This window comes from Strix uralensis, chromosome 3 (assembly GCF_047716275.1).
Source record: "Strix uralensis isolate ZFMK-TIS-50842 chromosome 3, bStrUra1, whole genome shotgun sequence".
In the NCBI taxonomy this organism is placed as follows: domain Eukaryota; kingdom Metazoa; phylum Chordata; class Aves; order Strigiformes; family Strigidae; genus Strix; species Strix uralensis.
This window is the reverse complement of record NC_133974.1, coordinates 106,631,093-106,703,181: the sequence shown is the minus strand read 5'-3', so window position 1 is coordinate 106,703,181 and position 72,089 is coordinate 106,631,093. Positions and strand designations below refer to the sequence as shown.

Here is a 72,089-nt window from a genome sequence, read left to right as displayed (position 1 = left end):
GACATAATCATTTACACGCAGCAGAAAGATTTTTAGATTAAATCTGGCCTGACCCATTGCTCAGCAAGTGTTATCTGGGATTCTTGAAAGTCATTCATTTATTTACATACTAATTTGGCCCACATGTTTTATTAAAAACAAAAGCCTACATTTCTCAGAGGAGTGAGCTCTATTCCAACTCTGGTTAATGAGTTTGGTCAAGCAAGGAATGGACCTGTTCCAATGGGTACTATATGGAGATACTCATAAAACAACAGAGAAAGTTTTGGCTTTCAAATACCTTTTTTCCCTTCAAATGTATGTCTTTTAAATGCATTTATTTCAGGTAAATGAATGAGTCCTGCTTAGCTGTACTATCACTCATGCACTTGTACTCTACACATTGTAAATAAGCTGGTTCATAAAGCTAAGTTGGTGGAGAAACCAGCTAATTTGGCTAAGGCAGCTGGGCATTGCTTGAAGCAGGAAAAAGTGTATATATAAACACCTGGCACACACCTATGTGTATGTCAAGATATTGCTGAATGCAGATATTGCTCCATGTAACCACTGAGCTTAAATATAGTTTTTCTTTCTTGTTCAGCCAGAATTACATTGCTACCTGTTCAGCTAGCTGAAATGCTTCTGCTGGGGATGAGCTGAAAAGCAGAAAGGAGCTTTATATGGATGGAGTTTTTGAAAGAAATAATGCAGTGATTGCTGATAGGGAAGCACTGATAGGAGGAGGAAATCAAGGTGTAATATGCTTCTGACCTGGCATAGCCAGAAGTAGAGAAGTATAGCTGAAAGATCGATGACTACAAAAAAATTGAATAGAAATAGAGAAAGGATTTTTTGGTTATGAAATTCTGGGTTGCCTTCCTTCTTCTTTCCCTGCTATGTTCTTCCATTTTGCCAGAGAGATGAACAGTGTGGACTAATGGAAAAGAAAGGACTAGAAAAAACCAAAACAAATGGGATGAGGGAGGACTAAATTTGATGTTTCTGCAGGAAAACAAACACTTTTTCCAAATGGAAACATGTTCCCCAAAAGGCTATGCATCCACGGGTCCTGAGGGAACTGGCAGATTAAGTGGCTAAGCCACCATTCATCATATTTGAGAAGTCATGGCAGTCTGGTGAAGATCCTGATGACTAGAAAAGGGGAAACATAACCCCCATTTTAAAAAGGGAAATAGAGAAGACCTGGGGAACTACAGGCCAGTCAGTCTCACCTCTGTGCCTGGCAAGATCATGGAGCAGATCCTCCTGGAAACTATGCTAGGGCACATGGAAAATAAGGAGGTGATTGCTGACAGCCAACATGGCTTCACTAAGGGCAAATCGTGCCTGACAAATTTAGTGGCCTTCTATAACACTGGTGGAGAACGGAAGCGCAACTGATGTAATCTACCTGGACTTATGCAAAGCTTTTGACACTGTCTCACATGACATCCTTGTCTCTAAATTGGAGAGACATAGATTTGATGGCTTGAGAGGTGGGCCTGTGCACTCCTCATGAAGTTCAACAAGGCCAAGTGCAAGGACCTGCACATGGGTTGAGGCAATCCCAAACACAGATACAGTCTGGGAGATGAGTGGATTGAGAGCAGCCCTGAGGGGAAGGACTTGGGAGTAGTAGTGGATGGAAAACTGACTATGAGCTAGCAATGTGTGCTCACAGCCCAGAAAGCCAACTGTATCCTGGGCTGCATCAAGAGAACTGTGGCCAGCATATCGAGGGAGGGGATTCTCCCCCTCTACTCCACTCTTGTGAGACCCCACCTGCAGTGCTGTGTCCAGCTCTGGGGCCCCCAACATAGAAAGGACATGGACCTGCTTGAGTGGGTCCAGAGAAGGGATATGAAGATGATCGGGGGCTGGAGCACCTCCCTTATGAGGACAGGCTGAGAGAGTTGGAGTTGTTCAGCCTGGAGAAGAGAAGGCTCTGGGGAGACCTTATAGTGGCCTTCCAGTACTTAAAGGGGGCTACAGGAAAGATGGGGAGGGACTCTTTATCAGGGGTATAGTGGTAGGATGAGGGGTAATGGTTTTAAACTGAAAGAGGGTAGATTTAGATTAGACATAAGGAAGAAATTCTTTACTGTGAGGGTGGTGAGACACTGGAACAGGTTGCCCAGAGAAGTTGTGGCTGCCTCCTCCCTGGCAGTGTTCAAGGCCAGGTTGGACGGGGCTTTGAGCAACCTGGTCTAGTGGAAGATGTCCCTGCCTATGGCAGGGGGGGTGGAACTGGATGATCCTTAAGGTCCCTTCCAATCCAAGCCATTCTACAATTTTATGATTCTTCTAGCCAAAAAGTGATCATGCTCCTTTCATGCAGGGCAGTGAATTTCTAAAGTGGAGTGTTGTAAGCAGCTGCCAGGAAGGAAAGGTTAGTCTTTATTTTAAGTTGGTCCTCACATAAAAGAAGCTTCTAATGACCTATGCAACTTTCTATCCTCAGTTGGTGCCTAATCCCAAAGACAGACCAGTATACTGATACTGGGCAGGCACCTATGTGCAGGCAGCTAGTGTCATCTCTCAGGCCTTGGGGAGTACTAGCTGTTAATGCCTGTGTGGGAAGAGAAGCACTTTAGGAGACAGAAATTGAGCTGAAAAAATAAATATGCATTGCCTCAGGTACAGGTGAGAGTACAGCTGGACTTTTCCATGGGACTGGAGCCAGCTGCTAATTCCTGCTCAGAGTGAGTGGAAACCCGTTCCTGATCCTTCTGTTCAGCTTTGGAAAGTCTCAGCCAGCTATAATGCAGCTGACGGGGTCGAAGTCACATGTGAGGACACAGAAACAATTTCCCCCAAAGCCCCCACATATTTGGATCCTGTTGCCTTTACAGCACTGCAATTCTCATCCCTTAGCCCTGAGGCAGGAGTGCTGACTTGGCAGTAGCTGTAATTGTGAACGCTCTGTTGGGCAGTGTTGCTGCCCCACTCCTCCATGGCATACTTCACATTAAAGATGCGCACTCACACTGTGTGGCTCTGCTCAAGCACCTGCGTGTGAGCGGGCAGGTGCTTTTAGTGGGACCATGCCGACACTGGCACAGCTCCTTGAGCACGAGCTTGCATGCCTCCAGAGTCCTGGCACCTCATCGCACTGCATGCACACTTTGCAAGCGAAGAACCAGGGACTCTGGCCCTAAACATTCAAAAAGTATGAAAATTATTGCAATATAAGCTAGTATCTTCCAACATGTGTTTTTCGCTTTTCATGTATCTGCAGATCAAATAGAGGTGCAGGAGAGCGGCTTTCTTGATTTGCTGGTGCAAATTTCTTTTAATTTATTTGCTTAGGAGAGGTGAAATCTGATTCAGAGATGCATTTGCCATTAGTAAGTGCTTGGCACTGGTATTTAAAACAGCTCTTTTCTATCTGTGGCGGCTTTTACCTTTGCTTAAGCCTCACAAACCCAAGATTTACAAGCTAATGAACAATAACTGACAATATGTAGACGATACCCTGTGCACTGGCTGTTTGGTGTAGATAACTAAAGCTTGTGAGTTTACTCTCAAACTGACTGCCTAAGCCTGGATATCTGCTGAGATACTTTATCCTTTTATGAGGGTGAATCCAGAGTGCACTGAGTAATGCATAATAAAATTAGTTTGAGGGGGAAAAAAAAGAGAGCAAAAGATAAGCACAGTAAAATAAGCTCAAATGACTTCACTGTTCAGTAATGACTCCTACCAAATAACTGCATTGTAGTTTTATCTTTCCAACCAAGATTGTGTTAATGCTCTAAAATTAAATCTCTTGTGAAAGTTATCTGGAATTTCTCAAACAAGTTTTAAAGGGGTTTATTTTTTCATCAGAGGTCATGCCTCAAGAATTTGTAGGAATTCCGCCTGGAAAGTAATAATCAGTGGAAACTGGCAGTCAAAGCTAATTTATATTACTCTTCCAGATAAAAATTCCTTCCGTCTTAGACCTGCATTTCAAAAAAGATGATTATCACTCTTGAGAGAATACATCAGTGAAAAAAGAGAAGGAATGACTTAAGAGACGTCTCTCCTGCATCTGTAGATTTGGGGTTTATGGTGGGTTTTTTTATAATCCTTCCTTCTGAAATGTGTGAAGGATGAGACAAAAGGGCAGGAAAGGAAGAAGGAGAGGTATGTATAAGGAGACACCAAAGCAAACTTAAGAAATCAGCTGCTGTGTAATTTCCCAGGAATTTCAGAATAAGTGGCTTCAAAGCAGGATGACACTTCACCTAATAGAGATGATACAGCCTATTCTTTCTTTTAGTTCTGCTTGTGGTGCTATACCATGTCTGTCACTACTGTATCTGGCTGTCAGTATTCAGTTTAATAGGTTAACTGCTGCAACAGTGAATATAAAGCCACCTCTCTAACTCAGTTTAAAAAATTTCCACCTCTGCATGCTGGTGGGCCAGTTGTCACTCACTGGCTCTCAAACTCCTTCCCATACCACCATGCAGAGGCTGAAATGGCAAAGCTACTAATGCGTTTACAGAGTGGATCTTGGACCTGTCTGTCCCGGTGTGGGAAAGGGATTCAAAGCAGTGTGCACTCACAAGGTCAGAAGAGGGCATCTTTGGCAATGACACCTTAGGTGGCTGTCATGTGCCTTCACATGTGCCTTTTTCATGTGCTGGCCCTGCTGGCAGACACTGATTGCTGTTGGAGTTCCATGGACTAAACTCTGCCAAAAGTGGCATTAGTGAGATCTGGTGTTTGTTGTTAATAATCTTCTGCAGGGCAGCACGGAGTGATGGGCAGAGCGGCCTCTGCTTGGTCTGTCATCAGCCTCATAATTGAAGTGCTAATCAACTGCCAGCAGCCCTGGTTCACATGATCTGCTTGTAGAGAACCATGTTAAACAACCCCACGCAAAGGCAGAGAGAGGTTGTTTGTTAATTGGATCTCAGTCTGAGATGCTGCCAAATGCTACACAGCCCATATGCACGTTACAAAACAATATGTTTTTGCTGTACTCCCACATAGTCATGCTAGATATTTTCCTGTTCAAGCACAGAGCAGAACATTTGTGAATATAGGAAGCCTTCTATTTATTACAAATTCAATCTATTTTTATTGTAATGTTTCAGCAAGTTTTGTAACTTAAATCTGTCAGTGTCACACACAACATGTATGTGTGTGTATTTATTTTTTCCACAGAATTCCAAATCATAATTTTGGTGTAAGGCCATCAATAACCCCATGTGCTTCAGAGAGTAGGTAATCCTTTAGGAGTGGAAACAGAAGACAGATTTGCTTCCAATGGTGAGCTCATTCCTAGGTCACCATTGAAAGCAGAGAAAGAAACATGCTCCAAAATAAACAACAGTTTGAACTCGAAAGCATTTTTCTTTTAGGGTGCCCAGCTTTGCATGAAGGCATTCCTGCAAATTCTCCTTAACTGTTCTGAGAGCTATTTTGGTTTCCCAGGTCATTAGTGTGCATTTACAGAGAGCACTGTGACAATGTACTGACTCTGATACATTTTGAAGGGGAGGATTTAAAAGAAATAGGTAACCAGATCCCTCACAGGATCACGGTTGAAGTTACTTGGAGGGGGGAGCAGGGGGGATGGACACAAAAGCAGTTATGAACAATGCAAATGAAGACCTTGACTTGGTGAGCAAAATGAACCTGAGTGAGTGCCAGGCAGTTTAACTTTTCCCAACCTAGAGTTTTGCAGCAACTATTGGCTAGCAGATTTGCAACTGTAAACTCTTGGAATCCTCCAATTAAGCAAATAAAATACAGTTCCAGGTAGGCTGCATAAAAGTGATTAATGAAAACTCCATTGGTTACCCTGAAATAAAGCAAGAAAAAGCATTTAGTTGTGAAGGTCACAAATATGAGGAGTACCATGTTGTGTAGTACCAGGTGAAGGCTTCCTGGTGGGACTCCTTATCAGACTGAGGGATTTCTGTGATAGAGGAAAGCCCAGACATAAAAAATAGGCTATTTTCCAATGATCTGACTTTCATTCAAAGGGATATCTGTCTTTTGGAAAGCCAAGTCTTTGGCTACCAGACTGGTAAGATACAGGCAGATAGCTGACAATTGGACACAGCAGGAGAAAACCCCTCTGTCACAGAGTGAAGTATTTGGTTTATGAAGAAGCAGAACAAATGGTTTCATGAGGTCAGATATGCCCAGTGGAGGACTCCAATGCAGAAAATAGATGGACTAATCTGCAATGACCAGCCAAGCCCACCTTTGATAAGGGAGTTAGGTAGGAATGAGGATTCACCCCTGGGCAAGCACATAGACAGTGACTGCAGTGGGGTGATGGTCCTTTCTCTGAAGAGACAGAGGATGGGAAAGACTCAACAGACCTATTAACAGAGTGAAAGGATTTTCACTTGTATATTTAGGTATTTGAAAGTTAGGGCACTCTGCTGCTGTTAGGAAATGGGCAGTCTTTAATTTTCTTTAGTGTTGGATGCCAAATTTTGGGGGAACTGTTTTCAGAAAAAAGTAGAGGTTCAATATGACAGTGTTCCACTAATTTGTCATGGCTTTATGAAATTGGTCTTGCTGATTTTTTTTTCCAAGTTGATATATTTCTTTTCTGCATTTTTGAAAGAAAACATTTTAGTATTTGATAAGCAAAGTTGATTTTCATTTAAAATATCACCTACTTTTATTAAAATGAAAAAAAATATGAATTTGAAACAATGGAAAAAGAAAAGGCCAATGAATAAGAAAAGCTATTCATACATTTGTTTCAGAGACCTTAATCTCATGTTACCCCCCTGACTCATGCTCATATTTGTCCTGCTGAGGCAAAAGTATGCTTATGGGGTTGAAAGCTGTGTCCACTGGGGGCCTCCTTCCTCCCTCCTCAATGAAGGCACAGGAAACTTGTCTTAAATGTATTTCCTCCCATCCATCCATCTGCCTTAGACACAAAGGGTGGCCTCCATCCAACTCATTCAGTGATCTGCTCTCAAAGGTCTTTTAAAATATGCTGTCAAATAAACAGATTATTTAACTCCTGCTAATCAAATCAAATAATGCATAACTATCTTAAAAAGAAAAAAAAGAAAAAAAGACTTCCTCACACAGTGATTTCTTAATTCCCAGCTCTCTAACTATACCTACCATCAGTATCTAGGATTTGTAACAATAGTCTCTTATTCTCTTTATAACTGCAGTGATGAAGATTATTTAACAAAATAATACAGCTATGGAGAAGAATTAAACATTAAAGATCCATAAGCATTAAATTTAATAGGTAAGCCAAAGCTGCTGGGAACAAAACTTGTTTGAGCAGAAGGTATCTACCTGCCTACCCCTATTAGAGCTCACAGTCATATCTCCAAGGTATTAGAGGGGATCTGCTGAGATCATCCAGACACTCTTCCTGCAAAGGATGACTTTCTAAGTAATTTCTTGGCTTGTGACTCTCCTGGTAGAGACACCCTGAACTTCTGGAAAGAGAATGGCTTGTCATTGTATTCACTGCTGGGAAGAAGAGTCATGCCACTGTTGTCGTGGCAGTCTGCCACACTCCTGACTGACTTGCCACCTTGTCCTTTGCCTTTTATTTGTCAGGAGGTACGTAGCCACCATGGTTCTCCTCATTACTGCTGGTCTTGACTTTTTTTGGTTTTTTTATCCCTCTTCCTCTTATCCCCTTCTGATCATGGGAACAAAAGCCTGTCATAATAGGACTGAGGAAATACACTGAATTTCCCAGTATATGGTAATTGGGTAGGTTTAGTACCAGTTGCCATTCTAAGAGGTTAAATGAAGAGTCCAGACATGACTAATGATCTTTGGAGGTTCTTTGTAGCCCCTGTGACTGTTGGCTTGGGACCTGGACTTCAACCCAAGATCTCATTGCCCATGCTGCCTGCGTATGTCTGATCTGTACCCTGGTGTGAGCAGGAGCAAAGGAGTTCCTTAGGTAGGCAAATACAAATGCAGTTTTGGGACTTGTTTGAAAACAGAGATTCTCACTGCCACAAGTTTTGAATGATCATATAGGGAATTGAAGAAGTTTGGTATGGCTAACAAACAGTACAGAGAGGACCTTGGTGAAAATTCACAAACCCATTTTAAGCCTTTTTCTGTGGTTTCAGAGAAGACAGGATGCTTTTTTCTTTTTACATCCTCTTTCTTCATTCTCTGCTCTGACTACTGCAAATATACACTGAAATCTTAACTCTCCCTTCTTGTGCTGGCCTCCCACTCTCCAGAGCAACTTTGACATTTGTACTTGCCTTCCAGCAGAAAGCTGGAGAGTCAGCTGAACAACCTGTATTCTGTATTTATTTACTACCAAAGTGCTCTCTGCATGGTCTCCACTCAGGATGAGGGGAGAGATGTTCATCCTGGAACCTCTGGCCAAGGTTTTTTATGGGTGACATAATCCAGTTGCAGATCCTGATTTATGGAAGAAAACTGGGCTGTGATGAACAAATTGCAGCTCCCACCACATATTCCAACTTCTGCTTTCAGGCAGGAGCTTTTAGGCCTTGATTTGTACTTTCCTGAAAGTGGAAACATTTCCTTGTTGAAAAATGGGAGAGGAAGAGAGGACGTTTTTCTTTTATATTAAATTTTTTGAAAGAGAGCAGTAGGATGAAGAGAAGTCACTACAGTTCAATTCTGGGTTTTTTCTGTTCCCATGAGCCTGTTCTTTTAATTCCTCATTTCTGCCTTCTCCTGCTCTGTTCCTGAAGTGTTACTGAGTGCACCAGAAGGTGAATCAGGCTTTTCCTTCGTAATTACATCTAAATAAAGAGTGGTGGTTATACTGACCCATATTGTCCAACATCACTCTGAATCAGCTGGTAAAAATTTTTGTAAAAAATCTGAACGCATCTCAGAAATTGTGGCATTGAAATGACAACAAGGTGATGATTATGTTCCAGTTTCATCCTGAATACTGATGATGCTTAAGGGGAGGCAGGTCCTGTTTTAACAATTTCTGAAACCTCAGATTGCTTTCACCATTGGTTTCTGTCTAGATGAAGGACAAAAAATGCCATTACAGCATTTAAAAATTAATTTCAAGGTATTTTAGGCAAGTGAAGCTACCAAAAAATTATTATATACTATTTCTAGCTCAATTATATATATAGGCTCAGCTGACTATACAAGTTGTCCAATTCTAAGGGACCCTTTCCAGAAGGTACTTCTGGAAGACTTGACGAAAAAGGAGTTTTAAAGGGATGACAGACATAGTGACTGTATGGCTTATACAAGGGACACTTCAGGTTAGGGGTAAGAGATTAAAAATGGGAACACTTTTTTAGATTAAAAAATCTTGTATGTTTACCTAGAAAAAAATTCCTGAGGAATACTCATCACTAATTATGAGATCTACATTATCTTCATGAATTAATATTTTCCATAAAAATGTACTTAAAATTCAACAGTGCTTTCTGAATGACAGAATTTGTAACGTGCTATTAAAAACAAGTGAAAAAAAAAAAAAAAAAAAACCCCAAAACAGCAGAACCCAAGAGCTTGCTACTTCCCAACTCACTATAACACTCTATATTTCAAAGTTTCAGCTTAGCTGTTGTGCCACAGCAAGGTCACTATCTGGATTTTAAAAAAATAAACAGGGAAAAAATGCATAGTAAAAATGGGTTCTTGAATGAAATCTTGTTTCAGATAAGAAGTGATGGTGTTTTTTTTTTTTTAAATTTCTATGTAGGAAGAAGTAAAATGATCGCTGCAGCACTTAAAAATAAGCCGTATGATATTATTTTGGAAAAGAATCTTCATTTGATGTGAGCAATTAAACAAATAAGTATGGTGGTACGCACTGCCTACAGTTAGTATGTCAGCTGTAACAAGGTTTAAATTTCTAATTCTTCCAGTGAGTCATGGACAAGTCAGTATGTTTATTCTCTCAAGAAGTTTTGTGAAACTTACCTTGATAATAGCAGCACTGGTAGCCAAGTTACTGGTATTTCCCAAGAGGAGATGCAGCATCTGTATCGTATTTTCCTTGTCTGCAAATTATTGATAATATCATCTACCTTGTGCAAATGTTGTGAAACTCAACAGATTAATGTTGGTATAAAAACGCAGAAGCAAAACAAACTTGAGCTAAGGTCAAATGAAAGCTACCACATATAAGGTGGAAGGTGTTATTCACATTTTATCATTACTTTATGATCAGCATTAAAGTTATATGTATAGTCCCCTCTCACAACTGAGGACTCTGTGAAGAGTTCAAACAAATAAAGTCTTATTAAATACAATTTAAGTATCCTATTTAACCAAATGGCAAGGTCCACAATGAATAGCTAAACCGAGACCCGCAGTTTGCCTTGCAGACTAGACAAATGCTCAGGAAATGACTAAAGTCAGACGTTCATGCTCACAGAAACTGGCAACAGGGAGAGAAGTCAATGGGCAAACCTTTTGGGTTTTGGATGACTGGCTGTGGTCGCTGCAAGTTGTTTTTCATTGCACTCACCAGTTACTTTCAAAATACCCTGTGGCAAGCAATAAATAAATAAAAAATTAGGTTCAGAGCCTTTACAATAAATTCCAACCCTTAATCCAGTCCCATGATGGTAGGAAATGATTCACACAGTTGGGGGCTGATGTCTTCAAATGTCACCCTGTGTTTCTATAACGTCTTCAGAAAGAACATGAAATTCCAGTTGCTGTATAAAGAATGCATTTTTTTTTTGTTGTTTTTCATTAATCCATCTTTGGTCAACATTGTACCTGTTCACAGTAAATTAATTCCTTTCAGTCACTATCCTTAAAAAGCACAGCTGAGAAGACAGGGCAAACTAAAGTAAATGAACGCTATTTTTAAAACTTTTTTTCATTGTAAGAGAATTCCTAGTGCTATATTGGCCTGATCAGTTTCAGCCTTTACATTTAGAGAGTACACCATGAGCTGGATGTTTTACAACACGTATCACCTAAATGGATTTTTCTTTACCAGCAGCATTTTAGAATTAAACTTCTGCCAAGGCTGTCAGATTTGCATGAAAGTGATGTTGTTTTTTTTTATCAGACTTTTCGACAGCCACAACATCTGTTTGCAGCATTAAATACATGCTTGCAGCAAATATGTTTTCTGCCAAAGGGAAGTATGTCTTCTGAGGAAGGTGGCAAGCATCTGGCTTTCTGGTCATACAGAAAATTAATGTTACATTTTCATGGAAATATATAGTGTCTGATGGGAACTAGATTTTGAATATATTAGAGTTAAATTTCAAAGGCTTTCAGATTCTATTCTAAAGATGCAGACATGTCTGAGTAGGTTTTTCAGAAGTACCTAGCCATATATGAATTATTTATCTGAAAGACAGTTTCTTTAGGATCCCACTATTTCTGTCTCTTTTGGTGATTAAACATAAAATTAATCCATAAAATCTGGATCAACTGGGTCTCCACATAAAAGATCCCAAAATATTTTGTAATAAGCAAAATATCCCGTGTCTCTGCCTCAAACAAATTTTTTTAACTTCTAAGGACAGCAGGGTGAAATTTTGAGCTGAAAACTATTTTTACCATTTTAAATTTATTTTAAATTACTGTGTTAAAATCTCAATTTTTTTTAAAAAAAGACAGTGACACTTAAACATCAGTCTCACAGAAATGTAATGTGTTTTCTTTTTACTTCAAATAATTAAATTAAATATATGGGTGCCTGTCTTAAGACATTATGGATTTTTTAGAGATTTAATCAGGGAAGAAGGTTTATGGCAATAACCTAACTGGATATACCACATGTTTTATTGTCTCTTCTTTGTCATTGTCTCACTCCTCCTTAGAGCTTAAGAAAGACTTTGTAGTGCTTTGTCAAAATCCCAGCTACACAAAGACAGCTATATACTATTCACTGAAGAACTCCTGATCTGTTTTGTATGGAGCTACTAATGAGCTGATGTGTTGTTACTGCTTTGGACAGCTGATATATGTGCCCTGACATGGCCTTCAGCTGAACAGTGATGGGGACTGAAGCCTGCTTGATTGCCTTAACTGGAGGTTTTTTCAGAAAGGAGGCAGGCGCATAATGGAGACGCTAATCTACTGTACTTCTGATCTCCCCTGAATGACCTTATTGCTACAGACAAAAAGCTGTGCCTATTAATCCTTGCCTGTGCCCAAATAATGCTTGGCTTCAAAGCAATTTTAGCTGAAGGGTGTTAATTAGCATTTTGCAGATAACTGAATTTGTGATCCTGCCATTTATTCAATGAGAAAGTGGATTAGGATCATTAGACAGCATGCACCTGCAATACTAGATTCAAATGATTGTTATCCACAATGCAAACATAGTTTTAGTCATCGTAATTGGAGTAGAAAGTCTTGATTTCACATTCTAAGAAAATCAGAATCTCTAAAAAAGGTCATGCAAATATCTTTGACTCCTTATTTTTCTTTTATTTCACCTTACTGAAAACTGAGAAGATTTGGCCTACAACACAGGCTCTTGGTGAGATAACAAACATGCACAAGGAACAGAAAAACTTAAGAGGGAAAAGAAAGAGACAGCTCTACTGTATTTTTCTCTTCTTTCAACAAATAGTTTTGTTTCTTGCTCCGTTATTCAAAAATCTTTGAAGTGTAGGGATTTTGTTAATTATTTTTTTATTTAATCAAAGAAGAATAAAGTTACATATGAAAAGCAATGCGAACATTGAAGAAAGTGCTAGTTGTTGATATCCCTGTTAGGATGCTGCTATTGTTATTGTGCTCCCTGTAATACAGGGCCACAGGATGGGGAGGGACCTCCTGGGCTCCTTGGGCCACTAAATAACTGCATTATACAAGCTCCTTTTGTAACTAACCATGCTCCAACTGAAAGTAGGTCAGTGTTTCACCCATTTCTCCTGACTACAAGACTGTTCCAGACCCTGTACTTAAGCTTCTTCTGAAAGCTTAATTTCTTCAGGACTGTTCAAACTCATTTGTTCATGGGCCAAGACTATCCTTTACTTTAATTCTTTCCTTTCCCCTTAATCCCCATGACTGGCTCACAGAGATCAGTTATCTTTTCCATTTTTCTGTGCTGGACAACCAAGGGTTCACCCTCTCTTCACAGGAGACACATGTTTTAATTTAGTTAATTTTTCCATAGCACAGATGACCAGAGTTGTGTAGTGCAGTTCAGAGGCTATCTCACCAGCACCCTTCACAATGGCATTATTCCTCCTCTTACTGAAATCTAGTGAAGCAAGTAGCATTGAAAGCTTCCCAAAAAAAGTTTATCAACAAGGACATCAAACAGTTCCTTATATTCTAGGGAATTTTAGAAATGTGAATCCCTACTTTATTGAAAATTATTTGTGTAAGAAGAAATGGGCATGGTCCTAATCAGACCTGTATTTAACTGATTAACTACTTTCATCCAAAACAATTTAATACTTATTTTCAGTTTTACATGTCCATCTAGCTGGGGCCAGGAGTCGGAAGGCAAGTTCTGCTTACTGATGCTGCACTACTAATCCAACAGCAGCATTGCTTGGAACAAATTCAGGGATTCATCTGAGTTAGAGTAGTTGCACAGTAATAGTCAAAAGTCCATTCTGCGTCCAGCTCTCTTCTTAGGTCAGCAGATGGACTTAAGAAAAAAAAAAGAAAATTTAAAAGGCAAACAGTTTCCAAGCAAACATTAATATCTTTCTTAAATTTGTTTAAATAAATATTAAGATTTGTAAAAATAATCCAAGTACAACCGAGGACATTTTGTTCACACAAAAAGCAAGGTCCATTGTTTCATTCTTTGGCTACATTTTTAAGACAGTATTTTCCTCCAAGATCCAAGGTAAATTTTTAACTGAACCTTGATAATGAGTTAGTCATGAAAAGTGGCTAGCAACTTAAAACAGAATGTAAAAATAATCTGCATTGCAAAAAGTGAAAGAAAAACAAAAGCATTCCTGAAAGGAAATCCTGCATTTAAAAATTTTCATAGTGAAGTACTTGGATGTTTTCTAAATCATTCCTGCCCTTTTTGGGATCAAAAACATGTGTAAAAAATCCAGTTGCTCACCTATAATGAGGGCAGGGCAAAGCAACCAAACTTCAAGGTAATGGAATTCTGCACTCACTTCCCTCCTGTACCAAGATCTCTGCAGTTGGAGAAGTTTGCAAATGTGGTTACAAAGCACCCGAGGCAGCTTCTTCTGCAGGCAGCCTGCACAGCTGCAGAGTTACCCAGAGAGCATGGGAAAAACCTTCATATTTTGATCAGTGAACTGACTGCTCTGAGTCAGGATATGGCTGTTCTTCAAAGAGTGTAATTGTTAATGAGCAAACTCTATTTTGTGCTGAGAGAGATAGTGCAGTTTCTCTCAAGATTTGGTTAATTCTGGGTCTTTAGATGAACTATAAAAATATTTGGAGGGGTCTGATTAGAAATTAGCTAGAAATCGTCTGTAAGATAATTTGTTCTGTGATTTATTTTGGAAAAAAATTACATATTGTCCCTAAGTTAAATATGTAACCTCAAGTAGTGTAATAAACACTATTCTAATGGCTGTAGAATAAAAAATCCTAAACTATTAAAAGAAATACTAAGTTTTCTATCTGGCGCTCTGGTGCTCATGAACACAGATTTTATGAAAACTGCTTGGTCAGTATATAAGTCAGGTTTGACTGGTGTCTGAATGAACAAATGGATTATGAACACACTTTTACATGTGTAGAAATAGAAAATACACACAGGCATGACTTGTAATTGCAGCTATTACTATGCAAAAGAGGTTTTAAACCAAGACCAATAAAGATGTTTTATCTTCATCTTTATTCTCAGGGAGCCATAAATCTCAGAGGAAGCTTGAAAATAGATGGAATTAGTTTTCTTGATAATTTCTAACTTTTTAATTTCTTTTTAAAGTCTCTTGCCCTTTGTTTCCCTCTTTCCTAGTTTACTGCATCAAAGATTCAGGAGCCATGGATTTCTACTGTGTTGTTTAGACCTCCATTGTTTTTCTAGAGTCATTACAACATAGGAAACTTCTCATAAGTTTCAAGACTTCACATCTCCAACCAAGATATTGAAATACTTGCTAAAGATTCATTTGTGACTTCTATTTGTCCTTGAGGAAAGCACAAAGCACAGACTTTCCATCATAAACTTTAACAGAAAACATACTATCACACACTGAAATGGAAGAGAAATTAAAGTCAAAATCAAACATGGCTAAGCCCATGTCTGAACTTGCCCCTTGATGAAATAAGGAGGTAAAAGGACACACACCAAATTAAAGTAAATCTTGCCTGGCCATTTTTAAAATGCAGGCTCTAATCACCCCTGGAATGAGAGGAAACTAATGAGATGCACATTCAATATGATGAAGATGATCACCATCCCCATATGGTCTATGGTGATGCTTCTGTGGTTGTCAATGCTTTCTTTTAAATATATATGTTGCACCATAACTTAATGATAGAAGGGAGTATGACCAGTTAACCTAGAAGAAAAGGTCCTGTTCCATAGACCTTACTGCTTTGAAGGTTTATTACAAGTGGATGAGTGTGTTTTGGTTTTAAAATATTGTTCCCCAGTAAAACTATTCAATAGGACAAAATTAAAATTGGCTTTGGTCAAGCAATGTAGAAAACTCTGAGAGTTACCCTACTAGTGGTAACTGCTGGTAAAAGATTTCACCCTGTAGATCTGTTGGTAACATGGCTGTTGCAACTATTTAGAATTAATTCTAATTTTTTTCTTTGCTAGAGAAGCCCTACACTTAAACCACACATTTGGCTTACATTTGTAAGTAAAATATAAAATTAGTTTCATTTTTTCTCTTAGTACATAAATAAAACTCCCAAACTATTGAGTCCATTATTATGTATAACCTCATTGCCACATTTACTGATACACACCAAAGACAGCACTTTCACACAACTGGGCTAACAGCTGGCAGCACTTTGAAGGCTTCACTCTTTATCTGACAATAGGTCACTAAGTATACGATATTCTTTTTTCCTCACTCTTGCAAACTGAGAAATCTAGCTGTCATCTGGAAGTGGAAGGGTACAGTATTCATCGATGTTGCACAGCTTAACGTCTAACTTAAGATGGATTCTGCATTAATTATTGTTCTTTGTCAATTCACCCCAGAGGTCTCAAAGACTGTATAGCTTCCTTTTGGAAAATTGGGGCATTTATAGTTTCTGCTTTTTTACAACTCTCAAAAAAATTGTAATACATCTATGGTGATGTTTTCTAACTTTCTTATTAGAAATATCTTTTGGTCAACTTACCCTCAAGATGCTATTTGATAACTTGCACTCCTTATGTGTAAATCTGTTTCAAGAACAGAGCCCTTAGCAATCACATAATTTTATTTTCTGTACTGCCCCATTACAATTCATAATAATGCTGACAGTGCCACTAAGCGTCAGAAGCAGCTGACCATAGTTTAACAACTGTGAGCTTATTCTGCACTAATTTCCTGAAGCAATGAGCTAGAAACGACTTTTTTTCTGCATCATACCAAATAGCTACAGAAGTATGGTAAGGTACAGTGGAAAATCTAATTAATGTTTTTGAGGGAACGTGTGGGTTTCAAAGATAAACCTATGCAGGGTTGGAAAGCAATTTGTGCTAATTCCAAGGGCAACACAGGCTTATTTAGTATATGGCAGATATTTCTGATATTTTAGAAAAACAAAATGAAGGTGACTGATTTCTATTACCAGCAGAGAGATCCACCCAGGCTTGCTGAAATTCTGGGAGGTTCTGATTCCCTTGGAGAAAGTAACTGAAGCCTCATCAAGCATACAAATCAACAACTGTCTATAACATCCAGGCTTTTCAGGAAGAATTCAAACAAAGTAAAAGCTTCCAAATATTAACCTAAGAAGTATTCAGAACTAATCAAAGAGATTAAGGAGTTGATGGACATCTCAGCATCCTCTGAAATATTACAGGATATCTAACCACGCATCAGAAGGCTGAATTTATTGGTGACTCCTGCTAAGGATCCACTTCTGGCACTTGTTTTCTGTTTCTTCTCTTGCTTTTTGCTCCCTACTGTCAAGAATGACTACTCAAGCTCAGCTGCTGTCATTCCCCTTCACTGGCCTTTGTGGCAAGTCAGTCTGGATTTCTTATTTTTCCACACTGTCAAAACCCCCCAACTTGTTACGTGTTCTCAGACTACAGAGTTACGGAGTTACAAGTCCACTGTCTACTCTATTATGCAGAATCTCAGCCTCTGAGACCAGACTATTTCCCTTTTTCCTATGCAGTGCACTCATCTTTATTGCAACAAAATTTAAAATCTGTTCCTTTCTTTTCATCTTTAGATCATAAACTTTGCCTTTCTTATCAAACCGGAATTTGGTTTTTTGCTACTCAAATTCATTCCTGTCTCAGTGACTTGAATACTACTGTTTACTGGGAATAACCACAATAGAAATAATTAACTGAAATCCCAGTTAGAGCTTGGGTCATCAGATTGTGAAATGATAAAAAGACAAGTCTTGTCTGATGGAGCTTGAGTCTCTAAGAGTTTGGCAAATGACATATGGTAGTAAAAACTACAGAGAGTAGGTGGAAGCAAAGAAGCAATTAGATTGTGATGCTACATTAGAAGCAGTAACCCTAGAATCAACATTTCTGACATGCAAAGACAAATCTTCTAATTAAATCCTATCCAGAGATTGATGAATTAGGAAAATTTTACGAGAAATTTTACTGAAGAAGGTAATAAAGCGCTCCAGAGAAAGTTGGGCATATAAGCATAGAAGCTGCAATCCCCACCAGAGCTGAAATCAGAAATTATGATCCTACACCACATAAAATAAGGAAGCCTTGACATAGACGAAGATCATTCTGTTTGGTCCTGAATAAATACAACAATCACCCAAAAAAGAAGGGGGTTGTTTCAAAGTATCTTGCCACCACATGAGTATGCCAACAGGTAAATTACATGCTTTGGAGAGCATAAAGGCAATAAAAGATAGAGAAAAAACTCTGCCAGTCTGTCCCACTGGTGTTTTAAGCTGTCAACGGTTATGTTACAAATACACACAAATCATATGGATACCACATTTTATATATTGCCTTTTGCTGTCTAAGGGAAAAGTGAAATCACAATGAGGCTCCCCATCATGAATGAAGGGTATTGAAGTAGCCTGCACATGCCCTGGCAGTGCCACATGACATCATAGGATAGCTCAAGATGGATTTCATGTTGACGTAAACCACTGTTTAATTTCAGGAGTATAGGTATCAAACAGCTCTAAGACTTGCTTCATGGACATTAAAAGAAATGTTTACTTTTTCAAGCAATTACTTAACTTTCCCAATTATCCAGAAAAATGACCTCATTGTAGCACGTAAATGTGCATTGGAGACTCTGTATGTAAGCTATAAAAAAAATATAGCTTTTAAAAATAGATATGCAACAGGATTGAGATACTTGAGCCCTAGACACATGCAGTATGTATGCAGTGAGACTAAAGCGATCTTTTCTACTGTCATTACCACCCAACAACCACTGAACTTTTACAAAAATATCTTCTGAAGTGTTTATAATGGTATCTACCTTATTTTCAGGTAACCATCCAGTTGTGATGACAAAGATCAAGTTTTCACACTGCGTGAAAAACAAGTCTTTACTTCCAACCTCCTCCTACAACCCTTTGATAGCTCTTACTACTTTGTGCTGGCACTTTATGTTACCATACCATCATATAGATAAGGTTGTGAGATGGGACCTTATTGGATCAAAAATAATCTGAGCTATTCCATCTCTCAGCCTCTAAACTGAATGTAAAGAAATAACGTGGGGCTTTAATTCCATTTACTTTTAAAACTTTCTTTAGGCAGCATATAGTCATTCATCACTGCAGGTTTAGTAGGAAGATGGCAGCTGTAATATTCTCTAATAAAAAGGTATTTTGGTGTCTCATACATGGTTTGAAAGGTTACCATCAATACAAGCGTGATTTGGAAATACCTTTCTTGGGCAAGCGGCTCGCGATAGAAACTATTATAAAGCTAACTAAATGCCTGCCTAAAATAATGAAAGGAACCTATTTGTGTATGAGCTGCTGGTCAGGAAGTTGTCAGGCATTTCCTAAAAATTATTTTGTCCTTACTTGCAACCCTCCATCCTCCATTCAGCTGTGTCTTTCCTTGTAAATCCTGCAGATTTAATCTGTGCAAATTAGGAAAGAGCAGGCAAAGGCTGGAAGACAATCAGTGATGCCAGCTACAAATTGCTTCTCACACTCTTCAACAGCCTAAAAGAGCCACGTAGGCATATGCACGTGCAACACACATGTGTGAAAAAAATGGGTTATGCATCAGCTTACTAAATATCTATAGGATTCAGATCAGTCCTGTAGGTATTCTTTCTTCCAGGAGACATTGCATATATTTTCCCAAATAAAATAATACAGTGGAGACTGAAGGGATAAACTCACGGGTGGCACTGAAAAGTATGATGCAAACACAAGCTTTCTCTACTGTCACCTTCTAATGCCTCTCTGTAAAATATTAAAAGGAAAAATTATCATCAAAAGAAGTTTACATCCAATGTTTCGAGAGAGCTGGTTAATATGCACAGTTGTCCCAATAAATCGTTAAATGTGTTCGCAGTGAATTCGTAAATCACTGTGTGAGGCATTGAAATAACTGGCACTACTGTTTTGGCTCAGTTACCAGTTTTACATCAGGGACTTATTTTACAGTTTTTTTCCTCTAAGTTGCTCTAATCATGTGCTGCAGTTGAATCTAAACTGAATGGCATGCACAATAAATATGCTCCCTCACTGAGATCATGCAAGCACTATAAAATGTAAAAGAAAACAGTGGAAGGCATTGAAGTGGTTCACACTGTGACCTTTTATAAACCAAGAAGAGAAAAATAGCAGAAAAGCAAAATTTGTCAGATTTATCTGCTCCTTTTGGCTTAATAACAGAGACTATGTTTGCTTGTCTTGTGCGGACATCTACAGTGTAGGAAAAAGCCTACCTGAGCAGAAAAGAAATCTCAGCTCTGAGCCTTCTTTCATCCACTCACAGAGGCAATCCAACTGTGTATTTTTTTTCAGAATCATACATCTGAAGCGATGACCCTTATGTAAAAGGAGTCACTGGAGTGAGCAGACACTGACTTGCAAAGTAAGCAACATGTTTGGAGCCGAAAGACTCATTCTGTACCTCAACAGCAATTCTGTCTGTCACAGCTTTGTTATTGCTTGATCTTATGCCATGTAAAACCCACAAATCTTCAGAAAGCAAAATAGCAACAAATGCCAGAAGGGACATTAGCATCTCTCAGTCTCTTCCAAATGTAAACAGCTACAAATCAAAAACTGATCTTACAAAGTGCCCTTATCAGTGTTTAAAAACAATCAGGATCCTATAACATAAGGTTATCTGCTTTTGGTTGATTTTGGTTCTTGTATTAACAACAAATGTACTGAGCAGGACAGAGAAAAGTGAGCTGGATTAGCCCAGAGTACAGAAGACCTAGTTTCTGATCCCAAATCTGCCTCCTGGATTCCTGCACAAAAGAGGCTCCACAACCAGCACCGTGGAGCACCAGTTCCTCTGTCTCTCATTGTTTATTCATCTGGTCAAGTTAGACTGTTTTACCAGGCAGTTGATGTTTCTGGTAAGCTTTAAAGTAAAGTTCATGCAAAGTGACAAGACTTTGATTGCTGTATGGGTGATATATTAGGAAAAGGCCAGTTCTTCACATTTCTTGCCTTCCATAAGTGTTCTTCAGCTGAAGGAAACAAAAAAAGTCAGTAGTAACAGTAAATCACCTTAGTTTTTCATAACGTTATATAATTTTTTGAGTGCTGTTTTCCAAAACATCCTATATGACAACTCCAGGCTCACAATTCTTAAAATGCAAATGCTGTACATTAAGTGACTGAAAATGTATAAATCAAAGTTTATATATATTGAATATACACACACACATACACAAACACACTTGGAGAATGTGACTTTGGTACTTTTCAATGCATATTAAGAATCATTAGTCATTCTCTGCTTTGCAATGGAAATATACTCTTTTTAAATGTTTTACATTTGAAAAACAGAAGCTAAAAATATTAAGCTCTTCTGATTGTAACTGGATTTCTCAGTTTCAGACTCTAGGCTATTCCTGATTTTATTTTCCAAAGGAAAACTAAGCCACTAAAAGTAAATAGCTAGAAATCTGTTTCTCTCAGTTGGTTTTATAGATATATACCTGTTTCTCAAATCCTCAATTCTGGTACTTTTTTTTTTTTTTTTCCTTCCATGTTGATACTGCCTCTAGTAAAATGAATTCAGAGTCATAGAAAAAATTAGGTTGGAAGGGACCTCAGGAGGTCACCTGCTCCAACCTCCTCAGAGTAGTGCCAGCTTCAAAGTGTTCAAAGTGAGGTCAGGTTCAGCTGAAGTTTGAAAACCTCCAAGGAAGGACTTTTCATGGTGCTCAGCCACTCTTATGATGAAGAATACTTTCCTCACATCCAAACACAATTTCCCTCATTACAATTTGTGATCATGACCTTGTGTCCCTTTGCCATAGTGTCCTTCAGAGAGTTTGATCCCATCTCCTCCAAAAGCTTCCTTTGGCTAGTGGAAGAAGGCAACTGGATCCCCTCAGCCACCTATAGCCTTCTCCAGACTAAGCAAAACCCCTCAGCAACTCCTAGCACCTCTCATGCTCTAGGCTCCCTGACCATTGTGGTGGCTCTCCTCTAGACTTGTTCCAGTTTATTGCTATCTTTACTGGGGGATCAACACTACACAGAGATTTTCAGATACAGCTACTAGAATTCACCTACAAAGCCAACTGGAATAGCTCAGCTCCTCACTGAAAGGTAAAGAACTAACTTTTCCTGCAGATTATGGAGCTCGCATATGCTTCCATCCAGTGAAGAGCTACAGGTACTATAACTTCTGAAAAATGACAGGTACAATCTTCAGCCACATCTGGGTGAGGGTGTTTATCTCCTGTCTGGATCTAAAGTCCTTTCAGAAGGGTCTGTGTTTTAGAGATGCTTTATGCTGAAATCCACTTATTTTGCAGCAGAGAAGGAGGAAAATAAGGAAAAGCAGAGTTGCCCAGTTTCTTAGTTGCTCAGTGTCATTATTATAATTCCCCCATAAAGACACAAAGTTTTCCAATTGACTGGGAAAGAACAATTGTGTTTTTCACTACAATGGACTGCAGGCTTTGCACCTACATCCAGGAAAAGGCAAGTGCAGAAATAGTCATCGATAAAGCCTTCAGAAAGAATGCTAATCCAACCTAAGCTAATTCACTATTTGGAAATGATTCTCAGTCACCCAGGGCATGTAGACATCACTTTTATCTATGACCTTAAAGCTAATTTTCAGGCACCTGTCTCTCATATCTTGTGTTAGAATCATTCCCATTACAGCCCAAAGAGATTTACCTGTTGCCCATGGAGAACTCCAGAAACAGCATGCACATCCACATGCTAAAGTCCCAGATGCCTCGACAGCCTGGCGAGCTGTCACAGGGCTGAAGGCAAAACTGCATGGACAAGACAGCTAAATACAAACCAGCTATGAATATATCATAGCCCTCAGTTGCTCATGCCAGGAACCACCACAGATCCATCGAGATGCAATAACAACAATAATAGTAATAAACAAAAAATGTCATCTTCAAGAAGGGACCTAAAACAGAAAAGCAAGGGTATGTCATTTGCTTACGCCCTGGTTCCATGATTTGAGAGGAATACCATGGGGGCCAAACGAGTGGCGTTGCAACTCTTGCCCTAAGGACTGAAGTAGCTAAACAAATCATTTGCACTGAAGTAATTTAGAAAATGGCTATAAATAACCCACATGTTGATCTTTGGCTTCCTGCAGCCTGCGCCAGTATGAGAAATGACTCTAGGAATAATTCCAGAAAAAAGCCCTGTCCACTTGCTGACTTCCATTCTCCCTTTTGCTTTCACATCCACTTTCAGATAAAATTACTCCTGTTGGAATACCCTAGCATACTGCAATGCTATGAAAAATCACATTGCTGCTCTGTTTCTCCTGCCTTGGGAAAGGAAAACAATCTTGATATTCTCTTCTTAGAGTGCCTTTGCATCCACTTTGTCAATGGATTTGGATAGAGTCTGGAAGAACACTTCTATTCTGCAGAACAACATTGTAGGGATCCTTATCATTTCCCATGTTTTGTGAGTCCCATAACGCTTGTTCCAGCCCCATTTGCTGTAAATTTCTTCCATAAATCTTCACTGTAACTTTCCTCAAGCCAGCATTACATTTCCTAGCACCCTCTGCCCCAGTAAACAACACTTTGTTTGAGTATCTCTATTGGTAAATCTACCGATTGAATGAAACAAACTGCCTAGTCAAAAGTCCAATGGCAACATAGGAAGTCAGGAAACACTGGACAGATCCAGCAGAAATTACTGGGGGGAAAATCAAATGCCTGTACGGAAAGTGTTGCAATTTAGTTTTATTCCAGGTCTAAAAGTGGAAAAACTTAAAGCTTCGTACTACTTTACAGCGGCGCCGTTCAGGGTTTTGCCAATGTTTCCATTATGAACTGCAATTTTCAGGGGTTTAAACTCAGCCATAAAAATTTGCTTTGGGATGAAACTAGAAATAAAAGCTCTCCACCCAATAACTAAATCTCCCCCCCCCTCCTTTTTTTGAAGGAGAGTTAAATTGAATTTGCTTATTTTTAAGCCAGCTCAGTTAAAAAAAAAAAAAAAAAAACAACAGAAGATAAATTTTTTATCACTTTTTGTACTGTTACAAAATATAGATTAACTTAGAAGTATCTGGGGTTATAGTGGATGACAGACCAAATACATGTCAATATCATTATGCTGCAAGAGGGCAAAGGGCTCTTTGGTTTGCATTAAAAATGTGAACATCATTCCTAAGAGACAGACAGTAGTTATTCTGTGCAACTTTGCAATGGCAAGGTCTCATCCAGACTAGTCTACCCAATTTGAGCATCACCTGTTAAAAAGGAGTAAACCACAGAAGGACAATACAAATTATACAGACTTAAAAAACATGACATAAGGAAAGACTGAAGAACTTAGATTTCATCTAGGAACAGAATATCAAGGGGTAAGTGGCAACAGTTTCCCAGTATGAAAAAAAAAATTGTAAGGAGGATGGTGACCAGATGCTTTCCAGGTTCACTTCATAAAGAATAAGAAAAAATTTTATCTGCAAGGATGAGGTTTTAAGTTACATGCCTGTAAATTCACATGGCAAGCAAGTCATACAATGGAATCGCCCTCATCTTGACCTGGTCATATTACTTAGGAAATATTTCTCTTGAGGCTGGATAATCATTTTGAAGTTGGTGGTGAAACATAGCACTCAAATACAGTTTACTCAAATATACCCCTCAGATATATACCCTGAAGTTGTATGACCAGCTTAAAAAAACCCCACATTATCTTTTCTACTAAAGATCATTTGGAAGGTTTTTTTCCCTTTGCTTTGTATTTCTAGAGTTTTTAGAGCATATATTCAGTTTTCCTGCAATTTAGACTAAAAACTTGATATGCTAATAAGCAAAAATTCTCTATATGAGCTACAGATTTATCAAATACATCACAAAATCATGACATTTGCAACAAAACGACAGGAGTTTTCAGCTCTGCATTTATTCCATCATGCAAAACGACAAGAGCTTTTACTTCAGCATTTATTCCATTATGCAGTTGGTTTACTTTCCACAGTTTATTTGGAACAGAGAAACTAGACTGAGTAGTTTCTCTTTTTTACAGTGTGACGTTTCACTTTGCTAAACTAACCAAATTTCAAGTGTCTTTTAACTAGCAATCTTCTAACCTTTACCTAAAGAGTTATTCCCTATATAACCAAAGCACCACCGTTATCTACACCAGTTTGAACAGAATTTGGGAATCAATTTTTTCAGTCTTTTGGGAAAGAACTAGGAGTTTCTTCTGAGATTACTAGCAAGAAATATTTGCTGACTTCTAGTCCTTTCAGTGGTAGTTTATCACAAAGGCTGGGAGTTTATGGTAATTTCAATACAGTTGTAAAAACATTGATTTATAATTTAAAAGATTATGAAGCTTTGAAAAGCTTCTGACTGTTTCACATTTGGCTGAGGGATCAGCTGACAAAGCATTTTATTTTATGTACATCACATAAATTTCAAATATTGCTAATTCTTTCCTAAGGAGAAGCTTATCTCCAAGTGGTGGCTGGGGAACAGATCATAACCTTCTGCCTCTCTCAAAGGCTTCTGATATTTTCTACTCCCCCTTTGGCCCTATAAGTATTACATCTTCTCTGAACTGAGGTTATGGCCACCAGGGTCTTTCCTCTGAAGGTTATTCACCACCTCTGCTGTCCTCCCTCACCCTCTTAACCATGTCTCATTGGATTGCATCATGCTTGTACCTCTGATATCTGCTTCTCAAGTATTGACTGTCAACTTCAGCACTATCCTGGCTCACCAAATTATACATCGCTTTTGACCCTAAAAAAAAAAAAAATTAATCCCCTCAAAAACCCAATCCAGTAGTGTTTGTCAATCTTCTTCCTAGAAGGACCGTGTTTCTCATCCATGCATACTGTTAAGAACAGCACCTCACTCAGTACACCTCAGGTTGCAAACAAACTTAAGATCCAGATGTTTTGTCTCTGCATCTGGCCTGTGCAAGTAAATCCCAGCTGACTGCTGACTGAATGGGGAAGATCATAAGCTACTCACAGCCAACCAACCTGACAGCACATTGACAGGCTTATGTTACTCTGATGCTGACCGAACACGATACCCTCATCATCCATACACCAAACATGCCCCTGCAGGCAGAAGAAACTTCTTGAGCATTTGGCTCCCACCCCTTCTTACACTTCTGCCATGAGTCCAAATCTCACTTGCAGCAAGGAGACAAGGAGAGAGAGGGGCTCCAGTCTGAAAACACCTTGGGAAGGGACTAGATATCTCTTCCTAGATAAGACCAAACAGAACACAGGGTGAGCACCTCAAAACTATTTTAGTTGACCAAATCAGCTTAAAGCGATCTGTGACAGCACAGACCACACTGAAAGTTTGGTTTTGCTTGAAACAGTTCACGAGTTGATTGCCACTAGAGACGGCCTGAGACATGAGCCACAGCTTTCTTGCAGAAACATGGACCTAAGTATAAGTTGCAGACAGACTCGGTGTACTCACCTGGTAAAAAAAAGTACAGAAAGTCTGTGCGTCAGCAAACGTGTGATGACTGAGCTTGGATTTACACAATGAAGTCACGGAGCTGCACAGATTCCCGTTCTTGGTCCTGCTCTGGATGGTGCCCACAGAGCACACTGCTACCATACACTCACCACTCCACACTGCACCGTAGGAGGACAACACACAAGACTCAATCCCCCCAGGCTGTTTCTCCTCCTCATTATCCCCCTCCCACCAAGATTTTAACAAAATAGACAGCAGATCATATTAGCTGCACAGAACTCATATTTCAGTCTGGCACATGAGGTCCCCTAGACCACATCTCACCTTCAGCTAAGAAATTTTCAAGAGAAATAACAAAATGAAGCAATACTGTTACAAGCAGTCCTTGGGTGGGTTACAAGTCAAGCTGCTGATGACTGAGTAAGTTTAATCACCTTCAGAGCCCTGTAACCTCCCTGAAATAGCCCAAAATGTTATGAAATGGAATTTGTACGCAGAAAGCAAGGAAAACAGACCTTTTAATTTACCAGACTTACAACTATGATTATGACAATAACGGTGGGTCAGAATGTTCCCATTACATCAGTGGATCTATAATTAGCCCCTAACTTTGTTTTTGAGGGAGTAAGAACATCTTTCAGCTTGCCACTGGTTGTTGTATTAATTGCAGCTCTCCAGCTGTCAGCATCATGCCACCATTTCACCTACATTTTCTTGAGGCTTAAAAAAAAAAAAAAAAAGAATTGCACTGCTGAATTGCCCCTTTGACATTGTCTTCTACTTGATGTACTACCCAGGAGAAGCAGCTCCTCAGCTGGCATAGGGTCAAACCCCCAGTAACTCCACTCATGTCAGGTCCTCGGCTGATGTATATTGGCCCAGTTCAACTGGTCCCAAAGGAGCTACACCAATTTACAGAAGGAACTGGCACAGACAACTCTGCTCTATGCCGTATAGCATTAACAGGTCCTCCTAATTATTTATTGAAAGAACGTTTTATTTTCCTGCTGCTCTCTAAAGCCAAGTCCCTCCAAGGTGGTCTCAATCCAGTGCCTGAAGCTGGATGTTAAGCTATTTTTGAATGTCTGCAAGTTTTGTGTGCCACCATCAGGTAACCTTACCAGGTTTGGCCAGCCAGCCAGAAGGTAAATGCATTCAGAGCTCTGAATATGATGCTGGGCACAAATCTGGGAACACAATTTGTGCCATTTAATTGTCTCAGTAAGCCAAAACACAATTTTGACTACAAGAGACACCAGCGCACGCAGATGTTATACATGTAAATCATTATAACACACTCACTTGTGGTTATAGCACTGGAGTGAATTTGACAAAGTAAAATGAGGCCCATCCTTCTTAGCACAACTTCAGCATTTGCTTATGTACAAAGGGAAGGTTTCAAAGAAATTACAGTGAGTTAAATTTAAATGACATAAGGTTATTACAGTAGGTAATTTTTAAAGCCCACCTTAACACACTGACTGCTATGGAGGAACACTGTACAAAACTTTGTCACTTGTGTATGTTTCACTAAAAGAAGGGAGTAACACTGATTTCAAATACTACTACACACAGCAATCAATGTAAGCATGCACAGAAGCATTTGGTAAACAAGGATGTATGCTACTACTTCTGCTGCAAGTGTAACACAACCTGTTGTGTTAGCCCATTAAAGTTCTGTGGTTAAAAATGGGATGGCTGAAGAAGCTTTCCCAATACTGCTTCCTGTCAAAGAATAGACTGTCACAACTAAGGAAAAAAAAAAGGCATTATTTTCTAAAAAAAATTTTAATAGAAATATATATTCCTACAGTAATAATTTTAATACTGTAAAAAGGCAAGTACAAAAATACTTCCCTGTATTTCCCTGTCTTCCATTTATCTCACTTTTTCCCCTTTTATCAATTTCCCCTGGTAAAATGGAAAGAAGTAGAAGAGAAATGGAGACAAAAATCCTTGAAGGAATGAAGAACTGTTATGGCTTTTGAAGATAAAACTCTTTTCCCAGCTGAAAGCAAGTGGGAGCTGAGAGAAGAAAAGCTTTAGTCAAGTAAATTTTTTTTGAAAAGTAACTTAACAAAACAGAAATCATTGCACTGTATTTCCCCCCCCCCCCCCCCCCAATACTATTTGTTGCATTTCAAAACCTCATACAATAAGGGCAGGCAGCCTGCAAGTCTGGAAGGGAATTCAGCACGTTATTGGTGGATGATTTCAACAGAGCCACAAGGGGAATGCATTTATAGATCCATATGTTTGGTTGGCACCAAATCAAGTTCCATTAAATAACACTGTATTCAGCTACACAACAAATTTACTTACCATACATTTCACATGAGAACTAATTTGTTTGATAGGAATATTGCTGATGTTTATATTGGTTTACTGTAATGAAAACAGTATTTTCCAAACTATGAACAAATGCATACCAGTAGCTTTACAGTGGCTTAACCAAAATACTGGTAGTACTTCAGGAAGGGAATTTATACAATATGTAGGTTTCTCAGCACTGCTCATGCCAAACATAGCAAGAGGGTTCAGCTATGAAGACGGAACTTGCTTGTAACACTGGGAGAGCAGACCTAAGTCTCCACATTGGCCATGGGGAGAGCTGCTGAGGCCAGCAAGACTACAGGTAATTCCAGGCTTGACAGCTTGCTGTGTCTGAAAACGCCTTCAGGAAAACCAAACATCTATGTCCAGCTCTGGTGGAATGGAGCACAACACGAGGCTCTCTTTCTCATGACACTCTACAGAAATTATGAGGGCAATCACCTACCCGCTGTTTTAGTTGAACATCAAACCCCTAATTTTTAGATGTGAAACCAAGGGCCTTTATATAAAATGCAAAATTCACATACCGTTGCTATCTGGTCAACAATGCTGCCAAATATTTTCACATACAGAAAAACACTGGCAACTGAGTTGTGCTACAAAAACAATAGAACATCTTGAGGATTTCACTTAGTAATTCCATGTGGTCTGGCATTAATCAATCGGACATCTTCAGAAAAAAAATATATTTCTTTAGTGGGGAAAAAAACCAGTTCTTCCAAGAAAGTCACCTTCAGTGTTTCACATGTTTATATTTTTGCTTAGAGAAGCATCGTTTAAAAAAAACAAAACAAAACACCAGCTGAGAAGGAGCCAAGGATGATTTAATGATGTACTTACTGAAATCTCTGCAAATTGTCTTTTTTGTCAGCTTTCGATATACAAAATCTGCCTTGGCACTTGTAATCTTAATATCCATTCTTTTCTTTTCACCAGGACAGTTCTGACTTCTGGTTATGAGTCATGCTAAATTATAAATACAAACAGAAGCATGGGCCACATTTTTTCCAAAAAAATATGTCAACATATTATTAAATATACTGGCAGCACCATCCTTTATTTTTGATCCAGTTCATTACTGAATAAATTATTCCAAATTAGCACACGGCACTCCACATCACCTTTGTATGTGCTGCAGGTGTCCATAGTACAAAAATCTCTTCCTGTAAAGAAAAATCTGCATGGTTCTAAGTGTAAATCTGGTGTGATGTGTCATGGGATCAAACATTTCTCTGCAGGCTGATTGCCCAACAGGAGAGGGAAGCTACTTCTAAACAAGCTTCCTCTCCCTTCCCAAACCAGTGGGGAAGGAAAGGTGGCAGTCAGACAGGCACCTGTAAGGCCTAACTGGAAAATACTCCAACGCATACCAAAGAAAGGGTTCATCCCGTTTCCAAACCCTGAGGTCCTCACTGGGCATTTATTTAGCAGATTTAGGCTGTAACCTGTTCAGTGGAAACACTGAAAAACTCATTTCTCTGAAAAGTGCAGGATCAAGGCTTAAGTCAAGATGGGTCTACGGATAAACCTGATTTAAATTATTGCACATTTGGAAAAATCCTATTGATGGTAATGCAATAGTTCTTGCCCAGAAGGTCATCAATCAGCCATTACTATTTCTACAGTGCAAAAACAATGAAGGGAAGCTCCGTTTTAAGTATAAATGAAGTTTTCTGCAAATTACTCTAATTTACACTTCATAAAAAAGTAAACCCAAAAGAGAGACCTTCCTCAGATATAAGCATACCTTAACTGGGCTAAAGATTAGCAATTAAAAATCACAGCTATGGAAGGGAAGGATGTGAGCATTCTTATTACTCTGGAAGTATTAAATCACTGCCTTTGCATTTTTGGCATACTACTGTGACTAAGGTTCAGAGTTATTTTGGCTGCCCCCCACAAGACCTTGGCTACATTAAGAACTTCACCCCAAACCCTCCAAACTCAAACAAAACAAACTCCATCTTTGAAGCCAGACTTTCTACACAGATCCATCAGTGGAAACCATAGGCTCTAAGGCAGCAGAGGTTGTTCACATGCTTGAGTATCACTATTTGGCCGAAATGAGCTCTGGAAAGGCTTTTTTTACACCAAGATCAACTATGACAGCAGGTAAGCCTTGCAGTCTGATCTAATTCTGCATATTTTAAAGGCCAAGAAGCAGCAGAAGTAACATTTTTATAAATTCTCTATTGTATACATGACAGTAACATCTCTCGATGGCTTCTTCAACTCAAACTACTGTCTGATGTGCTTAATGTCTACCAGTATACATTCTGACAAACACCATTAATGACAAGAGAGCACAAGCAACCAATTAATTCTTCTATGATTTTATTCTGAGCTTCAGAGTATTAGATTATTACTCCTTCATGTTGCATTTAATTTAAAACAATAAGCACTTTCAAGAATCCTGAGCAACATATCCTCCAACCACAAAATACCAGCCCTGTGAAGTAGTGGAAAAGTTGTAAGTATACTCTCTGGTCTATTTTGACTGTCCACACTATGTTTTAAGGCCCAGGTTACAAAGTCTCATTGGCTTTGTTCTCAGGAATCTAACTTCCCTGTCACTAGCAATTAATGATCCAAGAATAATGTTTAACACTTGTTACACAACTGTTTTTGAGAACTTAGTAAAGAGCAAGCAACTTTTGCTTGCATTCTCAAAGGAGCCTACAGATTTACACAACGAACCCACAAAAGATTTCAGGTGCCTCCTCACCAGAGCAGTGTCTCAAGCCCTCACATGCTTAACAAAAAGAGTGGAATTTCTGTACTTCAAATCATCTCGATGACAGCAGGTTAGCCAAGGCTCACCGCTCTGCCCTGGGAAATAAGGGGTCTTCCTTCCTAGATCCACACCACTGGCTCTTCTAAATTTTTTTCTAAATGGAACTGCTCAGTAATACAGTGCTCACCCAAGACATGGGGAACAAGCTCATTTCCCACCTCTGCCTGAGGGTGCAGGTCGGTATCCCACACTTGCAGGAAATTACTCAAACCAGTGATCAGTAGACTGATGCAGGATGCTCTTTCTTCTCTACTTCAACCACAACAGTTAAACACTCCTTAGGAGAGAGATGGGGAACAAGAGTAACTTTTGCAGGTACTCACCTAAGCAAAGGAAAATCTGGACTGTTCTAGTGAACGTCAATACAGTTTATGCTAAAAAGATATTAAATAATTTTACTATATAGGTAACATTTTAAGGCCTAGCACACAGGTGAATGTGCTCAGATGGGCAGAGGAATTAAATCCAGGTGTCTCAGATCTTTAGCTAACACTAGCCACTGAAGTACAGAATGGGGGTGGGGAAACGACTGCCTTTTCCTTCTGGATCTCATTTGTAAAGACAAATATTCTCACTCACAGCTCTGTAAAGGAAAAGCACTTGTCTCCCACATGCTGGGCGAGTGCTACTAATCAGTCGGTAACTAAGACGTGAACAGGATGCTGTTAAATCCCATTGCAGTGCATAGAGAAATATTTGAGCAGACAATCTGGTATTAAAAATAGAACTGCCAGCTGCTGTTTCTTCTTAGTAGCAATATCTGGTTCCCACAATGGAAGGGCGTTTGGAAAACAAACAAACAAAAGTAGGAAACTACATGAATTGGTAATTGTCTTATTTCCTTTCTCTAGAGCACCTTTAACCAGCTGCATCACAAATGAAGATTGACTCAAGTCAGAAAACTCACAGAACAGGTTTTTCTTCTAAAATCTCCCAAACTGTCCTAGAATGTGTGTCAACTGGAAGTAAACTCCTATTGCTTTCCTCCACCTATGTCTTAACAGATTTCATTCTAACATCGTCCACTAGGTTCTCATTTCTGTGTTTTGCCATCTGGATCTCATCTTTATAAATACAAGTTACATTCACCCACTTGGCTCACTTCATCTGTAGAGACTTGTTAAATGGCTTTAAAGATGATTTACTAAAAAAGCTAGAGTTAAAGATTTAACATGAGAAGAGATTAATTTAAGTAGAGAACTTCTTACTTTAATGTCAAAATTACGTTACCAATGACTTTTGGCTTCCCACATTGATCAGCTGATTTCTGCCTTATTCACATTTGTTCTCTGGCTCTATATGTCTGTACTAGCACATTAATTACTCAGAAGGCACCCAAGTTCACAGCAATGATCCAGACACAAATTTCAAACATCTGAAATACAAATGTGTAATGTCAGAAATTTAGAAAGAAAAAGAGTACAAACACTAGTGCTTTGTTTCTGAAGCAGTATGGAACACCCTAACTGAACCCAAGAGAGTTAAAGTTTAATTTAAACTAGTTTTCTTTTGCTTACTGAATTGTGTTTTTCACCAAACCAAAGTAACATCCAACAATGTAACATCAATCTGAATGAATTTACTCAGTTAATGGTATTAGAAGCTTGTGCTTAAATGCCAAACTCTTTTCTAAGTTTGAAAGGGAAAAAAAAAAGGAAAAAAGGCATTGAAAGAGTTACAGTAGGAACATAAACAACATGCCAACTAATTGCTCCTGCCTCCTCTGGATCAGCACAGCACAGAGCAGCCTTCTTTCTAGTTTATGTTCTCATACCTTCAGCAGCTCAAGTGATACAGACCCATGCTTGGCACTGAAATTTTACAATTTATTCCTCAGAATGATGTACAGGACTGTACCTTTAAACATGTTTTTCTCCTTCAATCTGTAAGAGAGAAACAGGAGAAAGCCCATGTACAAGAGAGAAGGGGAAAAAAACAAGAGACAGATCCCTGAGTTTGCTCCTCCTAAGTGTACATGGCATCCATCTCCTTATCTTCATATGATATGCAAACACCCCTAAAGATATCAGGAGCGAAAGATTAGGGATGAATGAAAACAGTTGCATTCTTTTCCATTCTCTTCATCTAAATCTAGACACAAGTGGTGAGACATACCAGTTCAGGGCTCTGTATGCCTGGCACCTGCTACTCTAACTCTGCCCTAACAACATGCAACCAGTTAGTCAAAAGGGAACTCTTTTTGATCCTTAAAGATTCTATGAAGTACTTCAAAATCCAACCAGTAATCAACAGGTAGATCCTGGAGCTGTAGTGCCATAAGCATTGTTGAGATGCACTTTCAGCAAATGAACCCCTGCCCTGTACTCCAGTATCAATTTGAAAATGAATTCTTTTAAGTGTAGTAAAAAGGGGCCAGTCAGTCAAAAACCTATCTGGATTACTTCTGAAGCATGCTGTCAAGCTGCCGGGCTAATTTTGACTATCAGAGTTTTCATTTGACTAGAGATCTAACAGCAGGCCCACTGTCTTCAAGGACTAATATTGCCTCTGGCTGCTTCTCAATACCAAGCAGCAATCCAGCTTTTTCTGGGCTAAACTTCAATCTGTTTGTCCACCCTGAGCTAGGCACCATCTGGGACACAGAGCCACAGCATCCTCAGCAAATGGGCTAGGCGAGTCACTCTGTCCTCACTGTAGCTACCTGTAGACTGAAGGAAAACTCTATTGAGAAGTTCTTCAGCATCGCAAAAGCGACGCCTTTACAGCATAAACCTAACAGATTTCCAATCTTATGCCACAATGCATCCCCTGATTAGTTGGCATTTCACTCACAAGCTGAGGAAGATTGAAGAAAACAGATGCAAACTGACTCACAGAACACAGACCTTTGTAATTGCTTCTCAGCCTATACCAAGGGAACAAAACCAAACTCTGTATCCAATGTATTTGCAATTATTGAGACTGTAAAAACAATTGAAAGAAGTGGGTTTGGCTTGGCAATAATTTCTATTCCCTCCATGATTTTATTTCAACTGTTTTGCGCTGTTCTCTGACCTTGTTAAAAGCCACCTTGTCAGGAGCCCGCCACTTTCCCATCTGAACACAGTTGTCACCAAAATTAATTACCACCCTGCATTAGTGGTTCAAACAGCCTCCTGATAGGAACACCAGGAAGAGCAAAAAAAAGGAAACTCAAAATGATCTATTATCGCTAAAATGCTACAACTTCACTTGTCAGGGACTGTAATTAGAGTTGGGCCAAGGCAATGTTAGCTCAGCTGCCTCTGAACACACCTGTTTCAATTTAATTTGTAGTAATTAGGAAGACTAGGGCACCAAGAAAAAATGCTGTTCAGTTACTGTTTCAAATAGCTGAGTTTTCATGTGCCATTTAAAATCCTGTTTTTCAGAACAGTCTGCTGACTTGCTAATGCTAGCAAAATGAAATAAAGCAAAATATTTTTAGCAGCAGGAAGTTGTTACTTGCTACTGCCAATTACATGCCTTGTACTTGAACAGTGACTTTTTTCCCCTTTGCTTATTCTTCAAGATAGGTAAAAGCTGGCTTCAGTCTCGGCGCATGAGGATTCGAACAAAACTCTTAGTCCCCCGGAGTTGGCTGACACTTCTGGAGTCATAGCCAATACTGGCAGCAATCTGCTGTGACAAAGCAAACAACAGTGTCCTAGATCCACTCTTCAGAAAAGGGGGAAGGAGAAGATTAAGCAAGAGACTTGGATCTATTGACTTTGGCAAAAGGCTGAATACCCTGTCATGCTAATAAAATTACTGAATTTGGGGAGGAGAAAATGGGGCAGAGGGAGGAAAATAAAAAAAAAAGTATTAAAATTACATAAGAATAGATATTTATACTCTGAGTTAATTTATCAAACTGACACAGAGATGAATCATCCACCATTAAAATAATGGGATACAAGTTTTCTTTATATCACAATCATTATTTACAACTCTTAAATATTCACAGAGGAGTCAAGTATCCTCATCTTTTAATTTAAAATGTGATCTTGCAGGCCAAAATAAAACTGTTGGCAAAAATAAGTTTCTACAGGACCAGTGCCCAAAGAATGATTTCTTCAAAACTAGGATAGATCTTAAAAATCATGAAGGTACTTTTTTTTTTTTTTTTTTTTTTAAATCTACACTATAAACCACACAGGGCTCAAGCAACTCACATAAAGCTAGATCTCTGAGTAACAAAACAACGAGAATGGGTAATAACAAAAGCCTGTGGTATAGCTAGACACAGCTACTTATTACTTTTAAAAATATAACACAAACCTCAGTTATTTTTTGAGGTGACATACAACTCTGGTTTGACGCAGGTTCATTCCCACATGCTGAGAATCCAACTGAAGCCCATACAGTTCCTCTCAGTGAACTAACTTGAATATATGCATGTATTTCTACAAGTTCATTATTTTAATAATTGGCCTTTTTCTACTGTAATGACATTAGAAAGACAACCATACCACTGTATATTTTTCCATCTTAGAACATACACCAAAAAAAAAAAGATATCTGGGAAATTCAGAGCAATGCTTCCTGAATACAGTTTTGAATATTTAGGAATAGTTTTAATATTATCATTAATATTATCATTAGATGTTCCACAGACTGACGTGGATGTGCATTTAAAAACTGGACAAGAAAACAGAAAAAGAAACCCATGTGATGAGTATTAATAGTCAGCACCATCATTACACCATTTAAGTGAACTTCATGGAATGTAACAGTGTCTACCTGAAGCTGTGCTTATATAATATATATGGGACACCCATATACATGCCACACATGATCTCAAAAACACAAAAATCAGAAAGTATATAAAAGCTACATCTTCTTTTATTCACTTGTCTTTGCTGCTTCAGCAGGTAATTTCTTTACAATCCAGGTTTTTAGCTTTTCTATTTCAGTTCTGCTTAACTCATGATTAAGGTTTGGAAAAGTATGAAGTGATGTTGATACTCCCAGTGACTTTAACATCTTGTTGGTCTCTTCACCCCATGAGTAGAGAACTAGTTCATCAGCAGTTCCATGACACTGAAATAGTTCTGGAAGGACACTGTCATTCCTTTTCAAAGCCTAGGTGGAGAAGAAACACTGTCAGACACATCACTAAGAATTTTAAAACAACAGTTATAATTACAGGGTGACAATTTACATAGCATTTCATTTATGACCCTGCATTTTAGTGGTCATATCTCTACAAAAGCCAACAAGGAAATACTGGAAAAAAACCTGCACTTCAAATTCCAATGTACTAACTCTTGACAAATGATAGGGTTTACTTTAAGGTCTATATCCCTCTCCAAATAAGAGAAATAAAAAAACTTTATGACAGCAGATGGAGCCCAGGAGTATTATAATTCATCACAATTTTTCAGAGAATAGTTACACTTACAGTGACTCTCTAACAAGTAAGGACAACTTGAAAAGCATTTAATTTCCTAATCTCCCTTCTACACTGACTTACTTTGAATAAAATAATTGTACTGTCTGCAAAAAAGCAACAAAACATCATGTAAGGACAGCTTTAAAGCCTCACTTCCCTAATACACTGTTTATCTATTTCCAGGAAATGTCATAAGTTTAGAATATTAATCAACTGCCTCAGATGAATAAACATGATATACTCAATTATAATGTTTCTCTTTTAGCTAAGCAGTTTTTCTGTAAAGTCTACCACACACTCACCTGGTAAACAGCAGAGTCTTTATTGAGAAAACTAGACAAAGCAAAGACTCCTGCCAGATCTTGATGAAACCTATATGCTAAATGCATTGCCATTCCACCTCCCATCGAAAAGCCTCCTAGGATGTAACAAAAGAAACAGACTGGATGTTGCTATATGTCTTTGTAACTCAGCATTCAATTTTTTTTATCTTCAGACTTCTTTTATACACAATGCAATCAAAAAACAGCTTGAGTAACATAAAGGTTACAATGATCTTAAATCAAAGCACGATTCAATTAAGAATAGCTAAAGTACTGCTGAAGATTCATTACCGAAAGAGAAAAATTAATAAATTTAAAAAACAACCAAAATGCCAATACGTTAGAAGCCATTTGTGTATGGTCCCTACCAGGTAGTTTAACACTGTGGCCATGTATTCTTTGACATTAACAAAGTACAGCTGTATGAACAGATAATTCTCGCTGCTTTTTTTACTCAACTTATTTTTCCCCTAGGCTAGTAGCATTCACACATGAAATATCTGTATCACTATTATAAATAATCAATGAACGTTCACCACATCAGACTAGTATACAGAGGCTGAGGATTTTTTTTTATTGTTACACCTTAAGATAGATAATAAATAGGGAAAAATTACAACATATCCCACCTGAGTTCTAACAGGATTGCTTAATTAATGGCCTTCTATGTTCAATGTGCCTCTTTAGCTGCACTAATTCCTTACACAAGATAATTCCTCAGGGATGATTTTTACATGACAAATGCTTATTCATTAGGAAGGAAATCCAGACTACTGCATTACTTCACAAGGACACAGTACATTGGCTATTATATTTACTGTATCCAGATAATGACTAGGGCGAAGAATGACTGGCTGCTGAAATCCCTTCTATCACAGAGATGGCAAGCAGCAGAAAGGTTATGACTGCAGCTCTACTCAGTGCGGTATTAGCATCTCAGGCACTGGTGATACATTTGGTTTGTGTCAGGTAGTTAACTGGTGTTAATTAGTTGCAAAATTCTAAGAAATTAGGGATTGAAAAAGAAATGCAAATATTGTAGACAAAATACTAAACCGTTTCAGATTATCTTTTTGAAGAGATTAAAATGAGATTCCAGAATGGGAATGGCTCTTTTGCAAGGGCTACGTAAACCCTCTGGAGTTGCCTTCTGTGCTATGCAGGAGTTTGACAAGGGTGCTAAACAAAACCCAGCCAGGAAGCAGGACCCCTGCAGCCCTGAAACTGAGCCTAATGACACCCTGCAACATCAATACTTCACCAGATCCTTGAACCACACAGGAAATCTCTGGCACACACAAGCTCAAGAGGCAGAAAACGCTGCACTTCGTGAACATTAGCTAGGTCACAGTGAGACTGTTCCCAATGGGGAATCCTCTTCCAGCATGCTTATCTGCAAGTCCCAGCAGGTCTGAAGCCTTCTAGCTCACACTTCATCCCATACTATGACTGGAAGATTTGGCTGGATTTGTGCAGGAAATTTTCCTGAAAACACTAGACTAGTCCAGACATGAAGTGCTTTCTTTCTCCCACACAACATTATTTTTTGATTTCTGATTCATTTCTGATCAGAATTTCTACCGAATTTCTGATTCTTCTTTCTACTTACTGTCACCTTGTAGTCTTAAAATGACTATGGCCAAAAGCAGTAACTGCAGGTTCCTAACTTACAGAACTTGGATCTTAAGGAGAAAGAGCAAGACCACACATCGTGGAAGACTGGAGTCTTGCTTTCCTTTTTCAAACACAGCCCTTAATTGTATTAGGAGACCTATACCCTCAGACTAAGAGATATACCTGGGACCCCCTAGCTATTCACCTAGGGGGCTGATAATACCCTGATATTTATCTTTGGTAAATAAAGCCAGGACCTGCTATTTACCTTGCGAATCAATTTTTAACCAGTTCAAAGTTAAATGTAGTATGTCTAAGTGCCCAGTGGCAGTTCAGAAACAAAGGCAGTTGAAGAAAAGCAGGAATGAATGTGGGTAAACAAGTTCAGAACATACCTTAAAAACTCACACAGCCCACATCACCAGAAATTTTGAATAAACTTCTCTTCACAAAAATAAAAATATTGAAAATACTACTGCAAGCCTTTCATCTGCATCACTATTTCCTACCAAACATGTTCTCTTGTCACATGTAAAGACTTCTATAATGAAAGAAAATATATTGCACAAGTGTCACACTAATCACAAAAATTCAACATCATTGATCCCACATTCACAGAGATAGAAAAATTCAGCCTTCTGAGAAAGCATATAAAATGCAACAGCTATGAGAAGTTACTATGTAAACAACGTCTTGTGCTAAAGTTTCCTTTATTCTCTTCTGTGGAATCTGATCATTCACTTCATTTCCTTTTGATCATTCTGAATGATGCTGTCATCCCCAAACCCAAAAAGTAGCACTAAGAGTATGAGACCACTTTGCATTTGCTTACAAATAAATACAGATACACTTTGTCCACATATAAAATGAAGTCCATTTTAAGTATTTTAAAATACAGGAAAAAAAGCTGCATTGAAAACTCATTACTAGTTTGTAAATGATTTAATCTAAAATTTTGTACCCAGTTAGTCACAATCTGGCAACACTATGTGCAATTACTCACCAGCAGTCTTTGACAATGCAGTCACCTTCTGTTTAGAAGAATATTAGGTAATGGTTCTTTTATGTGGCTCATACTACTATGAGAAAATGTAATACAAAGGACTAGTTCTTTGAATTTGGTTTTCCAGGGGAAAACCTGAACTTTATCACTTGATACCACAACAATCTCTGAGTAAAGTCCATATAGTAAATGCTTCAGAAACATTTGAATAAGCCTTCAGAATTCAGAAAAATTTGAATAAGCATTTGTAGCTGGAGACAAATTTTTTCTATTACAAGAAGTATTTCAGTATAAGTGTAAAGTTGACATGACATACAAAAGATGTGCTCAGTCCAGAACTTTTATAAGAACTCAAATTTTGGATTAAGGAAAAATAAGAGGCAGGTACAGGTATCACGCAAAAAAAAAAAATGTATGAAGTGACAGTCAGAATGTAAGCAAAACACAAAAGAAAAGTACGAGGATGCTTATGTACACCAATGATCTCAGCATAACGAATACATAAAACTCACAGCATTGCTAAGCAGATTGTGTCACGAGTGTTAATCGAGATCAAAAATGACATGGCAACATTTCAACCTTAGATGGGCAGAACATAGCAAACCCTCTGCCTGAGACCAATCCAAGAAGTACAAAGGGTATGCACAGAAATTCAGAATTCGCCAATAGGTTTCACTTAAGAAGTACATTCATTTTTCTTTTTCCCCCATTACAGCTATTTTTAAAGAGCTGTGTGATTAATGCTTCAAAACACTTAAAAAGCGTTGGCTCTACAATGCTCAGGATACCAGTTCAGTAAAGCATCTAACTCTTTGTATTAACTTTGCTGCCTTACAAAGGAGGTTCACGCACAGGCTAAGACTTAAGCACATACAAAACAGACTCAATTAAGTAAAGCACTTGCTTTTAGTTGCAAAGAAACTTCACTCAAGTATGCATTTATGATCTCAAATCTGCTTCTCTGTAGTGCTGGTTTCTAGACAATACCTCTCTGCAGCGAGAAGAAAGCTGCTTGTAACTTTGCTTTGCTAGTTGAGAAAGATCTGCTGAAATCACAGGATCGTCACACTTCCAAATTAAGAATTTGAAACAGAAAGAAACTCCCATGCAATACTTTACTAAAAACAAAACCTTCTTTGCTGGAATTTCATCTGTAACTATGTTAAGGTAACTCCAGCCATACAATGATGTAACACTGAGTGAATAGAGACGAATTTCTCAAATGTAATTTATGCCACCGCGACTAAAACAGAAATCCTTATCACAGCTGCCATTTTTCAGTGATAAAACCTTCTTTCCAGAGCTTGTAAATGGCCTTAGGAGCCTTTTAAACATCAAAGTGTTTGTATAAAACCTTGAGCTCACTTCTGATAAAGATCTTGATTTATATTAATTTGCTCCTCATTTGTATCTGTCGGAAATGATAACCTGCTCCATGATGACACTTCAACATTATATAAGTTCAGGAAACCAAGTATTTACCTACTGTCAAAGTTCAGCTTTTTTAATTTCTTTGTATTTGGGTTTGTATCTCAGAAGATGACTAACTATTATCTAGCACAAAGGTTTCTTTATTTAGTCTCCCTCTCGTGTCCTGTATACATAAGAGAATGCTAAAAACTCTGCCTTCTCCCCCATGTTCCACTTTAGTGCTTGCAATGACCTATTCCTGAGTTCAGAAAGGTCTTTAGGTTTTCATTCTTCTTTACAGAAACAATACCTCTAACAAACACAGGTTTCACATTGCCAATTGCTTCTCGAGTCATATAGATCTGACTGTAAAATGCCTTAGTCAATTTGTTATAAATAATGATTATGGAGGTAGGAAGCAACAAAGCAGATCACTTTTTCAGTCCTTCCAGTATAATTCTAAAATGGGATCAAAGATCCACACTAGAAATCACAGGTGCAGGAAACAATTTTTAGTTATTAATCACATTTAGTGCATGAATTTTGCCATCTGCATTGAGTACAGAACTTCTGCTCCTTGCAGAGACAGACCTTGAGCTCTTCTCACATGAATTTGAGTGGCTGAGGTAGAAACTGCTTCGTTACAGCACAGAAGCATGAGGAAGACGAGAAGCTAAGCTCCAGACTTTGATGCGACAAGGATTCGGACTTGGGTGGAGGGGTGGGGTTAGGGGTGTTTATTTTAAACAGTATTTCTTCACTAGCTTCTCTCTAGTAGTTGTTCTTCATCATCCCTGTATTTCTTCAAATTTGTCAGTACAGCTTTGGTAACAAAGCAGCAAGAGATGAATGCTACAGCATACAACGCCTGTGCCAGCACAGTGCAAGGAGAGACAAACACTCTTCTGTCATATAAAGCTGCACCAGCACAGTTAGAAATTGTCTTTGCCTGTTCTGTTATCATCACAATACATTATATACTCTTGTCTCGTTTTCTTTCCATTCTCCCACCGTTTTTCATTCTCAATTTCTCCTTTTTTTAGGTATTTCAACTTGAGTTACTTTAATCAGTTTGTTATCAGGAATTTTTCCCTAAAGCTACTTTTCAGTTTACTTTCTGCTCTCCTTAGGGACTTTCTGTGATTTACCTTCTATTAATGGTAACAGCAAAACCTTGTTCTACACATCATCTGCAAAGAAGCTGACTTTTTGTTTTGACCTTCTTTTTTATCCATGAATGGAAGTATTATATACATTTAATCGTGTTCACATATGAGTATCAGTGAAGAGTACAAATGCCAGTGGAACAGCAAGTTCCCTTCTCCACAGAACTCCCTGAACACTGCTCCTGTGTAAGTGCTCAAACATGTACTTTGTCTCAAGTGAATTTCCTCATAGCAGTGATTTTCTCCTTTTCATCTATTCATGAAACTTCACTAGACACTAACCTTACACACTAGCAGAATGGCAATGAATGGTTTCCACCTTTGATCGCCTTTTTATTATGTTTGTTACTCAGTAACTGAGCGTCTTTACAAGAACAAAGGCAACTTCCCTTGACTGGCTCAGCCACTTCCTCTTGTTAGGAACATGAATCAATTTGCTATCCAACTTTCTCACCAGCCAAAACACATTCTGAAATGCATATTTAAGTGGTACAACTTTTACCACTTTCTTGTAAAAACAAGTATACAATAGTTTCTAATGTATCAACTTGCAGTAAAACCAGAGCCGGTAACAGTTTTATTTTCAACTGATATGGGCAGTAGAAGGGAACCCAACATGTGTACCTGAGGAATCATAATTTTTAGCACTAGAAGGAAAACAAAATCCACGAAAAGTCTCAAATCAATTTTTACTAAGATGTTTCTCTATCAAATCTATGGCTTGCTTTATTTACCTCGTATGTTTTCTCGGCTGTTTCTGAGGACGACAGCACAGCCCTGCTGCAACAATTACCTGTCATTTTTACAGTCAGCATAACTGCACAAGTGGAAGAAGGAAGAGGATAACCTATACTTTGTGCTCAAGGTATTCATGGATTTAAATTGAATCACAAAAAAGAAACTAGAAAATAGGCTCTCTAAAGTGAAAAATAGTGAAGCACAGGTTGCCTTGGAAAGCTGTGAACCTTCTGTTAATGGAGATCTTTTAGAACAAGTCTGAAAAGCAATGGCAAGGATTTGCCTAAGTAGAGCTGAACCTGCACTGACACATGAAGATGGATTAGTCAGTGTTGTTAAGCCTCACTCTTCTATGATCCTGCAGGCACGACTGTGAAGAAAGTACAGGTTAATATGCACCCTGTGGCAGGTCTACACATGACTCTCAAGCATTCTAAAAGCTCATCCATCCGTTTAATTTTGCACTGAATTCAAGCATTTATTTAAGATGAGTAAGCATATGTTTTCAACAGAGTTTCTACTAAGGCTGAAAAGATCAGAATTCGATTCACTTTATAATTATTTTCTTCCCAAAGCCATTATCTGATGATAATATGTGATGACAATACCATGATTGAGTTATTTTTGGTTTTACTCTTATGAGCCTTATCTGCTCCTAATCTTTACTACCATTTGCTTAGCCTGTCATTCATCACTGAGACTGAAACAGAGAATGTGCCACCTTTCAAAGACCCTTGTTTCTAGATACATTAATAGGGACACCATCAAGAGCTGGGAAGCAAAGTAACAAGTGGTGGATCCTACTCTCTGATTAAAATTATTAACATTTGTATTTCCTACTGAATGATTTATGAAGGAAACAGAAACATTAATTTGTTAATGTCTCTTGCTTGCACATCAAGAAGTAAAAATAGTGGAGACCCAAAAGAAAAATAAATGGCCAATTCAGGTGCAAACAAATAAGGAGAGCAAACATTTTCCCTGAAGTACAAATGCAATGCAAATTCATACTGATGCACTGAAAATTAATGAAATGTCTGCTGGTATTATGGGGGAGGTGGACTAACAGTACTGCTTTGAGCCCATCCTCTCATAGGCATAATTTAGATAAACCACAAAGTCACATAATGGGTGGTACAGAAAGAGAAATCTCATTTGAATTGCAGTGACGAATGGCAATATAAAACCATAAATTTACTCTGTGAGAGAAAGGTAGTAAGTGCCTCTAAATGAAACACAACATTTTCCTAATAAAGACAAACGATACAAGATAGGATGAGTGACAGCAAAAGGCTTAGAAGCCAGACATAAAATACCAAGATTGTAGGTGTAGTTTGCCCAATATTTTAATGATTTATTGTTGGTTTTTCTGTCTTCCCATATTTACAGAATCCTCTTTCTCTGCAATGTCAAAGCCAAGATATTTCCTCCTCATCCCATTCTGACACACACTGAGAAAGATGGAAATGCTAATATTTACAAGAAGCACAGAGCTTTCATGTTACTTCCACCATGGTTCAGTAGCTATGTAAGAAGTCTAGCAACAAACAAAAAGTGGTTGTGTGTCCTGTGTTATTGTTACAGTACAAGGGGTCAGGAATCATGCATGTGTGTTTTGGCATACAGTCAAATCTACAGGACTGTTATGGAAAGTTTATTTTCGCTGGCTGCTTACACAAGTGACTACAGGTGGCAGAGACCAACATGCTTGGATCAGCATTTCTGCACTACACAAAAAGTGACCTGTAAAAGTAGGAAAGCAGCGCTAAATTAAGAATAATAAAAGAACAAAAAGACTGCCTTTCACTGAAGTGTAGTTGACTAAAATGAGCACTATTAGAATGCTCCAAATGTGAAGTGGCCATTTCTTTCAAGGGCTTCTAACATATTATTGAATAAGATTGTTGAAATCTTTGACAATTTCCACCTAAGTGGAATTATTTTATAGTGTACTATCACTATGGAAGCAGTTTTAAAAAACACCACCAACCAAACACAAGAAAACAAAACAAAGCAAAACCACCACCACCTGAAAAACCAACCAAGCTTTAAATAGAAAAAGAAATTATTGTCCCACATTTCAAACTGTGGTTATTTGCTTGTATAGCTAATTTAGCAATGAATCCAGGCATTTATAAAGGAGGAATACATCCAGTTTTTAAGAAGGGATACTATCAAAGCTCCAAGTGTCAGAATTTGACTAATTTTATCATCCTCTTTTATCTCCAAAGTCAACATAAGCCTACTCAGAGGATTATTTGCAAGAAGTGCTTTAGCCAGGAAGACCAGTAAGAGTAACTCAAGAAGAATGTTTGGCTAAAAAGTGACCTCCATTATCAATTTCTAAGGATGATATAGTCATTTTTGAATAATTATATATTGAAGTAAGTCTCCCTTCCTTCCTTCTCCAAGGTCAGGGGAAATAAACCTCAATGAACCAGAAGTCTACTTCCTTCAAAAGACTTCTGTATTAATAGGAAAGCAACTCATGAAACTGTCAGGAAATAGGAATGGGTAGATGAGCTGTGTACTACTGTGTTCTGGTTGTTTCACTAAATCGATATGGAGGTTTTCATAAGATTTTATTTACCTCCAGTAAATTAAGTAATTTAATTCTTTAGAAGCAGATTCATAGAGCAGCTGTTAAAAAAAAGGCTGCACCAATATTTTTCTTGATATAGGAAATAAGGAGTGGCATCACACATCCTGGACTCCATCCCCAGCTTAGAGTTCTGTTCTACAAACAGCCACTTGCAGATTTCAGAGCTAACTGCGCTACTGAAACAAACAACGCAGGCTATAATTTCTTTCAGGCCAAATGATCTTACTGTACCCACAATCTTGAGCCTTGTGGAAAGTTTGAATGGCTCCAGAAGGAGAATCATCCCCCAGAACACCAGGTGTTGAGCTTCTCATTTTCCACTGATGGAGAGCCTGCTCCTGCTTCCCCTCTCTTCCCACTTTCTCTCCTTTGCACAGTGCTCCCTCAGACCTTGCCTTCTTATCCCACACCTCTGAGCTGTCAGCAGCTACCCACCTTCCTGCTTGCCTAACACCTCGCTCGCCCTCATCTAACAATATCTGACACTCATCTTCAGCCTGTAATTTCTAGTCCGCTATTCCATATAAAACCATAACCTTCAATCTTGTTACCCTCCTCATACTCACTTTGTTTTCTTTCCACTCATTAAAACTCCCACTCATTACAAAACAGACAGTCCCACAACCCAGTTCTTCTTAACCCTTTAACAACCATTTAATTCCCTGTAACTAGCTCTTCACACAGCTGTTCTGCTCTCTTGGCTTCTGTGACCTACCTGAAAAGACCCCCACTGCTTTTCCAGACTCCCGAGTCCTCCAGTCTCTCAACTATTTTGTCTCTACTCTACATAGTAAGATACGTACCAGTATTCTCATTGCGGATCTCCAACAGGACTCAACATCACTGAATGCACTGAGGAAATTCATATCAAAATTTCACCATCACTTCCTCTGCTCTGATTGTCTTATTTTTCCCTTCACCTCAAGAAGGCTGCCTCCTCCAGCTCTGTGGAACCAGCAGTCATAAATACACTGTCTGCTCCCCACCTGTTACCTTAGCCTCCTCTTCTTGTACTCAGTGGATATTCCTGACGTTTTCAAAGAGAAAACTAAAAAGATCTGACAGGACTTAGTTCTTTGACATTCTAAGTAAGGGACCATATCTTACATTATCTCCTGTACATCAATCATTTCCCAATCTCAGAAAAAAAATCAGGTCACCCAGTTCTCCTTTTCCAGTGGACACTGCAGTTCAGTGCAGATGTATTGACTATATCTTCATAACCAAACCTTGGCCTCATATTCTCTGTTGATAAAAAACACTGTAAAACTGCCAGGTGCCTTTACAGAATTCCTAATTTCCTGTAAGAACCAATGCCAGAAGATGGACAATTATTTGCACAAAGTCCCATCTAAAACAAGTGAGAATGTCACATTAGGCTGACTCAGACTGATACTAAACCCAACGTTTATGCCCAGAAACCTTACAGGATCTCTAAAATTCATTCTCCACTGCATCACACACTGGTTAATCATCGAAACCTATGCAGAGAAGGCACAAAGTTCTTGTGGAAGAACACTTAATCTCATGCAACCACAAGTGACAGAATTCATTTTCCACTAGCAGATTTCTTACACATCCACATGGGTCCCCTTCTTCACTTTGGATGGAGCCAATTCAGGGCTGCCTTATTTTGCTTGTTGCACAAATATTAGATTCAACTGTGATGATGTGTGTAGTCTCTGTCACAGAGGCAAGAAAAGAGTGCCTCACTCTAGAAGCCTGAAATCAAAGCTCTCAAGAGTGAGAAATTAAGTATAATTATTTCTGATTTACAGATGAAGAATCCAAACACAGAGACGGGGACTTCCAAAGAATCTATGGGCTGAAACAGTCGGTGCATACCAACTTCCTTAGTCTGCTTATGACTTGTAAAACAACTTTCATACTCCGCAGTCTCATTAGTTCTAATTTTGAAGGCTACAGAGAAAGGAGAAAAGCCTAGTAGCAAGTTGGATCTGCACACAGAACATCTCCCTGCTCACTCTACAGAAAAGCACCTGCCCTTCTTCAGCTGTTTCCAAGCCAGCAGGTATAACACAGGAAAGACAGATCAAAGAGACTGTGCTGACAGCCATCCAAAACAATGCATTCTGCAGCCAGGGCAATGAGCCAGAAAGGGAAAGTAAACAGAGGCCTTCAAAGAGCAACATGGGGCTGGACCAAGAAAACATGTAGGCTGAATGGTAGTGGCTCCACCACTCAGGATTTTGATGGCATGACTCAGTTGGCCATAAATTTCTAAGTTCCCACATTAAGAGTTTTTTCCCCAACCTGAAATAGTTTGTGGTCTAGGGATGGGACAGGGAGCCAAGGACTTGTGAATTCTCCTCCTCTCTCTCACACAGGCTACTCCATTGCCCTCAACTCCTGTGCCTCAGTATCCCACCAGCTATTTCACAGAAGTATTGGGAAAGTTACTGGAAATTACCAGGGACACATATGAACTATGACAGCTAATACTTCATTTGTTAGCAAGTGTTAATCTTTAGTGATGTTTTTTCCCCATGAATTAACTTAACCCAAAACTATTAGAGTGGTAAGGAAAAGCTCATGATTATTTATATGCTACATCTCCCCTTTCCAAAATACAAGTAATTTTGGGCAAGCATACTTTTCCATCCTTGAAAAGGGCTAAAAGGAAATAGTAAAAATACATACTTTTTAAAGCAAATCACTGCCCACTCTGTATTTTAAATAACGATTACAAATGACTATTTACAATAAAAACAGTTTTAAGTTACATTTTTGAGGACACTGCTTATAGTTAGCCACATTCCCCACCTGATACAGGTTTAAATAATTATTCAATATTCTTGAGGATTGGCTGCTGAAGAGGCCATTCAGCAGTTGCAAGGCATGCTCATGAGCTTTCAGGATGGAGTAAATTCAAAGTAGATGATCTCTTAACATTTAAAAACCATTAAAATAAATACATTAAAAATAAGTCTCTCTTACCTATTAGTATCCTATTCTTTGCAATGCCATTTTTAATCTCATCGTTGATCAAGTCTGTAAGTCCTCGGCACATAGAATCAATACTTTCAATGTGTTCTGGACAGTCATTAGAGATCTTATACCTGTCAAACCACACAGTGGAAAAGGCTCCTTTCATAGGTGTATACGGCCTGAAGTGGTGGAAGAAAAGATAACAAATTATTAACCAAGCATAAGACCAAAAGTCTTCAGCGTTATGTGATAAATAAAAATAATTCGGTATCTCTCCAGCAAAGGAGAGAAGGAACCTCTCTTGGGTATAACTCAATTTATATCCAGTCACATTGCATTTCCCTGCATTCAAAACAGGGGTTCTTAATCCTAAACAAGGTTACAGATGAAATCCACCTTGGAATAGGACAAACTAAGTAACTGCTAAACAATACAGCTTTGCAGGAGCTAACTATGGGACCTAGTTGTCTTATTCTTGTTGAAATTGACAGGAGATAGGTATTACAAACCTCTAGGTATTCACAAAAAATTCTTCCTTCTGTCAATTTTTATTTTTCTTAAATTTAAGTACAGCCATCCTCACCCTCGTGGAGCAGGTATCTCAATAACTGAAAGAAATGCCATGTGCTTACTGGATTGGTGCACAGACACAAATTAGAGACATGATACTCCCCTCCGCCATAATGCTGTGTTGTCAGATTAGTATTTTAAGTGCTTTAACATACTGCCCAAACCTCAGATAATCAAGGAAGCTACAATTCAAAGCAGTCTTTTCTTTGTTTTTAAATAAAGATGATGAATAGAGCCCTGAAATCCCAAGAAAGGTGATCTAATTGCCTTGCAATGGCTCTACAATTTAATACCAAACATACTGCTATGAGATCGATGCTTCATCTCAAAACCAAGCCCCTTAAAATACTTAATTGCAATGTTTAATCAGGGGGCACATTTTTCATTTTTACTTAAGCTCAGATGAGCTCAGATCAGATTACAATCATTGCCTACAAACAGACAGCCTTTGATAAATTTGTCTGGGTGGGAACCCACTGAAAATGCTAACACTGACTTCTGTGATCTCTCCAGATTTTTTTCAGTACTAGGATTAAACAAAACCACAACTAACCTAAAATGAGAAAACCGCTGTTTCAATTACTCTTAATGAAGGAACAAATTCTGCCTTTATTAATACCAGGGAGGCTTCACATATGTAAATGGCTATTTCTAAACGAGAAATACTGCCACTAGTACAAGCGTAGAAGGGACAGTACCCTGTTTCATCTTTTTGAACACAGCTTCAGGAACCTAAAATCTACTCTTATTCAAGATGGCATAGAACTATATGGTCAAGTTTCGTACAATGTGTGCCTTAAGCAGTCCCTCATTTGCTTAATTCAAAACAAACCACATACTTAAGCATCAGAATTAACAACCTTTTTTTTTTTTTTTCAAGTTAGCCCTTATTTGTCTACTAAAAAAAGGTAACTCCTAAACTGAAGGAAAGTTAGTGGAAATACTTTGTACACCCAACAAGCTAAACCTAAATTTAAGAAATGTTATTAAAATGCTTTTGCTTGCTTTGGTTTGTTTTGGTTGTGGTTTTTTTTTTGGTTTTTTTTTGTTTTTTTTTTTTAATTTCTCTTTACTAATACCACCAATTCCAGGATTCTTCCCAAACGAACAGATAACACCTAAGAAACAAGATTACAAATTTCTAATTCACAGAAGTCAATTTCTAACAGGAGACATTCCAGTCAAAAATATCAACAACAGCAGAATCAGTGGATTTTCTGGAAGTCACTTGGACAATGTGATGCACAACAAAGTGCTTGGGCAAACAGCACTTAATTCATGGTTTTAGCTTCTCTCAAACACTTTTACAGCAATCCTGGTTAAAATGCTTAGCAGCCAGAGTGCTTCATTTTCTAGTAAAACCAGAGTACCTTATATTTAGGTGAAAAAAGATGTGTAAGATTTTAGTATTATTAGAGCAGGTTGACCAAGGATTTCCATGGAATGAAGATACATCTTTATATTACATTACAGAAATATTAAAACAGGTTTCCCCACAACTGAAAGACAGAATCATATAATTTATAAACAGGACAAAATCCATGATGAGATTATAATACTTGATCAGTCGTCAAAACTCAGGACTTGCTGTCTTTGTAAATTATTCAGTAAGATAGATGAAAGACTAATGTGGGTTTTCCACAGGAAAAGACCCCCAAGCAAATGGACAAGATGCTTTCAGCTGTCTCAAAAACATCCTTGCAACCACTCTTGATTTCTCAGAAATGCATTAAAAATAACCTTTACATAAAGCTGAGAAGTAAGATTCTTTTAATGGTTCACCCAACTGGCACATCTGTTTTAGTCATTCACCTTGTTCCTTAAATAAATCTCTTTATTAGTTGGCACACTACAACTCAGACATTACCACGGTAAACAAATATGTTTGGCATGGAACCATCTGTACAGCTCCAAGAATACAGCACAAAATTTTTTCATACAATTAAACCACAAAAGAAAAAAATTAGAAAGATCTCTATGTTACAGTGACACAAGAGGCTGGACAGAAATACACAAAAGTAAAGAAATTGAGAGTAGAATGAAAACTCCATCTGGTAAGATCAGCATGGTCAGTTAAGAACAGTGTCATACCTAATGGTCAGCTTTAAGTTTGGAGTTTTTGCTTTCCTAAATTTAGTCAAAACTCATAACATTAGTTCCCATGATTTTTTCTTCTGTGCCTCACTTTCTTCAGTCTCTTTTTTAAATAATACTAAAAATAAAGCTCCATGTCTCTGAAATGTATGCTGTTGAAACTCAAAATGAAAACAGATAGCCCCCCAAGTTGTCTGGTTTTTTTTTTTGTTTGTTTTGTTTTTGTCGTTGTTTGTTTAGTTTTAAAGGGGATATGTGTTTTTGTTTTGCTTGCTCTGGAGCACAGAAAAGATTCAAATCTATATAAGCAAACAAGAAGCAAGAACTCTCTCTCTCTGGGTAGATCCAACTTCTAAACTTGTACCCATTTTTAAGAGACATTTGAAATACAATTTCCTATGAATTGAACTAACTTTTAATATTTAAAAATAAAGAGAAAAGAAAACATAAAGGAGACATGGCTAATATCAACCAGCATTTAAGAAACTGCAGAGATCCTGAGGAAAAGAATCTTTAAAATACTTCCCAACATCCTCAAATCACTCTAGACCACGTTTTCTGATTATAGGTATTATTTTTTAAGGGTGTGCATTGATTTACAATTGTTTTCTCACACATACACTTCTTGCATGAGACTGCAGTTTCAAGAAGATCCTACACACCTAATATTTGAATGTCTTAAAAGGAAAATATATGCTATAATATCCCTACGTATTTATCATCCTTTCAATCTTTTACACACGTATTCAAACAGAAGTAATTTTCACTGTTGATTTCACTGCAAAGTTTCAAAGTAATACATATCATTCAAGTTTTCACAAACTGAAGATAGGTTAGTTTCTGCTAATGTAAGTTATGTGCTAACGATGAAAATATAATGAAAGCAGGAAGCAATCACACCACCTTTTTCTGCCTTCCTGGAGCATAGATTGTATACTTTGGACCTTCTTAATCACGTTTAGAATTGTGTTAAATAGTTTGAAATTATCTTAACAGAAGCAGAGAGCAAACAAATGATGCTACGCAAGGTTCAAATTCAGATCTGAACCCACGTCACATTCTATCTCCAAAATGGTACTATCAGCATTGAGATTCACATAAAACTATAGGTGTTTGCGTTCGTTATCCAATAAATCACTGTCCCTGTCCAATATATTAAGTTAAAAGACAAGCCAGCACCACTACCTGCTTTAAGAAACTTAAGAGTAGCAGACAGCACGTTGATAAATAGCAAATATTTTTCCTTCTTCCCTCAACACTTTCTCCTGATGCACAATTGAATTACTGCCGTCACACTCAGCACTATGATTACCCTGCTAATGCAGTCACAGAAAACCCAGACCACTGGTGCTAGCTTACAGCTTTCTTGAAGTTCCAGACAGAACTTCCTGAGATGTCAGACAGAACTGAGAATTTATAGTGAAGTTAGGCTTCGAGATTCAAATAAAGAAAGATCAAAATTTTTGAAATCCTCACGTTTGCTTCCTTCCCAAATCCATCTCCTCTCAGTTAGGAGGCAAAGTTGCATGAGACATTGTAATGTTGTCTTTTGGAATGCATCCCTTCAAGACAATTTACAGAGCACACTGCCAGACTGCTTACGTTCTACTTTGCTCTGGTGAGACCCCACCTGCAGTACTGTGTCCAGCTCTGGAGCCCTCAGCAGAGGAAAGACATGGACCTATTGGGGCAGGTCCAGAGGAGGCCACAAAAACTATCAGAGGGATGGAACACCCCTCCTGTGAAGAAAGGCTGAGAGTGTTGGGATTGTTCAGGCTGGTGAAGAAAAGGCTCCAGGGAAGACCCTACTGCAGCCTTTAAGTACTGAAAGCAGTACTTAAAAGGGGCCTATAAGAAACATGGGGACAAATTTTTAAACTAAGAGAGAGTAGATTTAGACTAGATATAAGGAAGAAATTTTTTACAATGAGGGTGGTGAAACCCCAGAACAGGTTGCCCAGAGAGTTGGTAGATACCCCCTCCCTGGAAATACCCAACCTGACCTTGGGTTCTGAGCAACCTCATCTAGCTGAAGGTGTCTCTGCTCACTGCAGGGCAGATTGGACTAGATGACTTCTAAAGGTCCCATCCAACCCAAACTATTCTATGATTTTATGATCCTAGAAGCAAGTCTTGACTCTCTTAAAGCCGATGGCAGGTTTTTGTAATGAAAGCAAAGTCACTCCCCAGTTCCAAATTCTCCCCTAGCATAATCTGATACTAGTACATGGAAATAGAAAATCTAGTTCCTAATTCTACTTTTTAATTCCCACTGTCTGTTTGAAGCAGAAAGTGAATTTTAGAAGAGGGGGAAGGCAGAGAAAACACCTATTCAAATCAAAAGTGTAATTCAAAGCTCCAGTCCAAAGCATATCTTATGTTAAAACTGAGGTTCAACATGCACTGACAATGAAGCTTTGCGGTATGGTAACAGAGCATAAGATGTGTCAAATTCAAACAGCTTAAACTTGAAAGTATACTTTAAAAAATAAAATTTAAAAAAGGCAGGAAAGAGTCATCTCCATAAGGAGTAATTTCAGCTGTTCCTATTCACACAACCACAGGTAAATGCTTTATCTTGATAGAGTTGTTCTGGATGTGTATTGCCTGAAATGAGAGCAAACTGAGCCACTACAGAATGGGTACCTGAAGAAATACTATGTTGACAGCTTTTGTTACTTGGGACAAAACTTATTCATTCAAGACAAAGGAAGCCACAATAGAAGCCGACATAAAACTCAGCAGGACAAATTCTGAGTTTGTTTCTGTTGGTTTGTTGGTTGGTTCTGTGGGGTTTTTTTTGAGGAGGTGGGTGGGTTGTGCAAGGCATGGAGATTTGTACTAACCAGATAAATGGCAATAATGTTATGGTTGAAAAGACTACAAATGACCTTTTCTACACACTATCAGTTCCTTAGCAACCAACTAATAGTGGTTGTTTTATGAATTCACTGAAAGAAAGTGGCAAGAGGCAAACCGGGGTCCAATCTGTATCAGTTCTCCATTACAGGGTTTGAAAGACACTCCCAAGATTTGAGTTGGTGGCAAACAACACTGAGGATGGATGACACAAGCTAAGAACAGATACCCCTGAAAAGACTGTAAAGCAAGAGCACAGAATGACACATAACTTAGAACCCCACAATATAAAAACCATATAAAAGCCATATAAAAACCACCTTCTCCAATTCTTCTGTACTGGAAAATGGTTCAGAGAAAAAAAAACAAGAGGAAGGATGTCTAAGAGCGTGATGTAATTAAAGGGATTAGAAATACGAGATTATTGCACCATGTTCTGCTTTGTTTTCCCCAACCATGACTAAAGTATCTCTGACAAATGTTTATTGGATTTCATATGGTATTTAGTATATCATGTAAGCACTGCATGTATGCATATCCACATGTTCCTCACCTAAAGCAAGAGAAGAAATAAAAGGAAAATATGAAGTTTATCCAAGCATGCTTCCATCGTTATTACGCAAAATATGTTAAGTTTCTACTTACAGAACAAGATGAAAGAACCACCCTGTGACACCAACCAAACCCCTTTCCATTTGTCCCTCAAGCTTCCACCTCTAAACACTTTTTTTTGTTAAATTTATGAATGAGGTTAGGGCTTAGAGAAGTGAAGGATTAATAACATTTGCTTGAGCCAAAAATAGTATGATAGGCACCGTGCACGGTCCCCTACACAGCTCCGCCAATCCATCTCAAGTCTGACCTGCAGTACCCCTGCTGCTTTTCCAGTCCTAGGCCTCTCACGAGTAGAGACTGCCAAGGTAGCTGAATGGTGCCAAACTGTCTGGTGGTTTTGCGATATAGCCAAATGGGGACTACGATGAGATGAAACTCATTTCCACCCATGAGCTGAGCAAAGATGTGAACTTAGGTGACAGGATGGAGTACCAGGCCATGCTGAGCAGTCCTTACCAGCCACACACTTATAGACAAGGTAAATTAGAATAAATTGGGGGGAAAAAAACCAAAACCAAAAAACAAACTCTGCACAGAGACTTACTGGCCACAGAAAGGTATGTTGAGAGAATGTCAAAAAGATCCATAAAGTAGCCCAAGTAGTATTTATAGTTTACTTTCTGACTTCCAGAAGAGAAGGCCTGTCAGAATGGAATGCTAGACAACGCAAAGAATCTTTGACCTAGATTTTTTAAGGGAATTATAGAAGGTAAGGTATACTTATTAAAATAAGTAGAGTCTAAATGGTTTTAACTTTACCACGTTAGCTCCTGCAATGCCAATTTAAACTATCACTTTCTATTAAAAAAAAAAAAAAAGGTTAAATTGGGTAGTATTCAGTTCTGATTTAGAAACTCAATAGAAACCTAATGTTTAAGTCACAGTTGTAGCAGCTGAAACAGTATTTAAAGCTGTAGCCATCCTGACCCAAATAAAAAAGGAAAAAGGAAACCCTTTCCTTTAAAACTATTACTGCAGACGTGGCTTTAGTGATTGCATCAGCTGCTAGGGCTACAATTTGAAGTTCTTTTTTTTTAATTAAAGATACATATTAACATTATAAAGAGAGAGAAGAAATAGAATTCTGTTGTTTAATCTATGTACAGAAGCACTGATCTTGAAAGAAAGCTAGATAAAGTTAGAAGAACTTGTTTTAATAAGTTCTCTAAAAATTTTCATTTGTAAAGCAACATTTGCATGTCCCAGCTACATGCATTTAATTTTCAACCATATTCCAAATTCAGATGCCACTACTCCTACTACACTACACCGAGACTTCAAATCCACATATCTTCCCCTTTTTTATCTAAGCATGCTTTTTACCATAAGCATTTTACTTAGAAATTTTGCAAGTTTTTCTTTTTTAATAGGAAATTGCACTATCTACATTGTGTTATTTTTGCTCAGGAAACAAACAAGAGACTCATAGGACTTTCCAAAGTGATTTGGGATGAGTGTGACATAATGCTGGAACCCTTCCGCTGTCCAGGGGACACCTGGAAATCATTCTCTACACAGACCCTGCACATTATAAAAGTGATTAAAGAAAAGTAAATCTTTTTTTAAAAGAGTAACTTTTTACAGAGACCTACAGAGAACAGTAAAACACAGTTTTATAAAATGTAGTTCAGTAACATTCTATTGCTTTTACCTGTAAAATGGGAGTATCCTCTCTAGCGTTTGCCGAAATCAATGTTAATGAAGCCAGAGAACGTGTTTTAGAAATCTCAAACATATAGAATTTTCAAGTATATTCACTCTTGAATTAAAACATGTCTGAAACTCTGATGATGTAGTAAGTGAAATATATCTATGTTTCAGTGCCTGGGATAAAATCTAAACAAAATGTAAATATAAACCTCATCCATACTCCACAAAGAAAAAATAATTTTTCAATGTTCTGTTGAAAAACATGAATTCCACTGCTTTTCAGAACTCTTATACTTTCTTCACCTCTATTAAATAAGACCAAATCTATAGATCTATCAGCAGAACTGTATCCATCAAAAATGTGAAGAGGTATTCCTGACCTGCAGTTTATCCTGCCAAAGCCTCGAGCATTGCAGTTATATCATCAAACCTGCTTTTACTGGCGTAACTACTTTGACGGAGAGCGTTCAACGTGTATGTGGTAAGTTATGCTGGAAAAGACAGTAGTTTATAGAGCATGAACTACATCCACATTAACAGTATTCTGCCAGAAGAGCACATTAGCCAAGCAATCCTAGTAAGGTCTTGCCTAACTTCAAACTTTTCTTCAATTTCACCATCAGTGTAAAAACCTCTTGGCAAGCTTTGCACTCTGCTCCGATAATTGACAACGCAGTGGCAGGTTGTGCCACCCACAGAGATGCTCACTCACACAGGTGTAGCCTTCCACCAGGATATCACTGTCTCTACACGATCAAGGACTGGATCAGAACCTTCTTCAGCATATCTGCATACCCACATGGACCCAACCTATGGGTCTCATTATCAAGGATGATGAACTCGCCCATTGCTGCCAGAAGCATCTGGAATTCTTAGCAAAACATATATACATACACACACATACAAGTTCAGACCATAGATTCAAGTTCCTAACACAGATATAATTATTTTAATGTCTGCCATTCAAGTTTGAATGTTCCAGGCCTTGTTTTTTTCTTCTGTGGAAAAAAGAGCAACCATTACAAATATTTCAAAAAGCATGGTTTGTTTTGGACTTCAATACCAAAACAACATGAAATGGGTCTGTAAAGGCTTGTTATTTCAGTTTCAACCAATAACACATATCTTCACAAACTTCGCTTCAGCACTGCTGCAAACAGTGGCAAACATTATTGTACATAAGGGCATCTGTTTTATTTCACTATGGCAGCTAATGGTGCTTATCAGCAACAGAGGGCTGTACACTAATATTCCCAAGCGTACTTCATATTGCCAGTCAAAAACAGTGTGGGTACTTTTTATTATTTGAATATACAACTTTTCACAGTTTTGCTAAAAACCACTTCTGAATCAGCTCATGCATGGCCTCTATCTGCTCTAGAGAAGAACGAGAGTAACTCAACTTAAAGAAAAAAAAGAGAGTGGAATTCACTGTTTGTTCACATCTTTTAATTACAACAGTATCTTTCTTCCCATCTGTTTACCAAAGTACTAAAATCCAAAGTCTTAAGATAAAAACAATTCCCCATAAACACCACTCATTTGAGTCAGGAGATCTTGCTGGTTATCATTTACACATAGTTTACATCTGTAGTTATCCTAAGAAATCAGAACAAATGAGAAAAGGATTGGACCCCAGAAGCGCAGTGGGATGGAAAAGTGAAGCACTGGCCTAAAAGATGTGGTCTGAGCTGCTCTGCCTGCATAGAACATGTGAAGAAAGATTGTTTCATAGGGAAGCAAAATCTCCTGCATTCCTCCAGTACCTGCTGTGTTGATTGAGAAGAAATGGAGCCTGTCACTATGTGTGATGTGCCACTGATAACTCCAGCATCACTTTAGCCTGTCGTCAGTGAAGCAATGAGTAATTATTTACAGAAAATCACATTCACTACCTACTAACCCAAAACACACTGCTTCAAAGACTTCCACTCACAGGCTTGATTTTTCTGTAACACAGTGAGTACATTCACACTGCAATCTCTCAATTGCTTTTCCTGCCTAAGTAGATCATAAAAATACATGGTGAAGGAAAGTTTTTTTCATGTATTAGTGAGTGCCAGACAAAATCTGCTATTATACTTGTTTATATGCTCCAAGAAAATTTTTTCTGACTTTCAAACCTCTGTACCTCGAAAGTCCGTGTAGAATGTCACAATTTCCTTTTCCTTTCAGCATTCATCCACACTTACACACAAATTCAGAAAGAAACTTAAGCCCCATTACCTTTCAAGGAAACATTTTTCTAACTTAGAGATGTTTAATTTTTCTTAATATAAATTCATTTTTAAGGTGGTTGCAGCTCTGAAATACAAGGCCATGTCTTTAGATAGCTAAATAATGGATGTAGGTATCCAACTTTTAGCCTTCAGGTTTGACCTCATTAACTTCTAAATTCCCGGAGGTAGATATTTTTATCTATATTTCCAGTCTACCACTGAACACACAGTGCCATTTCATAATGAGATTTGTGCCTACAGCAAACGTTGAACTCAATTCTCTTTGAAACAGTTGGGTCAGTATTCAAACTAAAAAATGTGTAATTTTAAACTCCTGGTCCTTTCTCCAGCAGCTGAACGTCTTTCACATCCTACTCGCCACAAAGACCAATCACCTTCAGGACTGAAACCTGCCATTAAATACAACAGAATATTTTAGTGGTTAATTTACAGGAGTTAATATAGGTAGGACTGTGATCCAGAACATGGCTCTATAATGCCATTAGAACACACACTGGAGCATCTTCTTCTATTTATTATCAAGGAGGTGAAAAGAAACTATGAGGACAATTTGAACTAGAGACACTGACTTCTGTGAAGTCTTAACCATTTAGAGCCTTAACCACTTAAAATCACAGTCCCTGGGCAACAATGCACTGTTGAGCCCGTTTTGCCAAAAAGCGTATACATGAGAAAGAAAGAGGTGTTATGACAGTCTGTACCAATATTCACAAGCGTAATTTACAGTACTAGAATAATTTAATCCTACAGTTACAATATATTAAGCAATACCTGGCAGGAGCTGTTGGGTAAATTACTTTTATATGTTGGAAAACCATCTCTTGACTCAAAATTTGTTTTATCCATGTTCTTGCTCCTTGGCCAGTATCACCTGTATCACACAAAAGAGTACAACAAGAATTATTCCGTGCATTTAGAAAGAAAACTATACAATGTCAAATATATTTATACCAGATTGACCTAATTTCTAAACCATAAAGTTAATCCTCCAAAATGCTAAAAAAGAATTTTCTAGAATAACCTCAATCCCTTTTCCTAATGAAGATGGACTCAAAACTTCCTAGAAAGAGACTGCTTAAGAGGTCCCATAGCAGAAGTTTAATAAATACTTTACTACAGCCAATGGCTTAAGTACCTCCTAATCAGGAATAAAGCCTTACCTCTTACTTGTAACTTACCTTATTTGCTGGTAACAGTGATAAACAAAAAATACTGATGAATATCTTAAAAAGTGAGATAAAATACCTGCTGCTCGCCTTAGAAAAGATAATTACTTTTACTGCAGAATTTTGTGCTAACCAACTTCAAAACCTAGTCAAGAGCAATAAAAAGGATCTTCGTATTTAATTACACTAATATTACACATAGGCTTTAAGAGAAATATCAATCAAACACTCCCAACGTTTTGTAGAAGTGCTCAAGAGATGACTTTGGGTTAAAATATCTTGCAGGGTCCTCAGAAAACTTAATCCCACTGTTCCGTTTAAAAGCTAGTTGAGATCTGACTCTTAATGTGTTTTTTTCTAATCGTATCAACTCAGCCTATGGCTAAAATCCCTACAGATTGAAGTGCCATGAACAGATATACAGGATGAACTCTTATGCAGACAGCACGTGTTCCTACATACATACACCAGACAGGTTCTAGAGCTTGTCTTTGCATCACTGGTATCTTCAGCTGTAACTTCACTGCCACCCCTCTGAACAGCATACACACACACAAGTCTCCAATAAGAGTTGAACAATGCTTCAGGCTTGAGGAAACAGGCCCATCAAGGAATATGGCTTACAGTAGGCAGTCATTCAACACATAGTAGTGTTCAACCTAAAAATCTGGTGGGAATTCAGCAAACTGGAACTTCACTACTGCCACTCATGCCATAGGACCTTAGTCTCGTTTGAAGACAAGGCTCTCACATGTTATCAACTCAAACTGTTAACCTGAGTTAACAGCATTCTGTATTACTTTATCTCAAGTTGGTCTGTTTGACTTCAGAACTCACCCTATTCTTTTCAATAAAATGGCCAAATCACTAGAAAAAGTATCACTGCCTTAAGCCAGGCTTACTGCCACGTTCCATGGGTTCATCTGAAGAATGTTACATGAATATACCAATTTATTGTTACAATGATTATAATTCCCAAGTGGAAATTTGCTCTTGTTTTAGCACTCAAAACAAAATTCAGGGATCTTTATTTACACATACAATTAATGCATCATCAGAATTAAAATAGAAGACAAGAAGGATCCAAACCCAGCATTTTTTTTTTTTTTTCCTGTCGAGTACAAATAGCATAACCATGAAATTCTCTATTTGACCTAAATACTCCAAGGGATAAATAAGCAATAGGGTCACAAAACTGACAAATCTTATTCTGTGCTATGTTAAACAGTAAAATCAAAGTTATATCTTTAAGTGGATGGTTCAGAACACATTCCCACAAGCACTTTGCTTATGTGAGTAGTATGGTCTGAAGTCCAAACACCCCTCTGATTCTTAGTAGACACTTGACATGCAAGTGTTTCCTCATGGTTGCTGACACCTAGTTTATGAACAACATATCTTAAGGAGGCTCGAATAAACACTTCTATATACTTCTCTTTTTTCAGTTAGAAAGCAGAAGTCTAGGCTTTGCAAATACATGCACAGGACCAACCCTCAGTTGCTTAGGTTGACCTACCTATCTGAATGCTTACAGAATTGGGACTTACTTTGGTCTTTACAAACTCCGTGGTTCAGGACACATCTTTTATTATTTATTCACATTCTTAAGCTTTGCCAAGATCTGAAGAAACATTTATAGTTAATGAAGCTAGTTTGTCCATGAAAAGTTCATAGAAAACTAGTTAAGTAAGAGAAAATTTAACTATGACCTTCTTAACTATGACCTTCTGTGTGTCAAGAGTCCCCATGGTCCAAATGCTCTTCAACTGCTGTCAGCACTTGCCTGCAGAGGCAATGCATTTTGATTTAAGAATAGAATTTGAAGGGGAGGGAGAAAGAGAGGAGACTGTGACACCAAACAAAACCCAGCAACCTTCTGAAAGGTTTATCTTTCCGGCTGTTCTTACATTTTAGCATTATGTGTTCAGAAGAACATTACTAAGAAGCAGCAGACAGTACACAGCCAATTCTCCTTTGAGTCTGTTTACAAACCTGAAATAGATTGATGCTAGCAATATTATGTCTTTCCCCCTTCTCAAGTAAAATACAAGTTATTTTCCTTCCAAATATAGCATGGATTTCCAAATTTTATTTCTGTGTGAAGTTTAAATTAACAACATATCACATGTAGATTTGCTATTATGAAAAATTTCATCACCAAAAGGGCTGTCAAGCATTTGAACAGGCTGCACAGGGAAGTGGTGGCGTTCACCATCACTGGAAGTATTTAGAAGACGTGTAGATGTGGTGTTTAGAGACATGCTTTAGTAGTGGACTTGGCAGTGTTTGAACTCAATGGTCTTGAAGGTCTTTACCAACCTAAATGATTCTGTGATTCTATGCATGTTACAACATACAAAGTTGTAAACCTAAGTCTAAAAAATTATTATACATTCATGTTCATTTGTCTTCCCTGATGAGCTACCAAATGGATCCTCTACCTAAATCTGATGTACAGTACCAGGTATAGAAAAATATTAGAAAATTCCATTTTGCATTTACATTCTCCACTTGTCATAATTTGTCTGGAGTCAGCGTTATGAACAAAGTGGATTCATACCATTTGACTGCCACGTTCCATCACGAGCGCTGTACAGAAGGTTTACAATTCAGGTTTATAGGCCAGCCCACAGCAACAGCACTGTGGCTACTTCTGTTTTAAATTCTATTCTGCAGAACTGCTAAACAAAACCAAATAAAAGCACGCTCGTACTTCTCCACTGCAAACATTATGAATGAAATCCTATCAAAAATGAAAAATTGTAGAGTACTTTAACCACATGTGGAATCAACCTCTAACCATAATCTTCCCTTACTCCTCCAACATGAGAGAAAATTATTTCCTCGAGTATTAAAGCATTAGCATTAACAAGAAGGCTGAACACATCTTATGAGCTCTCACTCTCATTAACTCACAGGATTTAAGAACAAAAAAATTAAACTAGATTTAATAAGCACGTACATCTTTGTTAAACTAAAAGAGGCATTGGCTAAAAGCAAAACTAAGAGGAAGCCACTGAAAGAGCTGAGCACATTGCCACATGGACAGCTCAACAGAACTGATTCCCAAGGCCTTAATCCAATAAAGACGTATGCTTACTGTTTTTTTTCTTTTTTTTTTTTAAACTCGTGGACTTTGTTGCTGTTATTTAGCAGGTTAGAAATAACCTTTAAGAAAAAAACCTCAACAAAACACACACTTCCCTCCTGCCCTCAGCCTGGACCCTGATGCAGGTAACTCCCTTCTGCAGATGGTGGCCATGAAGCCAGTTGGGAGGTGGCTAGGACCCTTCTGAATGGAGCTTGTAAAAGGTGACAACAGCACTCTCAGTTTGATCCCAAAAACGCCAACAGCCACTTTAATTCTGAAGGTCATCCTTTACACGTGGCTACCCTTCGCCTGGACAGATTAAGAGAGTATCTTCTGGAACGCGTTTGTTCTCATGGCAAGAGAGCCAGGCAGGTGTGTAACAGCACCGTCCCTACAACACACCCCACGGGCCCACCTCAGGCCCGGGCAGGCCCCAGCCCCAGCCCGCGCATCGCTTTGCCCACGGAGGAGCCTCCTCGCCGGCCCACGCCGCACTGTCCCCCGGGGGGGACGGGGGCACCTCGCACCCCTTCTCGCTTTCCAGCCACTCGCAGCCTGGCGGCTGCCACGGGGCCAGACCCGTCCCGCCGGTCCCTCACCCGCTCCGGCCGCCGCGGCCTGAGGGGGCCGACCCCGGTCCCCTCCCCGCCGCGCTCCCGGGAGGGCCCCGCCGCGCAGGAGGAGGCGGCGAGACGGCGGCCAGCCCGGCCCCGTGGCCGGAGGGCGGCAGCCCTGCGCCCTTCCCCAGCGAGAAGCGACGCCCACCGAGCCCCCTGCCCCGCGCCCCGGCCCCGCCGCGGGGTAGCAGGGGAGAGGAGGAGGGAAAGCAGCCACCTGAGCCGTGCAGGAAGATGAGGGAGGCGGTATGCCTGCCCGCGGGGGACACCACGCTTCTCTGCAGCGCTGCGGGCGCCGCCATGCCCGCTGCTCTTCTCCTCCTTCTTCCTCTTCCTTCTCCTCCTCCGCCCGGGCCGGTCGGTAGCGCGGCCCCCAGCGCCGGCGCAGAGGCGGCCCTGCGCCCGCCGCGCCTCCTCCAGCGCCTGGGACGGAGGGGCCGCGTCTCTTTTGCCGCCCGCTCCCCTCAGGCGCCGCTGCCCAGAGGAGCAGCTCTCCCAGGCCAGAAGAGTTCTGCCTCTTTATAGGAAATACTGTATCTCTGCAGACCCCGCGTTTACAGATGTCAATATGGTACACGAACTGGGGATCGAGCAGTAAAGGGAGAGTTTCCCCTTGCGTGTCGTAGGTGGTATGTGTTTGGAAAGGCCATCAGGCTTCAGCCTGGCCAGGTGCGCGCTCTCAAGGGTAAAGGCCTGGCTGACAGGGGAACTGAGGCGAGGCACCGCACCTGGGGGGGGGGGGGGGGGCGGCACTGATGGCTCCTTCAAGGCACTTCAGACAGCAAAGAGCCTGCAAGGACCAACATTGCAAAGGTCCAGTAGACGTTTGAAAGCTTGTCTGATCTTCATCCATGTCTGAGCACAGCTGCTATGATGCTCTTGATAGTTTCTACTGAACTGGTGTAGGGGGATGAGAAGTAGGAGCTTGCTTTTCAATTATTACGTAACCTAAACACATTCATGATTGTAAGACTTCTTTCTTTCCTAGTGATGTGTCGATTAACCACCTGCCCTGGTGCTTTGAGGTCTGTGGCAGTAGAACAAGGATGACCATGCATAAACTCTGCTATTGCCATTTCACTAGCCAGGTGCAGTGTGAGCCAGGGGGTGAGCAGCAAGTTTACAGATTAGTTTTGCAGTTCATCATGAAGTATTTTGGCAAGCCATAGGGGCACACCTGTTAGTCCTTAAAAATGTAATGAAACCTTAGCCTCTTGAGGTAGCATGTTATTACCTTCAGAATGGCCTGTGGGTTAAGTAGATGAAATATCAGTGTGTGTGTAATATGAAGAGCATGCTGTGCTTGTATTTCTGTTCAAATTACTGTCCTGACTACTATTTTCCTATATATTTAATTAGGGCACTAGTTGAATGTGGACTGACAAATGGCATGTTATGATGCCCCTTCAAAACCCATGCAGCTGTCTTTTGAATATATCTAGAAGCATTCTGCAGTGGGTCCAAAAAGTAAATAGAAAAGAATCTGATAGTTGGGGAAGGGAGAAAATTACATGGTGGGGAGGGATGAAAGAAATATCTAAAATTTTCTACAGTCTCAGTTGCCCAGTTCAAGAATACAAAATCTCAGCAAGGTAGTGCCACCATGAACAAGTCAGTATTGCCAGTGGCTAATACCTGAGATACACCTTACTTTTCATTTGACTTCACTATACAAAAATAATTGTGGCATTTGAGCCATTGTTGCTCTTTTTTTTTTTTTTTTTTAATTAGCTTAGCAGGAAAGTTTAATCATAATTGTAGGACATATTCACTCAATTATACTTATTTGTAATAATTTGTCTTGCCATCTTTCATGAGCATTTGAGGGCTGAAGTATCACTGAACAAAGGTGATGTGTGGCTTTGGACAAACTGTTCTGCACAGTTACAACAAACCGTGATCAAGCCTTTTTAAAGCTTATGGTTTATGATTCCCTGCCTCTGAGTTACAAGCTTGGAGGTACAAGATTTCTTTGTGCCAACAAATAAAGCTTGATGCCAGGAACCAAACAAAGGATAAAATAGCAGACCATGCAAAAATTGTACTCTAGGTTTGGAGGATTTTGTGTGTTGGTTTGGTTTTTTGTTTTTTTTTTAAGAGAAATAGTAAAGGAATAAGATTTATTTTTTCTTTTCCATTAGAAAACAAGCAAAGGGCTATCTTTATCTTTCCCTGAAGGGAGAGGACTCCAGGGCTTCAGGGGAAAGACCAATATTTTTCAAATAGGAGCTCTGAACAAACTAATGGAAGAGCTGAGTTATAATTCAGATGACAACAAAATTACTGTGAGAACTTGTTATTTATAGCAGAGGAAAAGCCTGTCCTGGCATGTCTTTAAGTATATTAATGATATTGAATATTAATTATATTAAAATGTATTTTAATTATATTTAAAAAAAAACCCAAAACATTGAAGAAAAAGTCTTCTAACAGTGATAGCTCTGAATCAAGTTTTCAGAAATGGCCAAGAGAGAATTCCTTCATTTCTGGGAGTTTTCTATTGTTAGAGGGGTGATACGAGTCCACTCCCCTGCCAGTTTTGCCTTCTACCTGAAGAAGGAGAGAAAGGAGGGAACATGCTTGGAATGAGAACTAGAAAAGGGTTATAACTACTTCCCTGAGCCAAACCTGTGAAGCAGACAGATGTAACACATGAAAGCCATGAAAATTGTGGTTGCTGCTAAAACTTAGCCCTACTAACTGAAAGGACTATCCTGAATGGATTAACAGTATGTTAGTAACTGTAGAAAATTACAGGCAATATGAAAATAGCTTGCAAATTTTGTTAAACTAACATATGCTTAAATTCCGATGCTTATGGCTTTTTACAAGTCTTGCACTGCTGACATGAAACATCTCCAAAAGGAATTTATTACATTTCACAGTGTCAATAAAACGTCCTCCCACACCCTTAAAAACATACTCTGTTGCAATTTCTTCTCTTTTTAATTTTTTTCTGGGCTTAATGAAATAAATGGATTAAATTTTAACTTAAATGCTAAATAAATATTGAGATGTAGATATGTGGCCATATTTAATCTTTTTAAAGAAAGGCAATGTTAAGTTTTGTTCCTTAGGATAGACTCTTGCTCACAGCGCTCTCTGTTCTGACTCTGTTCTCTCACACTGACTTTATTCAGGATAAACCAGAAGAGTTTAATTTACTTACAACCATTTTGATATTGTTCTCATTTAAAATGGCTTTGCACTTTAAAATTAACTTTAGCTGAAAACAGTATGTTGCGGAGTAATTTTTATGTCCAGCATATGTACATGTATAACATCCAGAAACACTATTATAACCATATATGCAGAACCTTGCACCCCTCATTGAAAAATGGTTTGTAGGTGTTGTACGGTTGCTGTTGGGTTTTTTTAGTAGGTGAGTTAGTCCACAGATGCTTCATCAATGATTACAAAGTATATCTGATTTCTAGTTGATTATATTTACATTTAGGTGATTTTGACAGAAGCAGGGATTTTGGTATGAAAATAAAAATATCAAGTATTTGGATCTTTCCACATACACCCTTTATTTCTTTCTTAGTATCATGACATTATCATCACCATATCAGAAGATCACATCATTAATTTCTGGTCTTTCTTGCTTGAGTGATAGCTATCCTATACTGGCTTTCTTCTTTAAGGCATTAAAATTAAGTGCTGAATTTCTTTGACTCTTTTGTGCATTGCTTCTCTCTCCTATCCTTCTCCCAGTTTTTTACAGGCTGAAGGGTCCATCCACTGTTTTTAAGACCATCATGCCAGTTTACTGTGATCTGATAAAAATAAGCAACTATCCTTAAACTTGCAGGTGGTTTCATTCATTGGAAATCAATGGCAGTGCTTTGACATAGAATTTATATGGTATGGGTTTTTTTTAGGTCTCCTCTTTCAGTGTACATCTTGACATAATTTATTCTAAAAAGTTTTTGTAAACAGTTCTCTGCACAACTTGCACAACTGCAGCAGTAGAGGTAGGAAGTGCCATAGGGGCTGCTATTCAGCTGCACAGCCTAGTGGTCCATTTATCATGCTAAACTATTCATATCCTCACCAAGCCAAATGAAAAATGTGTTTCCATTCATATACTTTAATTTTAAAAATGAGGTATTTAGCAAATGGTCAACGTTCAAAATAGGTAGATTTTGAAAAGTTGTTTTCCTGTCCAGTGAGAAGTATATTTTGATGCCAGGTTCTCCTGTTCATTACTAGAAAAAAAGCTTCCTGGCTAGGCTACGTCCTTAATATTGTGCATCACAGATGTGATTTGCCATGGAGTTTGGTGGGAGAAGTCAGTCCACAAAGAGAAAAGAAAGTTGTGTTCTGTGTCTGAATACTGTCTGGCACAATGGAACCTTGACCCAATGTTTCTAGTTACCACAGCAAGGTAAACAAGTAATAAATAAACAAATCATGTTCTTTTTGGCCCAAGAGATAATTGGTATTTAGGGTCTTGTGAGATAATTTTGCTAGTAGGAGCCAGATATTTACTGTATGCCATCCAATTTGTTTAAAAACAAATGAGGGCACAGTCCCAGGGACAACAGGAGGCAGTTCCCTCTTCAGAAATCTGAGCCTGCAGCAAGCCAACACCCTGCCAAAACAAATCCAGGCTTGGCCACGTTACTGGTGCCTGTGTGTTTCTTCTGCTTGTTCTTTGCAGCGGGTTTGCTGCTTCTGAGTCATTTGGACGTCCACTCAGCTGCTGCATCTGCAGGCATCTCCCAGGCAAGCTTTTTGGCCCATCTTGTTCAGCTTATAGCCTGCTGGAGCCTGGAGGGATGTTCCTCAACCAGAATTCCCCAAGGAATCTCGCAGACATGTTCAGAGCTTACCAAGAACACAACAAGAGTATTCTCAGCGAATAATGAAGCTGCTTTCTATTAATATGGGGACTGGTGGTATCTGCCTTTTATTTTATACATCAGTGATTAGAGCTACGACTGCTAACTGGTATGACTGGTTTTACATTGACCTGACAGCTGCTGGCAGAGCTGCTTTATACGTCAGACAGTATTTCAAAGATGCTCACCCTGGGTAGTGAACTCACCTTGGCTGTGGGAGATTGAGTTCAGGACTTTTGGGGGAAGTTTGAAGTGCTGTGGGATGGTTTGGCTCTGTTGGAGATTTGCCTGTGGGAAGATGTTGGTACTGGGACCACAATACTACTACAGTCTTCAGTAACATTTCTGGACTCAGAATGAAGGATCCTTCATTGATTTGAACTGTGTATCTGGCAAGTTTGTTACACCTTGTGATTTCGTTGTGTGTTTTGGTATTTCTCTTGAGGACCAGTGTTCTTACATATGTTACTGAATATGAATCTCAGGTTCCTGTTGCTTGCAAAGGACATAAGCACTCTGAATTGAGGAAAAAGCTGTGAAAATATGAACCTTAAAATCCAGCTGTACAAGAAAATATCCCCAAGATTCTCATTTTAAAACTCTCATACTTTTGACTCATTTTTTTAAGTTCTGATTTATGAATTAGGAATTTAGAGATTAACAGGAGCACTCTAGTGAGATTACTGCACTGGAGTTCATAAATGAGTCTGGCCAGATCTGTGCTGCGCCATTCTGCATTCATGTGTATGTGCATCAGGAGTGTTAAACATATCACACTCTCAAATAACATAGCTCTGCTAGCAAACTCTCTCGTTTTCTCCATAGAAATGCAATCTATCCAACCAAAGTATCTCGTGTTGATGTGGAGTACTTTTGCCAGTATAAATTGGAAGTCTGAAAGAGGTCTTTGCTCATATAAATATATTGGCAAGTCTTTGTACAGTCACAACAAAATCTAAATTTGCTTTCTTAATGCTAAAATCTGGTTTTGGTTACATTATTGTCAGTCTGGAGTAACTCCCTCGGTTGACCCAAAGATAAGTCAAACCCAACAAAGAGTCTTTTGGACTCACAACCCTGTAATGACATTAGAACATGAAAATGACAGAAATCACTTCTTTAATCTACAAGTAGAAAGTATCTGTGTTCACAGTGGTTTTGGTTAATTTAACCCTTCTGAGCCTGAGCAGGTGAAATGTAGAAATTTATATCAACACTGGAAACGTATAATACTCTCTGACAGACCTATTTGTTTCATTCTTCCTGCTTTCATACCAGTGGAACTTTGTTTGTATGGCTTCCACATTTTGGCATTTATTCGTCAAAACTGGGGCGTAGGTGCAAGCATTTTTTTTTGGTGCCAATTTATGTGATGCCATAAAGCAGCGTTTTTCATTTTTCAACACTTATTAGCTCAGCTCCTCAGCTGTGCAGCACCACACCCTGGTGTGAAACTTATAGAGGGATAATTCTGACAGGTTTATATTGGCCTAAATTTATAGCATTTCATTTGGGAAAATGAGTATCTTGTTCACATTTCCAGTACAATGTTGTGACTATTTGACAAGACCAACCACCAAGACCTTTTGAAGACTGCAAATCAGAGGGTGTCCTAAAGATATATAGTTTAAATTGAATGTGGTATGTTTTAAATCATTTTAGTGTCAGTGCACCAATTTCTTCCAAAACAGAGCATCCGACGTGTATATATATACATATAATATTAATATTGAGGTAAGCTGAATGGTGCAATACTGTGCTCCAAGCTTTTAAGATAACATTTGTGGTGCCTTAAGATAAAACACTGTGGTGTATCTTTTTCATCATAGACCAGATATGGTATAAGGACATAAAATATACATCGATACATTTTTCCTACATACAAATTTATGATCGAATATAAAACCAATATGCAGAGTGATTATCATATATATGTTTGTTACATTTTATTTATTTTTCTAAAATGAAATATGTCCCAAAAGAGTAGTTCTGTAATCTCTGCTAATAAGTTCTGGATGTACTATTTTTACTGTGTGCTAAGAATAAAATCTATGGCTGGTCCTTACTACTTTGTTTTATTGGACTTTAAGGGTGCAGGTGTCTTCTTCTGGGTCTGTAACCCTGTCCCTTTACTGTAGTCAGTAGAGGCAGCGGGTCTTCTCTGTGGTCTGCAAAGGATGCCTATGGCCATGGGCTCAGCTCAGCTACGTGCATCTGGAGCCTGGACATCTCAAGTTAGGTGACATTAAGCACACCCGAAGTTTCTACTTTGGTTTTGTGTTGTTGGATTCCAGGTCACGGCCATTCCATTATCAGCAGGCCACTGAAAATGATGTCTCTCAGAAGTCTAACTGGGTCCCAATTTGGATCTGTAAACTCTAGTAGTTGTAGTGTGGTGGCTGAGTGACAACAAAATAGTTATGACCCAGTTCTGTCAAATCTGAAATGTACCTACGTTTTAAAATCAGCACCATCAAGCTAGCAATAACAAGGATTTGTTTTGTTTCCTGCAGCAGAGGAGCTATGGAATTAGAGTATGAAAAATATGAACAGGTCACTGTAGAAAGGTTACCCACCAGGGTGTTGGATCTGCTCTAAGCCTAGCTGTAGAGCAGTTTTTCCATTACATATCTGAATGAATTCTCACGCATGTGGAAACTGCAAAACCAGGCCACCTGTGGATAACTGGATGACTCCATCCTGAGTCAATTAACACAGAGAGAATTATGTAGAAAATTAAATAATTAGATTTTCAGACAATGTGAAACATGTCATTTGTGTAATATAATCAGTGTTTTTGGAAACAGTTGCAAAGAGACCTAGGCATGAAGTATGTGAACAAGCCCAGCGTGGAGCGTTACGTGTTATATAGGTGCAGATTTCTCACTGTTGTCTTGAAATGTGGCCTTTATTAGATACCTGTGAGTTACAATAGAATTTGATATATTAATGACATTAGAACCATATTGCTTTAAAAGAACTGGCACCAAAACACTTAAGTGTTTGAATTAAGAAGATCTTTGTCTGGATTTCTGTATTTTCTGTTATGCAAAATTTAGCCAATATTTCAAGTGAATTGTGTAGTCTTTCGGATTCGAAGGGAATTACTCAGTTGAATAACCCTGCTGTAAGTTGGTCCTGTCCAAATGAAAATCAGTATTACGTGAGAGCAATTACTTTTCATGGTCCTTAGCATAAACCATGTGATGTTGGGAAGTTCTGAACGTTTGAATATGCTAATTATTCTTCCCTTTGCTCTGTGGTAGATGCTGTTTTGCTATATAAATTGGCTCAGGAATCTGCATGTTTTTGTGATGTGCTAGTTGCCATCTGCTTTGGAGATATTCCCATGCACTTTTGTTGATGAAACAGCTATAGTGTTTTCAAATGTTGATACTATGAAAATGTAATGTGATTGGGCTTGGACAGGTGCCTTAAACAGACCACCCATCATATTTATTTTGCCGCCAGTCAGAACAGGCAAACTTGGGTAAATTGCTGAAGTGCTTTGAACTTTCCAGTTAGATAGTGAATAATTTGCAGTTCATTTTAAATGAGATTTTGACAGTCCTGAAAAAAGTCCTGCTCAACGAAAAGCCACCACTATGATCCAAATTTTCAAAGCTTACTGTTTAATTGGATTTTATTTTTCAGCTTTGTAATTATTTTCACAAAACAATTTAGTTCAAATGCCTTATTTGTGGTAGTAGAGAAAGTAACTTGTTAAAGAGTAAGCTGGAACAGTATAAATATATTAATATTATTACTCTAAGTCAAACGCAGAGCAAGCAGCTATATTTGTTTATGTTTATTAAATGAATGGATTTGGTGCACAAGGTACATCAAAGATTCTGTGAATATATATAAACAAGAATGTTTAATGTAGACACAGATGCTTAGATATGGTGTGGACACTGAAGCTTAGATA

General features: G+C 38.6%; 1 protein-coding gene across 1 annotated transcript; it reads right to left on the bottom strand.

Annotated features, from left to right (window-relative positions):
- Positions 1–36,039: 36,039 nt before the first annotated feature.
- LYPLAL1 (lysophospholipase like 1) lies at positions 36,040–63,683 on the bottom strand. The gene is made up of 5 exons (XM_074863733.1): positions 63,532–63,683; positions 59,212–59,311; positions 48,422–48,591; positions 36,910–37,025; positions 36,040–36,297 (listed from the first exon to the last, which is right to left on the bottom strand). The coding sequence occupies exons 1-5, from the start codon at positions 63,614–63,616 to the stop codon at positions 36,058–36,060; spliced, it is 711 nt and encodes a 236-aa protein (XP_074719834.1). The 5' UTR covers positions 63,617–63,683; the 3' UTR covers positions 36,040–36,057.
- Positions 63,684–72,089: the final 8,406 nt, after the last annotated feature.

What these genes read in the sequence shown, in the direction of transcription:
- LYPLAL1 (XM_074863733.1), bottom strand. Translation starts at nt 63,616, where the DNA reads ATGGCGGCGCCCGCAGCGCTGCAGAGAAGCGTGGTGTCCCCCGCGGGC. An exon ending in CATCTTCCTGCACGGCTCAG is followed by an intron (nt 59,312 to 63,531) that starts GTGGCTGCTTTC and finishes TGTGTGATACAG; the next exon opens with GTGATACTGGCCAAGGAGCA. An exon ending in AAAGAATAGGATACTAATAG is followed by an intron (nt 37,026 to 48,421) that starts GTAAGAGAGACT and finishes GTTACATCCTAG; the next exon opens with GAGGCTTTTCGATGGGAGGT.